Here is a 60,609-nt window from a genome sequence, read left to right as displayed (position 1 = left end):
ATATTTGTCTACACAGCCCAGAAGTAGTGACCTCAACAGCCATTCCCATATATGTGGTGCCATCCAACATGTCCAATAGTAAGCAACTTTACTTTAAATTGATCTAACTAAATATCTCGTTAGTTGTTGTTTTTTCAAAGCTATAATTGTCTTTGCACATTTAAAGTGTTTACATCTGTTGCAACTTACGCCCCCTGATTACGCTTAATTATAATCGGTCCAATGCGTTGTGTTTGGGGAATGGGGAAAGCAATTTTGTGTAGTTGTCCCGGCGTCGTTGTAATATAAATCTGTCTCCCATGGACTGTTTGATAGAGCTCCAAGGTTAAACGGTAGCGTTTTTTAAAAATTCAGTTTACATCATTTATATCAGTTGAAAATGGTATTGCTTAAAGGCCAATATTGGAATGTCATCTTTCCCTGGGTAAGATATGACACCAGGCCAGTCCATGGCCAGAGGGTAACATGAGTATGTTTGTTTCACCTTGAAGGCAAGGATAGTCTTGCAAATATGGGCCAACTTTCCCCTATCCCTAGGCCGTCTAATATGCCATGAATTAGTTGGACTACAACTGGTATCTACTGGTCAATTTATACTCCTATTTCCACATCTGTTATTTTTATGTGCTCCTTTAAAATAGAAACCGAAATGGTAACTTGAGTTTTATTCCTTATTTTAACCAACCCTGTTGCATCCCATGTAGTACCATTTTACACCTCTCACTGCAATATAATGCCTTGTATTTCATATATCCGGGATAAATATTTCTTTTGTTTACAATGCTAATGTTACAATTGTTTTAAAGAAGTAAATGTTATCCAAGCTGTTATTTCAAGCTATTTCAGAACATCACACAAAAGCTCCCATAATTATGGCCTTTAAATTTCAAAATTACAAAATAACTGCTCTGGTTAATGCTCCCATTAAAGTTACCATTATTTCCACCATTATTCTGTTACTTATCATGATTAACAATCGGAACAATAGACGTGAATCCCGGGGGATGGGGGTAAATCGCCCAATATTTTGATAGGGGGCAGGTCCATACAGTCACTCCCCCCCCCTTGACCCGTGTATGTGGGTTTCTGACAAAATTAACCTTATATTTGGCCCATTTTACTGCGCGAATTTGTTCCACTTTTGCATCATATTTCACCATTTAGCTTCAATATGGCAAACTTTTTCGCGCGCTCCAGAAACTAAATTATGTTGCCAAAAGGTTTTAGATTCACTTTAATTCAAGTAATTTTTTTCCAACTCTATTGAAAAAAAAAAAAAAAGAAATCTACGCCACAGTTGTTGCTAATTGACATTATTGACATTTCAGACGCTGCCGTTTCAAAATGCGTGGTAAAGGAGCTTCAAGCATGTGTTTTGGGAGCTACTGAAACCAGACCCGACGACAGTGTTGCCGGATTTTATTTCAAAGACATTTGGCATTCCCTTAGTTTGCCAAATAGAGAGTTCACACCACCAGGAATAACCAAATGTTTACAAAATCAAACCTCTATTTTCTAGGTGATTCAACTATTCGTCAATGGTATGAATATTTTGTTCGATTTATTTTAAAAGACACTATAGTTGAAAAACTGGCCGTAATGAGTGCTTTTGGACCGAACTTTGCTACAGATAAGACGCATGACATCCATCTTAAATATATATTCCATGGATATCCAATTCGAAAAAACACAGCTTTGGTGAAAGATATTAAATACATGCCAAATACAATTGACGATATTGTCCAAGAAAATAAGGTAGTAGTTATGATTACCATCTGGGCTCATTTGCAGGTACAAACCTCACTTACTACAGAAATCGTTTGTATAAAAATAAGAGATTCCATACAACGCTTAAAATCAAGAAATCCTAGCGCGCGTGTTCTCATCAAGTCTGCGAACACGAAAGGAAATGTAAGAAGTAGAAATGCGGCACCTTGGTATTTTTGGGTCTTGGATCAAGTAATGCGAGAAATCATGTCTGGTATAGAAAATGTGACAATTATTGACGTTTGGGACATGACGATAGGCCATCATAGTGGCTATAATATACATCCACAGATAGGTGTCATTGCGCAAGAAATAAATATGCTACTTTCTTTTTTGTGCTCTTAATCAATTTTCATAGGCAAAAAGGTGAAAGTTAAGTACATATAACTTATGTATCATTTTGACCTAAATTAAAACCTAACATCAAGGTATATCTGGTTAAAAAAAATCATATTACGAGTTAGACCATGTCATAGTCGACTTTTGATAAATAAAAATATATTATTAATATCATCAGGAGTATTTATGAATATTATCAATCATCCAGGTAGATCAAATAGTTGTACTAAATTATAATTCTATTCAACTGGACTTACTATTTATGATGGCTACCACGTCATATCCATGACGCATCATCAGGCCGGCTGATCTTGAATTGGCTCTGTATTCTTGACCTGTGACGTCACGATGGTAGCTGTGACGTCTCACGAGAGTCGGGGAGGGATTTTCCTGATGGTCGGTTCGTAACTCTTGGTGAAAGGAAGCTTTACACGCTGATAATACGCTAGGTCAACGAACTAACCTGAACGTGGACCAAATTTGTTCGCTTTTGGAATTGTGCCTCAATTCAACTTACTTCGTGTATGAAGGGAAATTTTACAAACAAAATCATGGATGTGCGATGGGGTCCCCCGTTTCCCCAATTGTCGCGAACCTTTACATGGAACGCTTTAAACAGACTGCGCTAGACTCTTACAGTGGTATTTCACCATCACATTGGTTCCGTTATGTCGACGACACTCTCGTTAAGATCAAAAAGACTCTGAACTAGACCTGTTTTTTGATCACATTAACTCTGTTGACAGTAACATTAAGTTCACCCAAAAAGGTGCGGACAATAATCAGTTACCCTTTTTGGATTGTTTGGTCAAAATTCAGGCAGACGGCACACTCTCAACATCAGTATACAGAAAAGCCACACATACGGACCAATACTTACTGTTTGATTCCCATCATCCACTTATCCACAAACTCGGTGTGATCAAAACGCTCTTTCCCGTGCAGAAACCATCCTGTCAACGGAAGAAGCCAAAGCTGGTGAACGTGAGCATCTGAAGTCGGCCTTAGGTACCTGTGGGTACAAGGACTGGACGTTCCAAAAGGCTTTGAAACCGCAAAAGGACCAAACATCGTCCAGACAATCTTCTACCACCTCTTCGAGCACCCGCAAGTTCGGTATTACCATCCCTTACGCTAAAGAGGATCTTCGGACAGCACCAGATCCCTGTCTCATTAAAACCCTGCAACACTCTGAGACAGAAGTTAGTCCATCCTAAGGACAAGATCCCTCAACGCAAACAAAGCAACATTGTTTATGCGATTAGTTGTCAAGATTCGGACTGTGAGGACTACTACATAGAAGAGACAAAATAACATCTACACAAGTGTATGTACCAACATCGTCGCCCCCAGTTCAACAGGGCTTAACGACTCCGCGGTATACACGCACCTCAAAGCGGCCAAACACAACTTTGAGGACAAGGACATTATTGTGCTTGATAAAGAACATAGGTGGTACGAAAGAGAGGTGAAAGAAGCTATATATGTTCGCAGGGAGGAGCCAACTTTGAATCGCGGAGGGGGACTACGCCACAACTTGTCCAAGAGTTACGAACCGACCATCAGGAAAATCCTCGACGACACTCGTGTGACGTCACATCTACCATCGTGACGTCACAGGTCAAGAATACAGAGCCAATTCAAGATCAGTCGGCCTGATGATGCGTCATGGATATGACGTGATACCGTAGCCATCATAAATAGTAAGTCCAGTTGATTAGAATTATAATATAGTACAACTAATCTCATCAGGACATTCCTCGTATTAGGAATGTAATTTTGATGTGTCTGATGTGCTCTCATATCCTACAAAAACACTGTGCAAACGTCGCTATCCGATTCCTTAAGGGTGGTCTTAACCCTGGAATTATGGAGACTTTCGGGCTTTCAAAATAATGTTGGTCTAAAATTTATATAAAAGTATACATATTCAGAATGGCAAAGACACTTGTTGAATTCATCTGTGAGGTCAAATTTGGGGAAAATGCTCATTTGTGGAGAAAATCCCAACATTTTTTGGACAACGTAACAAACAAATCTTTGGGTAAAAAAATGTTTTTATTAATTTTTAAAAAACTAGATAGAAATATCTAGGACCCGGTTTTAAAAAAGATTTTGACCAACTTCAACCAAAATCAAAATTCATAAAAATAAAAAACGGGTGCTAGATATTTTTATCTCGTTTTTAAAAATTAATAATTTTTTTTTACCCAAGAATTGTTTTCTTACGTTGTCCAAAATAAATTGTGCCAAAAAAACCCACCGCATTAAGCATTTTTTGCCCAAATTTGACCTCACAGATGAATTCATCAAGTCTTTGCCATTCTAAAAATATATGTATACATCTATATTCTAATAGACTAACAAATTAGCAGTTATGTGGCCCGAAAGTTTCCATAATTCCAGGGTTAAGACCACCCAGAGTATGCAAATTGTGCAAGTGGACTAACAATGGTTTAAAAATAAATCCTTCAGGATTGTAATGGGGGACCCCATTTTCAATTGATCATTATAGATTTGAATTTTTAATCTTAAGGGTGGTCTTAACCATGGAATTATGGAACCTTTTGGGCCTCATAACTGCTAAATTGTTGGTCTGAAGAATATAAAAGTATAGGCCTACATTTTGAGAATAGCAAAGACTTGATGAATTCATCTGCGAGGTCAAATTTGGGCCAAAATGCTCATTTTGGAGAAAATCCCCAAACACCTAGAGACCAGTGCACATCACGGATAGATTGACTGTACACGGATAGATTTACGTTGCAAAATTTGAGTTTGGAGTTGTGGAGTTGTGAATAGGAGTTTCGCTGGAATTAATTTGTTGTCCTTTGGAAGGTGTACGATAGACATAAGCCGGGTACTATCGTGAGTACTAATTTTGTTTTATTGACATAAACTTAATAACATGTCGCAAGAAGGACAATTTGTAATTGTTCGTCAGGAACCCGCTCCTAACCAGGTCGCTGCACAGATATTAGCTAATAATATTGGTGTCCCTCAAATCGGGGCACAGTCAGACGCAGTGAATCAAGCTCAAGCTCCTCAACATCAAGCTCAAGAGAATCTAGCGCAGCCACCTGCAGGCTCCTCCGGCGCAACCAGCGCCAGTGTCCGCCCAGGTGATTTCTCAGATAGTGAATCAGGCGATTTCGGGTGTGACTTCCTACATTGATAACGCCATTATTCCCTAAAATCAGCATCTAAAGAGGTTGAAGAATTAAAGCTACAATCCAAGCTAAATTTCAACCACAGAGGTAACAAAACTCAGTTCCAATTCAATCACGAGATTTTATCGAATGTTGAAGCCTCCATTTCCCGTATTGAAGAGGGCAACATCACCGAAGTTCTGCCCTTTTGAAAGAATCTGCAGAGAAACTTTCTAAGAGAAATAAACTGATAAGACTAGCTGATAAATCAGACGGGGGGTGGGCCGTCGTTGATGAATATCTGTCAGACGACCTAGCAGAAGATTCTGATGATGACCGCCGTATCAGATCAGCGCAGGCAAAGGCCAGTAGAAAGAAGAGAGCGCGAGCGGCGTCTCGTCAACAAAAGCCGTATCAGCGCAAAATGCAGTATGGTCAGGCGTATGGTAATCCTAGTGGCGCTAATTTTCGTCGCCAAAATTATGGATACGGTCAATATCAATTTGGGAATTCCCAGAAAGGAGGCGACAGATGTTTTGCCTGTGGTGAGAGGGGTCATTGGCGCAGACAGTGCACTGCCGCTTCCCAGTCTGCAACCAAAGGTTATGGGGCAGCATCTACCTCAAATATGCCCGAGGAGGGAGCCAGATGGTATTAACAATGAAGGTAATACAAATATAGATTTATTTATTTGCGAGTATGAGACAGGAAAAAGATATAGAAAATGTACGGTTAGAGAGCTAACAGATCGGGATTTCAACAAAGCTTTGATACTTGGTAAAAATATAATAATAGGCCCTACATGGGGTTATAGTTGAAGTTATAAAGTTGATCACAAGCCTATAAATATTTGGTAGGCGAGTATGAAATGTCATGATGAACGCACATACGTAGCTTCAAAAACTAATAGGAATTTTTTTGAAAAACGTTTCATAATTTTGCACAGATTATGGTTTACCGGGTACAAGTTCGACAGGAGTGGTCAAGGCCGTTAACACTCTACATTCTGGGTACGATGATATTGACTTCTATTTCAATAATTATTTTGAATACGAATTAGGACGCGAGGAGCCTTACGTTAAAGGTAGGCTTAAAGCATCATTGCCTTTTTGGCGGTTCATTGGAGCGGAACCTGACATTATTGACTTAATTTCTAACGGATACAAGATCCCGTTGCTATCTTCGCCTGGACCCGCCAAATTTAACAATAACAAATCTGCTATTAAACATCGAGAATTCGTATCACAGGCAATTCAAGAACTTTTAGACAAACAATTGGTAGTTGAATGTGATGAAATACCGAAGATAATTAATCCACTTTCAGTTTCTGAACAAAGTTCAGGGAAATTAAGATTAATTTTAGATCTCAGATATATTAATTATTTTGTTTGGGGAGAGAAGATCAAGTTCGAAGACTGGAAATGTGCCTTAGAATTTTTTAACAAAGACGATTTTATGTTCTCATTTGATCTCAAGTCGGGTTATCATCATTTGGAGATATTCCCAGATCACACCCAGTACCTGTGTTTCGCATGGGAGTTAAGTGGCACAATCAAATATTACTCATTTAAGGTCTTAGCTTTTGGCTTAAAATCGGCACCTTTCATCTTCACTAAAACTTTAAGACCTTTGGTAAGATATTGGAGAAGACAGGGGATCTTCATAGTGCTGTATTTAGATGATGGATGGGGACGAGCGGGGTCCTTTGACCAGTGTGAAGTGATTGCAAAACAAGTAAAAGCAGATTTGCTCTCAGCCGGTTTAGTGCCTAATGTAGACAAGTCAGTTTGGAATCCAACTAAACGGTTAGATTGGCTAGGGTTAACATGGGACTCAACAATAGGGGCGATTAGCGTTACAGAAAGAAGGGTTAACGATATCATTGCATTTTTTGAAAGAATTCAAAAGGATTTGCCATATGTTTCGGCTAGAAAGCTAGCCTCCTTTGCAGGCAAGGTTATGTCATTATACCCAGTAGTGGGATACATCGCTCAATTGAAGTCAAAGTATTTATACATGGAAGTAGAGAGGAGAGTTCACTGGGATAAAGTTTATAAGCTGTCCAGTGACAGTAGTGTGATAGAAGAACTATTTTTTTGGAGAGAACATGTAGTAGAGTTGAATAAGAGACTTCTCTTTGAATATTCTTGTCCAGTATGCTTAGTATATTCACAGAGGATGTTTAAAGACATTCCCACAACCCAATGGGGTTTATGACCTTGTATGTCTGGCTTTTGTACACATGTGGCACAGTTGATCATACCTTACATTGGGATTGTGTGCAAATATCTGGTGTTTTCATCCTATTATTTAACATTCAAAACATAGAGACTTAGGAATAAAATTAATGCAGTGGGACAATATGAATGTTTCCTGTAAGAAAATCAAATATCAGTCCTAAGTCTCAACTATTAACTCGTTGGCTGCAGTTTTAAAATTACCATTTTGTGTGTGTGGCAATGGGGACTTTGCCTTTAAAATTAGGTTATATTGATCAGATTTCCCAATCATAGTGCATTGTAGGAATGCCTTTAAGCCTCCTCTGCTCAGATAGTGAATCAGGCGATCTTTACACCCCAATTACAAGGAAAGAAGATATCATTGTCTACTGATAATCAAGGCGTGGTCTTGCGGGGCCTGGTCGGCAGAGTGTGGGGATTAAAGTTTTTCAGAATTGGAACATAATTGAAAGCAAAAAGAGTTCCACCTGGAGAGAACTTAAAGGTGTATTTTTAGCTTTGCAAGCCTTTACACCCCAATTACAAGGAAAGAAGATATCATTGTCTACTGATAATCAAGGCGTGGTCTCCATAGTCACTAAAGGTAGCATGAAGCCAGAATTACAGGAAATTTCTTTGAGCATTTACAATTTGTGTAAGAACAAAGGCATTGAAATAGAAATAAATTGGGTTCCCAGGTCTGAAAATTCTGAAGCTGATGAGCTGAGCAGGAGAATAGATTTTGACGATTGGGGTGTGAGTCCAGAATTTTTGACATGATTGATAAAATGTGGGACCACATTCTGTAGACCGGTTTGCTGATGAATTCAACACAAAACTGAGAACATTTAATTCAAAGTACTGGTCGCCCAAAACAGCTCACGTTGACGCCTTTACATGTGATTGGGCTGGAGCCCAGAATTGGTTGGTTCCACCAATAACTTTGGTGAGCAAGGCAGTTAAACACTTAGTGGCATGCAAGGCTTCTGCAACTTTAGTAGTACCTTGCTGGACTTCGGCTGCATTTTGGCCTATTCTCTTTTCAACACATAGCAAATACAAGAAAGCCATAGTGAATGAACTAAGGTTCAATGATCCGAAGCATATTTTCGTGCAAGGAAAGAATCCTAATTCTCTGTTCGGATCCCCAAAAATGACTAGCGCCGTGTTGTGTTTAAGGTTAAACGGAGCCTTGTGTTAATTACAACAAATTATATTATAAACATGATCCATATTCCCTTATAATGTAACGGCACCAAAACGGTGATGAATGTTTTGAAAGCGTCTACACTATGATTTTAAGGCGTGGAGAAAGATGTGTTTGCTCTGAATAGCAAACAAAGCCACTGGGCAAGAGATGTTTATTAATCTCCACTGGGAGATGCGGTGTTAATTGTATCACAGATTATAGAAGGAATGTGATTGTATATAAATACGGAAAGCCACTGGGCACACGTATACAATATAACGAGTTTGATCCACTGGGAGTCTTTTCTTACTGCCGAGTACAGAATAGTCAAGTCCAAGTTGAAGAGTTCAACAAAAGCGAACGTTCGCTGATAGACGTTTTTTAATTTGTTTCAGAGATGGGGTGAGTGGAGACTTGAATCTGGAAAAGGCGTTATTGGCTTCTAGAGCGCCAAACACGGTTGCCAAGTATAGCCGAGCATTCGAGAACTGGAAGGCATGGAGTCTGTCTCGAAATATTTCGTATCTTCCCGCGATTAAAGACGATATAGCGAGCTATTTGATTAAATTGTACAATGAAGAGGCCCTTTATTCAAGAATAGAAAGTGCGTTTTACGCGATTAAATGGTATCATGACTGTTCACTTTTAGTTAAAAATAACCCGTGTGAATATAAAATCTTGCATTTATTGTTAAACGGCTTAAAAAGGCTAAGTCAGAAACCAGTTCCCCGAAAAAAGGAACCCATAACTCCAGAAATGCTACATGCTATAGTAGGGAAGAATTGTTCGCCAGATAGTCTGGCGGGATGCAGGCTATGTGCCATGCTGCTAATATCTTACGCAGGTTTCCTTAGACACTCTGAGCTTGCAGAGTTGAGAGTTTGTGACATTCAGTATTTCGGTTCGTATATGAGGTTGTTTATAGTGAAAAGTAAAACTGATCAATTTAAGAATGGAGTGTGGCTTATAATAGCGGCTACAGGTAAAATAACGTGCCCGGTCAGTATGTTCTATAGGTACATCACATTAGCTGGTATTCAGCTAGATGGGTCTGATCAGTATCTCTTCAGACCTCTTGTGTTTATGAAATCATCTGGAAAGTATTTCCTGAGGGCAGGTAAAATATCATATTCTAGATGTAGAGATTTGCTTAAAGAAGCTCTGGTAGGTATTGGAGTAGACTCCAAAAGATTTGGACTACACAGTTTAAGAGCTGGAGGGCCACAGCAGCAGCCAATATAGGAATACCGGACCGTCTTTTTAAAAAGCATGGTAGGTGGCGGTCTGAGAGCGCTAAAGACGGTTACGTGACTGAATCATTACAGAACCAATTGGCAGTTTCAATGAGTTTAGGCATCTGAGTAAGTTATAGCAGTTATTGCCACTTGGACATGAAACTTGAAGTGAAAGAAATGCAGTTTTAGATATTAATTAGCAGTCAAGTGAGGACTTTCTAAAGTAGTCAGAATGAAGATTATTGCAATTGAGGTATATTTATAGAAAAGGTTGTTAATGTAGTAGTAATTTATAAGTAAGGTAATTGCCTAAATAATAACATACATGAGATTAAGCATAACCATTGCATTGCGATTATTCCTTGATCCAGCTTTTGCCTGCTCTTTATACCTTGAGATTATGGAACATGGAGATGTCCATTGTCTCCTGGAAGAACGGTGTTCCCCTATTCTTAATATTTTTTATGTTCCTTTTAGTTAAAAGGGAGGGCAAATACGGGGAGGGCGGTATAGAAAATATTTTATTTACGTTTGAGGGTACCGAATTAGTAAATAAATGAATTTTCTGTTATGAGCCAGGAACCCTATTTGCATAACATTGGTGAATGTTACGTAAGAGTTAGGCGGGTTATACGAAGGTAGGCGCTAGGGCGTTGGCCAGTCATTGACTGTTTTCCTAGAGACCAGTGCACATCACGGATAGATTTAATTTTTGTTAAAATTGTTAAAAGGTGGGTTTCAGCCCAAATTTAGCTTGTTGGAAGTCAATTGCAGATTCGGATTATTCTGGCTAGAAAGAAAAAAGTAACAGCAGGACTACGTAGCCATAATAAGTAAGTTGTGTTCGAGTTGTCGTGATTGGAGGTGATCTATTATAGTAAGTATGATATAGGCCTTGCCTGTCTAGTTGTGATACTAATCATGCTAATCGTGTCGTGTCGTGTCGGGTAGTATCGTGTTGGTGTGTTCAAAAGGTGTAGGTTACTTAACTTACTTAACACAAATTTTTCACGATAGGTTCTTGCACTGTCCATTGTCTCCTGGAAGAACGGTGTTCCCCTATTCTTAATATTTTTTATGTTCCTTTTAGTTAAAAGGGAGGGGCAAATACGGGGAGGGCGGTATAGAAAATATTTTATTTACGTTTGAGGGTACCGAATTAGTAAATAAAAAATGTTCATCATTCCGTGCACTCACTAAATTTAGAACTCTTAGAAATTTGGCAACTCCGTATCAATTAAGCAACCTATGATTGTAGCAAAATATATATTTTCCCGGTACATACTATTTATTGCACGTGTAATACTTTTTGACGTCACGAAAAGTATTGTACATACAATATTGTACGTACAATACGGAGTCTGAAGCGCGCTTTACTTGTGCTTAATCACTAAGATGTTCAGTTCATAAACATGGTGTTAAGGGACCGTTCACAAACACTTGTAAGGGGGGGCCTGATGCAAAAGGGGGCCCTGAATTTTTTGACCCTCCTAAGGGGGGGCCTGAAAAATGACCACAAATTTTCCTGGAAAAATTGAGTTTATATGCTTTTCTATGGGGTTGACCCATAATTTTAATATCAAAAAAAGGGGGCCCTTAAATGTTCGAGGTCTATAAAGGGGGCACACCGACACCGCCTGGCTAATAATTATTTGGTGCAGCAGAGACACTAAAATGAATACACGGGATCGATACACGTGAATTGCTATGCACGATTTTGATATCAGACGAAAATCTTCGGATACCGGGTTAGAAAATGATGAATATCTCCCGTAAATGAATTTTTCTCAAGAAACCAGATGTGGTCTCATACACTTGAAAATACGTGTTGAACAGATATGATGGTCGCTAGAATGCGCTTTGAAAATTGGCCGTGCGCTTTGAACTCAAAATCGGACCAAAACTCTAATTTTATATTGCGTTGGTCCTGTATGGACTACATCGTGTAGTACAGCTGCACTCACTACTAGGCAGTATAAAAGTCGATGACCATTGACCTCAATGGGGTATACAAGCTTATTCACGCACAACCAAGATCCATTATATACCCGGCTATTGTGAGTAGCCTTAGTCATGTCCCTCGACTAATTATTCGTCTCAAAGAGCTTCAAAGGTCTGAACCAAATGGCCAATCGTGGCTGTGGATTCAACCTACCATGGCGATTTCTGCCATGAAGATATAGGGTCGATAACACTGTGGGGGGGGCCGAAACATTTTCGCCATAAATTTTTTTTGCATCAGGCCCCCTACAAGTGCTTGTGAACGGTCCCTAAATTGTCTACAAGCAATACACATGAAGGTTGAATACCCAAATGATTTGATGTGTTTATCATTTAGTGTTCAGGAGCATCCACGGGAATGGGATATAAACTCAATAGAAATAGGTCATGTGGATTGGGGACTTAGCTTTAAAAATCGGCAGTAAACCTAAAACGTTTGTGAAGATTCCAAAACCATAAACTGTCTTCTTTACAATGTTGCAAAAATCATCAAAATCACCGATCTGCTCGTCCCTAGGCTTATCCTCACGAGTGACCAAAAAAATCATGGAGTAATCATGATTGGCGTCGCCAGAGGCGTTGTACGGCAATGATATTGCTTGAATTTTTCGCAAAATGAATGTTTAACTGATTACCACAAACTATACACATTTTGCATATGATTTTTCGACTTGATCAGTCGTACTTTGTAAATGAACTTCTTTTATATCCTGGTCATTTGTCGGGTTGTATATAAATATTTTAAGCACGGATTTTTAATTCTCATTGCACGGATTTTCATCCTCACTGCACGAACGTGCTAGGAGGCACGTTAAAATAGCCCATGAATATGAATGATATAAGTGCGAAACACTCTTGTAAAACCTAATATTATTGATTACTTTTGTATTCATTTTGTATCAAAATTTAACTATTTTCTCTATAATATAATAATAAGGTCGATTCCATTGCAATATATTTGCTGTATTTGTAATTCTATTATGTACCATGTACCATATGTCTTATTGGTTTTATTAAATTGATTGATGATTGATGAATAAAAATTGAATCGAATGGGATTGAATTGAACACCATTATAAATGTTTACCAAATGGTAAACATGTTAACAACACACCTGAAATTAAAATTAATAGTTCACAAATGATTAGCTGATTTCTGACGTATAGGCGATATCCAATTATTCTCCTGTGTCTGGCTGACTCACTTCAAATTTGACTGCAGTTTTGTTGTGTGACAAAACTGAACCATCAATTCGGCATCATACAATTTTATTTACCACAAATACTTCGCTTACAGTTCCTTCTCAAGCGGATCTATGGGCAATCTTTGAATCAATATGAAAACATGGAAAAGGGGTCATTTTAATGGCCAAATCGGTGGTCTTCAACTTGGTCATATGATTGGACTTATGATATTCGGTTTAGTCAGCTATTCAATGCTAATGCTAAGATATAAGGTAAGTTGATAAACTCACAATTAATCACATGACGATAATAACCATACAGTTTTGACCTCCGGAAATAGCTTTTTGCTGCAGAAGTGATAGATGAATACAATTTTTGAATAGATCGCCCTGCACTATACGCAGGTTGCACTCATCACTTGTGTATGTCTGCAATCATTGAATACAATACCGCTCTTTTCAAAGATACTAGTTGCTGTGCAATAATTATGAGCCCCGGCCGGGGGGGACAACATTTCCAAACGGCTCGCCAAAAATCGGTTGCCCCCCCCTCCTCCTCTTGGCCTGCCAAAAGCTTCCTCCCCCTTTCCGTACTGTTTTCCTAAGCCTTTTAGAGCGTTTTATTTAAAAGGCGCCCATGAATGTGTGCCAAAAATCGCTTACCCTAGACTCGCTCGCCAGTCCTACGATACATACCGTACCTAAGGACTGGCTCACGCCATTTTGTCTGTCTATGGAAAATACACACTTAACGGTTTGCGCAGGTCAGTTATTCGAAAATAATTTCATCAAAGGTATATAAAATTGGTACCCACCTTATTGTGCTTGCTAATTCAAGACTCGGTTGAAACAAAATTAAGGATCGAATGCATTTTAGTGTCCAAAAGGCAAAATTATCGTCAAAGTTCTGCTGAATTCTCCACCCTTGCGAAGGGTGCAGAATTGGTATCGGGAATAAAATATCCGATCTTTGCGATCAAAAACACAAAATTACAACTTTGGACGTACTATTGGCAAAAGACATTATTACCAAACAATATAGAATAGAACATTTTATGTCAACTTGTCAAAATATTGAAGAAATGTGCTCCCTAAACTTGTGGCGAGTAGGCAAAATAATTCCCATTCGAACGCATGGGAAACTGAAAGTGCATAACACAGACTAGCTTACCCTCCCACCAGGGTCCATAATTATTGCAGAGCCCCTAATCTTACAGGTGCGAGTGATTAGCATTTCTTTGACATCTATGGTTCAATGCATAGGTATCGCGTGAACGTTGTAGTGCAGGGCGATCTATTCAAAAATTGTATTCATCTATTGCTATGGTAGCCATGGTCGTCACTTGTACAGCGAATTAGTCGCATGAGGTGGGTCGCACATTTTCAAAATTAACAAAATAATAATTTAATTTGTTGATGTTATATAGGTATATATATAGGTATATGTGGCCGTACACCACGAATGAGCCGTAAAGTCGGCAAATTGTATTCTGAGTTTAAGGGATGTAGCTATAGGAACAAAGACCAAACAAACATATTCTTGTTTACGCCGTAATATTGTAGTATTTCAACCATTTTACAACTTCAGCTGTGTAACTTGCAAAAATTCCCGCTAAAAAGTGGTTCTTTGAATTTTTTAAAATACATTAAAAATCGCATTGAACTTTTCGTACTGATTATACTATAATGATTACCTGCCTATAATGTTCTGATCACACTATAGACTGGGATTATATGTGACCCCATTGCCAGGCAATTTGTTCCTATTGTTCCTTGTCTGGAAAAATTCAGGGACCGTGCTTTTAAATAACCCGCCAGAACATAATAAGGCCATTGACCTGTGTAGTGGTCATACGTTGTTCATTCGACCATAAAAGATTTCTAGTCCCTCAGTAACTCATTAAAAATGCGTTGCATCAGGTCAGGGATTCTATTATAATAATTCTAATCCTTTCTTTGAGGTGAATAGATAAAAGAGAGTTCTTGAAAAACAGGTGTGATGTTGTAGATAATATATTATCATCAAAGTTGCTGGCATATAGGACATTTCGTGGAAGTGGCGCTTATTATATATTTCTTGTAAACACAATCTAATGTGGTACTCGCTACATGGAGAAGGTCGGTCTGCAAATGTCCAGTGCATAGCGTCATGTTCAGTATAAATCAATTAAAATACTATAGCTGGATATCAAAAAATCGTGATGTATTCCTTCTTGTTATGGACGATATTAATTTTGATATTATTGTGACAAAATCCATTCCCTTCTCAATTGATTAGGCTCCAGTCTTAGGTTTTCTTTTCTAAAAATAAATCATAGGGCCTAAAGGCAATTAAATATGGGCTAAACCCATATTATTCGGTATGCGGAAAGTTTTCATAGTCATCTATTACCTATACCAGGGTTCCGCAAATAGCGTAAATAAATAAATTCCCATGTTCTCCGTGTAAAGACAGGCTAAAATAGTGCAAAATATTGCACCAAATGGCGTCATTGTAGACCTATTATACCCCGGGGTATATTACTCAACTTAAAAAAACAACAACGATAACTTCACAGGGGGGGGGCACCCCTCCGACTCCCCCGGCCGTGCTAAAGCACCGCGAAAGCTGCTTCGCAGCCATTGAGTGACGCTTTTCAGTCTTTTATTTCATGTGGTTTTCACCCCGATGTGGCATCTATGCGGCGTCTTTAAGCGCGTGCGAGTGTACACCAGCGCTTTGATCGAACGCTAGGGAGTGTAATGAAATTCATACAGTGCTGATGTCACTGCCATATCAGTAGCCTGAATCCTTCTGGCCTCTAATGACGGCGTCTTTTATTTACCCACAATCCGTCACGTTGCCTTATTCACCAACAGCACAACCCGATGACCGTGCGTAGTTGTTGAAAAACTGAAGGATCCAGTCTACCACATCAGGGTGAAAATGGTATAGCTTATCGCAAACCAGCCAAATTTGTATATGTTTGAATAGCTATAGAATACCCGTGAATATAGTGTCAGAAACTCTCACACATCTTGGGATAACCTTGTCATTAATGTGAGACCGAAAGCAACGCCATTTTGGGGATATATTTGAACATTGCGAGGGAAAACATTGCGGTAAAAGTAAGTTAATCATGAAAATCGTTTAATTCTAATAATATCAACCAGTAACGGACACTTAGCCAAGACTATGTGAGAAGTTTGGGGTATGTAAAGCATTTTCTTGTTATAAAAACAAGGAAAAAGCAGTCCAAAATTAAACAACTCGCTATTTAAAGCAAGTACATTTTGAGAAGGCCTACGCTGGTTCTTTTAATTCTAGTTCAAAATCTGTTCATCACCTGCAGTCCGATTTGGTATCTATGGTTTCATAAAAGTATTGGGAACTCTTTTTGATGGTATTTTGGTTTAAAAAAACGATACTGTTAAAAATATCGGTATTTATGCCAGCGACATTTCTATTATGTAAAATGCATTGAAAATTGTCGGCTAAAAAGTGCATAAATTAAAATCGCGAACAGTAATAGCAACAACAACTATCTACATTCCAAGCGGAAACGCTTTTCAAAAACATACCACCTTTTTCGGGCAATCGCTGAAACCGAAATATGAAATTCTAGGCCATCTGTAAAAAAGTGCGTGAGCAGAAATGACCATGAACTTGGGTCACCGAAATAAGTGTTTATATTGTAAAATAATTTTCTTTTGCACAAAACCAAAATATTTTACTCACTTGACGGTTTCGCCTATCATGGTCGATAGGCATCATCAGAATGATGTTGGATGATCCTTACTTCCGGTAGGACATTATCCCGACTGTGAGAGGTGTATTTACAGCCAGGAGAGGATCATACACGTGACTGAGGTAGTGGGCCCCCTCGTCTCTTTCTGGTGTTCATGACATTTCTGGGTCCTCGTCTCCTGAATATAAGAGACAGACATCTGGCATTTCAAAACAAATCACATTACACCTCCTTGAAAATTTTGGCATTGTCCCAATTGATGATATGATACAGACCACGCAGTGCAACAAAATCATATCACTCAATTGGGACAATGCCAAAATTTAGCAAGGAGGATTTGGTTGCAAATGTCCAGATATGTCAAAGAATCTATATGGATCAGGAGACGAGGACCCAATGTCATGAATAGAGACGAGGGGCCCACTATCTCAGTCACGTGTGATCCTCCTGGCTGTAAATACACCTCTACAGTCGGGATAGTCCTACCGGAAGTAAGGATCATTTGAACAATTGGTCACCCTCAGTCACAGTCGGGATAATATCTCCAAAGTGGTTTCTGATGATGCCTATCGACCATGATAGGCGAAACCGTCAAGTGAGTAAAATATTTTGGTTTTGTGCAAAAGAAAATTATTTTACTGTATATCTACAAACCTGATGAATCTATTTAGTGAAGTGTTTATATTGGTGTCAGGCCTTTCATAGTGATACAACAATTAGCCCCCAATAATGGCTTTCATTTGAACCGTTATTTGTTAAACTGCGATTTTTACTTTTTGAGAAATCAATGAATGTATCAAAAACTTTTCGAAAGTCGATTTAAAATGGCCTAACCCGTTAAAATGTACATAAAGGTCGTATTCATAGGTACCTAATTTTGGTGTGACATGTATCTCATTTTGATAGCGCCAGTCAAACACCTTTTAAACCAATCAATAATCATATTGCTGAAGAGGATAATAGCTTCTACCTATGTCTATAGAATTCTGTGTTTGCTTTGGATAAATCTTGTTCAAGTGGTGGGTTACAAAGCATTGTATTTTGTGTAAGTATGTATAACCAACAATTAACAATGAGAAGACATTCATGAAGCTCGTTGACTTGGGGATGATTTGAAATGACCACCAATTATGACTGTTTGATATTTATTACCAGCAATGTGGAAAAAGAGACACACGTAGAACCGAAAAAGGTACCATTTTGTTGAAGGAGCAGAGTTCAACAAACCATAACCCCGCTTCTGGATATCGTTTGAAGTCAAATGATATACCATTTTAAAGCTTATGATATTATTTTCTAAACACGAAATAAAACAAAATTGACCGGGCCGACTTTACGGCTCATTTGTTGTGTACGGTCACATAATACTCCCTCTAATAATGAACACCGTTTTATTAACTTGAAAACTTTGTTTCCTTTTGTGATCATGTTAAATTTTCTAATGCGTTTTCTCAAATTGGACATCTATTACATTATCGTAGCTTTTTTTGCATCGAATTTATCAAATTATTTTCAAATTAACTTTTGTGCACCCGGTATAATCAGATGTTTACTGATGTACAAATGAACATAAATGTATTGTCAGATATGTTTCCGATTATGCTATCTGGTAGGCTATTCTAAATGTGAACTGCAGTGTGGATGAAGGTCCTGCCAGTGGATATGGTTCTAGAAACTGGTGAGAGCGTGGCAAGGCAATGACAAGCTGGAGCGGGTAGCTCTTCTGACTACAAATGGCTTTGGTAGCAATATCTTCGGATATAGTGGGCACAAGCTGGTGTGCATTTTGTAGAGGACCGTTGTTGTAGCAACTTGACGTCTTTGATGGAGAGATGTGATGTTTAGCGTTGTGATTGCTTCTTCTTCACTGATCACGCCTTTGATTCGAAGGACCTTCCTCTGGGTAGAGTCTAGTAATCCTAGTGGTGCTGGTACTCATCCAAGACAGTGAGGCGTATTCCATTACACTGCGATCTTGAGCCTTGTAAACGGTTGCTCTGCCTTTGACATCAAGTGTATTTGCAACTCTCCTCAGAGCGCCCAGCTTCTGCCCTGCTCTGGATGAGACATTGGACATTTGCTTTGTCCAGATCAGCTTGATGGCTACATTTCGATGGCTCGAAGGTCACCATCCATCTGTCTGTCCAGATCCTCATTTTCTCCAGGTATCTGTTCAGGCCAGCAGTAACAGCTTCGGGGTTGTCGCTAGATGTAATTTCATAAAACAAGGTGGAATCATCTGCTTCGAGGTAGAGTTGGTTTTCACACTCATCACCCAGGTCATCACCCATGTCATCAATGAAGACAGAGAACAAAAGTGGGCCCAATATTGACCCCCGGGGATGTGATGCATTGATGGAGGAAGTACTTGATGACTGGCCAGATAGACAACTTTGATGGAACGATCTGTCAGGTAGCTTCTAATCCAGGTGAGCAGCTTGCCGGATACTCTTTTTGCCATGGCAAAGGCCATTATGCCAGACCGTGCGAAATGCTCCTCTGATGCCCAGTGTAATCACGCGCACTTCGTTGCCTCTGTCCAGGGTGTTGGACCCCTCTTTGTTCAGAATGGTGAGGATGACAGCTGTGCTGTGGCATGGCTTAAATCCAAACTGTCTTCTTGATATCATATAAAAACAGGGAAAATCTGTTCCAACTGACCAGCGGGGAACCAAAGGATGGATCCAAAAGGATACAGCAGTGTCACACTAGCAATGGATAAAATTAAAAACAGGGAAAATATGACACAACATCCAATGGGGGGAGGGAGCTGATTGAACAAAGAGCGAACAGGGGTAGGGTATCGAGAGACAAGGGGAGCCAACACAGGAGCCATGAAAACGGCTGCAGGGGAACAGAATAGAGGGAAAATCTGTTCCAACTGACCAGCGGGGAACCAAAGGATGGATCCAAAAGGATACAGCAGTGTCACACTAGCAATGGATAAAATTAAAAACAGGGAAAATATGACACAACATCCAATGGGGGAGTGAGTTGATTGAACAAAGAGCGAACAGGGGTAGGGTAACGAGAGACAAGGGGAGCCAGCACAGGAGCCATGAAAACGGCTGCAGGGGAACAGAATAGAGGGAAAATATGTTCCAACTGACCAGCGGGGAACCAAAGGATGGATCCAAAAGGATACAGCAGTGTCACACTAGCAATGGATAAAATTAAAAACAGGGAAAATATGACACAACATCCAATGGGGGAGTGAGCTGATTGAACAAAGAGCGAACAGGGGTAGGGTATCGAGAGACAAGGGGAGCCAACACAGGAGCCATGAAAACGGCTGCAGGGGAACAGAATAGAGGGAAAATCTGTTCCAACTGACCAGCGGGGAACCAAAGGATGGATCCAAAAGGATACAGCAGTGTCACACTAGCAATGGATAAAATTAAAAACAGGGAAAATATGACACAACATCCAATGGGGGAGTGAGTTGATTGAACCAAGAGCGAACAGGGGTAGGGTAACGAGAGACAAGGGGAGCCAGCACAGGAGCCATGAAAACGGCTGCAAGGGAACAGAATAGAGGGAAAATCTGTTCCAACTGACCAGCGGGGAACCAAAGGATGGATCCAAAAGGATACAGCAGTGTCACACTAGCAATGGATAAAATTAATAACAGGGAAAATATGACACAACATCCAATGGGGGAGTGAGTTGATTGAACCAAGAGCGAACAGGGGTAGGATAACGAGAGACAAGGGGAGCCAGATATCAGTTAGTTTCCAGCTTGATATCAGTTAGTTTCCAGCATTGAACAAGGGGGAAGAAGAGATCAAGATGTCTCACGGGGAAGCTCCTCCTGTTCCCTTTCTCATCCTTTTGGCTAAACCACCTCGTTGTCGTTGTAGATTTTCCATACCACTCAATGTTTTTATATTTTCTTTGTTTTCTGCAGGTGTTTAGCCATTTAGCAATAGCTACAAGCTTTCATAATCAATCTCATCACCGAGGATTTGTAGCTCCAGCAATTGCATATAGACATTATGGTGACGAATATAAAACCCCTAAACCACAGATTTTAACAAAATCACCCGACATCAGAAAAGTGGACATTTCACTTGATTTTCCTACCAGCCCCAAATTTACAAATTACTTTGTCAAATCTAACAAGCCTTACAATTTATGCGATACTCTTGAAGTGTCCATTGAAGCTAGAAACACCAAAAACGAAAGCAAATTGTATGGTGGTGATTTCTTCTACGTTTGGATTCATAGTGATGAATTACATGCGAGTGCTGCAGCTGATGAAATAATTGATCATTTCAATGGCACTTACACTGCAAAGTTCCGCCTTCACTGGACTGGACAGGTGAAGATCACTATCATGCTTATCCATTCCGCAGAGGCTATTGATGTCCTGAAACGTATACGGGAGCAGTTTCCCGCCAGAATTAGTTACCGAGGAGAATTTAAAACAGAAGGACAAACGCCATGGGTCAGTACACCCTGCCACATAACAACTGATTTCTATATTGACCCCAAAGATAAATATGAGAACATGACATTTTGTAATTTTACCGATGAAAAGACTGGTTTCCCTTGGTTTTGTGTCAAACCAAAATTGTTGTCGTGTGACAGATACGTTACACATACAAGCACTTGGGATGAGGAATATATAGGCGATTTGATATCGGATAAGGAAATACGGCTTTACACGAGGTTAGTGTGTTTTGGTTCCTTCCTACTTTATGAGAGTCGCAAGCAGACATGTACCCTCAGAATTTATTGCGGAGAGCTAAAAAGTGGACCTTTTTCCTTCACAAAACGGTGGCTTTTTACACCCCTGACTACCCTGGCTCTTCATGTGTCATAAGAGCTTTAATTTGTTTCAAAGGGACGAACCACAGATTACATCAGCTCAATATAATCCGTATGGCTAAAATACAGAAAATACGATAGGTTGAATTTAATCGCGTTGCAATAGCAAGTTTGCGCAATAGTTGGCGAAAAGTTACGATACTTATTAGACAAAAGGCCACTTTTCTAGGTATTGTTGACATGGTGCCTTTGGGAAAGAAAGGTACCAAGACCTAACTTTTGAGACGGTTTGTATAATTATTTGAAGGTCCAAAATTAACCATAAGGCATGCTATTTTGAATTCATTTGTCAAGACCAAAATAATGAAAAACATTTTTCACCTGACAGTTTCACCAGACTTCTGGCTTTCTCAAACATTGATGTTATTGATCCATCTGCTTGACCGGATTTTTTAAAATTTATTTTCTTAACGGATGTTTTGATTTTCCCGGAAGTGATATACTCCTGTCTCCAACGATGATCCCGTCGCGACACCGAACTTCTGCTTGTAAATGACTCTGAATTGAAAGAAAGTTGTTGTGAGGACGAAGCTCACAAAGTCCATGACGTCCTCGACTCGAGCAATGTTCTGTTTTTAAGATTTTGGTCGCGACAAAGATGATCATTTCAAGCATGTTGGTGACCGCACAGTGTCATCGCCCCGATATCTTCATGGCAGAGAGACGCAAAATGGGCCGAGGGACATCCGACTAAGGCTATATTGACAATAGCCTGGTGACTGACATCTGTAGTTGTCAGTGAGCATGGTATACGTTATGACGTCATCTGCTTTTAGACTGCCTCCACCAATGGCCTACGCCGCGCTATAGTAGCGTGTATCTTCCGTGACCCGAGTGTTTACGAATGAGGGCAGCTGTCATTTTTTTGTTCGACACATATAAAATCAGAATTTTTGTCAGTTTTTGAGTTTCTCAATACGCAAGCTAACGACTATCATATTCTTTCAATACATATATTCAAGTGCATGCCATGAAATTGGCTTCTTTAGAATAAAAAAATTACGGGAGATATTCATCATTTTCTACCCCGGTATCCAAAGATTTATCGTCTGAATATCAAATCGTGCATAGCACATACACGTGTATCGATCCCGGGTATTGCTTTTAGTTTTTCTGCTGTACAATGTAATTATTTACCAGGCGATATCGGTGTGGACCGGGGAGTTGGTGAACAAAGATAATATGTCTGACACAAAACTCCTAAATATAGAGCGAAATGTTGGGAATTGTAGATATGGTGGATGGAAGTGCCCACAATTGGGCCACAATTTCTGCCGGCAATACACGAGAGGTGTTGTAACCTATAGGACTGCTTGTATACTATAATCAACTGTTGACCTGAGGTGATTGTCTGGTTTGCGATTCTTAGAGATGGCATACAGATGGGGCCACATCTCCCGATGGTCTAAGCAGATCATTATTGACTTCATCACGTAACTTGCTTAGACAACACCATAAACAGAGACGTACGTGGGCACATTCTTTTTGAGTCACACATTATTTTGATCCTCAAGATAGACCAACGCTGGAGCAGGAGTATACCATTTCCGGAAAAATCCAAACATCCGGTCAAGGTTCCCGCTCCAAGCAAAAAAAAAAGGACTCAATATTAATATCATCAACACTTTGAGAGAATTCATAGGCAAAAGTTTCTGGCGAAACTATCAGCAGAAAAACGTAAGATTTTCACTTGGTATTGACAAATGAATTCAAAATAGATTACTGGTGAACCAATCACACAAGGCGCGCTGTTTGGACATCAGACGTAAACTGACTGCCCGGCCCCCAACTCTACACAAAAGTTGACAACCATGAGAGTTACCAAATCTTTCAAAGGCCTTCTTAGCAATGATTTTTCATCAAATTTACCCCCCTTTTTCATGCAAAATCGAGGACAAAATTTGGCCAAAAACAACCCTTTTTTTGTAGTTTTTAATGACCAGAATTTCACACACCCCTTTTCAATGATTAGAATTTCAAACAACCCTTATCAATGACACTAAATATTGACATAAAATTTTGTATTTTCTCAAGTACCCCTTTTATCCAAATTTCGCGGACAGTGCAAATTAATTACCCCTATGTTGCTGATTTCACTGTCAAATTTAACGGACAGTGCAAATTAAATACCCCTATTTTGCCAATTTCGCGGTCCTTGCTACTGGTAAAAAAATAACACCTTTTCTGCACAATTTGGTATGGTTGTCAACTTTTGTTGTCAACTGACTGTCATTCTATCCCGGGATTCTATCCCAGCAAACACAAAACGTTTTCGACATCATTCGCAAAAGGTTATAAAAGGTTGTCAGAAAACGTTTAAATGTCGGGTTATATAAAGGGTACATTAATGGTATAAAACGTTTTCATAACATTAAATAACATTTGCTGGTAATTTACTGCACAGCAAACACAAATGTTTTACAGAAAACATTTAAATGTCGGGTTATATAAAGGGTATAAAAACGTTTTAATAACATTCCAAAAACATTTTGGAAACTTGGTACAATTCATTCTAAACAGAATGTTGTTTTGGGGTTGAAAAAATATTTTGCAAAAAATGTTTGCCCAAAATATTTACAATAACGTTTTAAAAATATTTTCATGACCTTTATATAACCCGACATTTAAATGTTATTAAAACGTTTTGTAAAAAACATTTTAAGAACATTTCTGTGTTTTCTAGGTGCAAATATTTTAACATAATGTTATTTAAGTGTTGACAAAATATTTGGCCAAAATCGTTTGCAAAAATAGTTTACAATGACATTTCGAAAACATTTTAAAAATATTGTTGCAGTGGGTTTTCATACAAAACGTTTAAAACGATTTCATGACCTTTATATAACCCGGCATTTTACTGTTATTAAAACGTTTTTACCTAAACAAAAACCCAAAATATAACTTATTTAAAACGTTTTAAAAACGTTTTTGTGTTTGCTGGGATCTTTGATTTTAGTGACGCTGCAAAATCCTTGATCGAAAGTCAAATCTTAATCTTATTCGTCCTAATCAAGGTTTAGGCTTCTGATGAAGGTAACATCTTAACTAAACATTTTGTGTCGAAGTTAGAAATTGAAATGTTTTGGTACTATTGACTTGAAAAACAGTTGTCACATCTCATACATAATTATATTTGTCTACACAGCCCGGAAGTAGTGACCTCAACAGCCATTCCCATATATGTGGTGCCATCCAACATGTCCAATAGTAAGCAACTTTACTTTAAATTGATCTAACTAAATATCTCGTTAGTTGTTGTTTTTTCAAAGCTATTGTCTTTGCACATTTAAAGTGTTTACATCTGTTGCAACTTACGCCCCCTGATTACGCTTAATTATAATCGGTCCAATGCGTTGTGTTTGGGGAATGGGGAAAGCAATTTTGTGTAGTTGTCCCGGCGTCGTTGTAATATAAATCTGTCTCCCATGGACTGTTTGATAGAGCTCCAAGGTTAAACGGTAGCGTTTTTTAAAAATTCAGTTTACATCATTTATATCAGTTGAAAATGGTATTGCTTAAAGGCCAATATTGGAATGTCATCTTTCCCTGGGTAAGATATGACACCAGGCCAGCCCATGGCCAGAGGGTAACATGAGTATGTTTGTTTCACCTTGAAGGCAAGGATAGTCTTGCAAATATGGGCCAACTTTCCCCTATCCCTAGGCCGTCTAATATGCCATGAATTAGTTGGACTACAACTGGTATCTACTGGTCAATTTATACTCCTATTTCCACATCTGTTATTTTTATGTGCTCCTTTAAAAATAGAAACCGAAATGGTAACTTGAGTTTTATTCCTTATTTTAACCAACCCTGTTGCATCCCATGTAGTACCATTTTACACCTCTCCACTGCAATATAATGCCTTGTATTTCATATATCCGGGATAAATATTTCTTTGTTTACAATGCTAATGTTACAATTGTTTTAAAGAAGTAAATGTTATCCAAGCTGTTATTTCAAGCTATTTCAGAACATCACACAAAAGCTCCCATAATTATGGCCTTTAAATTTCAAAATTACAAAATAACTGCTCTGGTTAATGCTCCCATTAAAGTTACCATTATTTCCACCATTATTCTGTTACTTATCATGATGAACAATCGGAACAATAGACGTGAATCCCGGGGGATGGGGGTAAATCGCCCAATATTTTGATAGGGGGCAGGTCCATACAGTCACTCCCCCCTTGACCCGTGTATGTGGGTTTCTGACAAAATTAACCTTATATTTGGCCATTTTACCGCGCGAATTTGTTCCACTTTTGCATCATATTTCACCATTTTAGCTTCAATATGGCAAACTTTTTCGCGCGCTCCAGAAACTAAATTATGTTGCCAAAAGGTTTTAGATTCACTTTAATTCAAGTAATTTTTTTCCAACTCTATTGCCCAGTGTCAAAAAAGAAATCTACGCCACAGTTGTTGCTAATTATGTCAGGCGGATTTATCCGCCTGATATACTGTGAAGCTCCTAAATCTTCTTTCTTCTTTAGTAGAACCAAAAATTGCTACTAGTGCCAGACGCTTGGACCAATTTTGACCAAACTTGGCCACAAGAAGCACTGACCCAAGCTTAATATAACTTCTACACAGATAGGGGTCAAAGGTCATGTAAGGGTTATTAGGGGTCATTTTGTGAAAATCTTAAAAATGCTACTTCTCCTTTAAATGACATGCTATGACCACCAAACATGGTCAGCAAGAACCGCTGGCCCAAGCTTCAAATAAGTTGTACCACAGATTGGGGTCAAAGTTCATGTAAGGCTTAATAGGGTCATTTTGTGAAAATATTTGCATGAAATGTAATGAAGCAGCTATCATTAGAGGCAGAAATTTGGCAGATACCTTGTGCAGGGAAACAGCTATTTGATAACAAGAGATAAGCATATAGTTTCGTTGCATGCTTGGGCATGTCTACTGGTGTGGTTTGAAGTTTCCAGGAAAATTAACAGTAAATATTGTGCTGCTATTTTGATAATAAGAGATAAGAGTTGTTAGGTTTGGAAATTATGCTATCCCATGATGCATTTATGAAAATACACACTAAAGGTTTGGAAATGATGCTATCCCATGATGCATTTATGAAAATACACACTAAAGGTATGTGATAAATGCTATTTACATGTAGTTGCTTGTGCGGTGGGGATGGTGGTCAAATTATATTCCTTCCCATGATGCATTTATGAAAATCAATACATACACACTAAGGCTATATGGTAAATGCTATATAGCAATAATGGTGAATACCAGTACTCAGGTGGGTGGGTGGGTGGGTGGGGGGCAAATTTTGAAATATGTCCGATTGGGCTAAAACTTATATATAATAATCATAAGGGGATCATGAAACATCAGCTATGGTCATCCAAGGTCAAAAGTTACAGCTGCTCCGATGGGGCAGTAACTCTGGGAAAATGATCCCTGACACTTGGGGAGTATGAAACCGCAAAAGTCATGTGAGGTCAAAGGTCAGGTCAAATTTAAAGTTGCTCCGATAGTGCTGTAACTTCGGGAAAATGATCCCTGACAATTGGGGAGTATGAAACCACAAAGGTCATGTGAGGTCAAAGGTCAGGTCAAATTTAAAGTTGCTCCGATCGGGCTGTAACTTGGAAAAAATGATCCCTGACAATTGGGGAGTATGAAACCGCAAAGGTCATGTGAGGTCAAAGGTCAGGTCAAATTTAAAGTTTCTCCGATAGGGCTGTAACTTCTGGGAAATGATCCCTGACAATTGGGGAGTATGAAACCACAAAGGTCATGCGAGGTCAAAGGTCAGGTCAAATTTAAAGTTGCTTCGATTGGGCTGTAACTCTGGGTAAATGATCTCTGACACTTGAGGAGTATAATACCGCAAAGGTCAACTGAGATCAAAGGTCAGGTCAAATTTAAAGTTGCTCCGATTGGCCTGTAACTCAGGGAAACCAATCTCTGACACGTCATGAGTATAAAACTAAAAAGGTCATGCGAGGTCAAAGGTCAGGTCAAATTTAAAGTTGCTCCGATTGGGCTGTAACTTGGGGAAAATGATCCCGGACACTTGGGGAGTATGAAACCATAAAGGTCATCTGAGGTCAAAGGTCAGGTCAAATTAAATATTGCTCCGATCAGGCTTTAAAAACTTGCGGAAATGATCCCTGACACTTGGAGAGTATAAAACCATAAAGGTCATCCAAGGTTACAGGACAGGAAAGGTCAAATGAGGTCAAATGTTAAAATAGGCCCGATTGGGCTTAAATGTGATGCAAATTACCCTTTATTTGAGAAAGCATGAGTAGTCAACTCACGTTTACCCGAGGTCAAAGGTCAAATGAGGTCAATCAGAAGTCATCGCCTGACATTCGTGGCTCGTGAGCCACAGTAGCTCTAGTTGACATTATTGACATTTCAGACGCTGCCGTTTCAAAATGCGTGGTAAAGGAGCTTCAAGCATGTGTTTTGGGAGCTACTGAAACCAGACCTGACGACAGTGTTGCCGGATTTTATTTCAAAGACATGTGGCATTCCTTAGTTTGCCACAATAGAGACTTCACACTACCAGAAGTAACCAAATGTTTACAAAATCAAACCCTCTATTTTCTAGGTGATTCAACTATTCGTCAATGGTATGAATATTTTGTTCGATTTATTTTAAAAGACACTATAGTTGAAAAACTGGCCGCAATGCCTGGTTTTGGACCGAATTTTGCTACAGATGAGGCGCATGACATTCATCTTAAATATATATTCCATGGATATCCAATTCGAGAAAACAAAGCTGTGGTGAAAGATATTAAATACATGCCAAATACAATTGATGATATTGTCCAAGAAAATAAGGTAGTAGTTATGATTACCATCTGGGCTCATTTTGCAGGTACAAACCTCACTTACTACAGAAATCGTTTATATAAAATAAGAGATTCCATTCAACGCTTAAAATCAAGATATCCTAGCACGCGTGTTCTCATCAAGTCTGCGAACACGCAAGGAAATGTAAGAAGTAGAAATGCGGCACCTTGGTATTTTTGGGTCTTGGATCAAGTAATGCGAGAAATCATATCTGGTATAGAAAATGTGACAATTATTGACGTTTGGGACATGACGATAGGCCATCATAGTGGCTATAATATACATCCACAGATAGGTGTCATTGCGCAAGAAATAAATATGCTACTTTCTTTTTTGTGCTCTTAATCAATTTTCATAGGCAAAAAGGTGAAAGTTAAGTACATATAATTTATGTATCATTTTGACCTAAAATAAAACCTAACATCAAGGTATATCTGGTTTAAAAAAAATCATATTACGAGTTAGACCATGTCATAGTCGACTTTCGATAAATAAAAATATATTATTAATATCATCAGGAGTATTTATGAATATTATCAATCATCCAGGTAGATCAAATAGTTGTACTAAATTATAATTCTATTCAACTGGACTTACTATTTATGATGGCTACTACCACGTCATATCCATGACGCATCATCAGGCCGACTGATCTTGAATTGGCTCTGTATTCTTGACCTGTGACGTCACGATGGTAGATGTGACGTCACACGAGAGTCGTGGAGGGATTTTCCTGATGGTCGGTTCGTAACTCTTGGTGAAAGGAAGCTTTACACGCTGATAATACGCTAGGTCAACGAACTAACCTGAACGTGGACCAAATTTGTTCGCTTTTAGAATTGTGCCTCAATTCAACTTACTTCGTATATGAAGGGAAATTTTACAAACAAAATCATGGATGTGCGATGGGGTCCCCCGTTTCCCCAATTGTCGCGAACCTTTACATGGAACGCTTTAAACAGACTGCACTAGACTCTTACAGTGGTATTTCACCGTCACATTGGTTCCGTTATGTCGACGACACTCTCGTTAAGATCAAAAAGACTCTGAACTAGACCTGTTTTTTGATCACATTAACTCTGTTGACAGTAACATTAAAGGAGTATTTCGTGATCCTAGCATCCTCTATTTATGTCATTTTTCATTAGATATCCACGAAAAAACCTATTCCCAAAATTTCAGTTGATTCCGATTTTGCGTTCGCGAGTTATGCATGATTATGTGTATTACACTGCGCCATAGACAATGTGTTGTAATTTCGTTCTGGTGCACCAGAACGAAATTCAAATTTCACGATATCTTTGCTAAACGAATTAATCTGCAAGAAATATTTTGTACATAAACATTATGTAGCCAGAGGTTTCCAGTGATATAAAAATCTCAACTTTTTTGAGAAAAGTGGGGGATGAGGCTGTGGATCACGAAATGCCCTTTTAAGTTCACCCAAAAAGGTGCGGACAATAATCAGTTACCCTTTTTGGATTGATTGGCACACTCTCAACATCAGTATACAGAAAAGCCACACATACGGACCAATACTTACTGTTTGATTCCCATCATCCCCTTATCCACATTATTATGTTTCGATGGATCCAAGTTGTGATAATATTGGATCCAAAACATAATAATGATAAAATTGATGCTTTACGCCCAATATTTATTGGTCTCGCTATGAGTTGTAAATATTGACTCGACTACGTCTCGTCCAATATTTTAAAACTCATAGCTCGACCAATAAATATGGGCTCAACCGATCCAATTTTATATCAAACTCGGTGTGATCAAAACGCTCTTTCCCCGTGCAGAAACCATCCTGTCAACGGAAGAAGCCAAAGCTGGTGAACGCGTGCATCTGAAGTCGGCCTTAGGTACCTGTGGGTACAAGGACTGGACGTTCCAAAAGGCTTTGAAACCGCAAAAGGACCAAACATCGTCCAGACAATCTTCTACCACCTCTTCGAGCACCCGCAGGTTCGGAATTACCATCCCTTATGTCTCAGATGTTTCTGAGACGCTAAAGAGGATCTTCGGACAGCACCAGATCCCTGTCTCATTAAAACCCTACAACACTCTGAGACAGAAGTTAGTCCATCCCAAGGACAAGATCCCTCAACGCAAACAAAGCAACATTGTTTATGCGATTAGCTGCCAGGATTCGGACTGGGAGGACTACTACATAGGAGAGACAAAACAACCTCTCCACAAGCGTATGTACCAACATCGTCGCCCCAGTTCAACAGGGCTTAACGACTCTGCGGTATACACGCACCTCAAAGCGGCCAAACACAACTTTGAGGACAAGGACGTTATTGTGCTTGATAAAGAACATAGGTGGTACGAAAGAGAGGTGAAAGAAGCTATTATGTTCGCAGGGAGGAGCCAACTTTGAATCGCGGAAGGGGACTACGCCACAACTTGTCCAAGAGTTACGAACCGACCATCAGGAAAATCCCTCGACGACACTCGTGTGACGTCACATCTACCATCGTGACGTCACAGGTCAAGAATACAGAGCCAATTCAAGATCAGTCGGCCTGATGATGCGTCATGGATATGACGTGATACCGTAGCCATCATAAATAGTAAGTCCAGTTGATTAGAATTATAATTTAGTACAACTAATATCATCAGGACATTCCTCGTATTAGGAATGTAATTTGATGTGTCTGATGTGCTCTCATATCCTACAAAAACACTGTGCAAACGTCGCTATCCGATTCCTTAGTAAGGGTGGTCTTAACCCTGGAATTATGGAGACTTTCGGGCTTTCAAAATAATGTTGGTCTAAAATTTATATAAAAGTATACATATTCAGAATGGCAAAGACACTTGTTGAATTCATCTGTGAGGTCAAATTTGGGGGGAAAATGCTCATTTGTGGAGAAAATCCCAACATTTTTTGGACAACGTAACAAACAAATCTTTGGGTAAAAAAATGTTTTTATTAATTTTCAAAAACTAGATAGAAATATCTAGGACCCGGTTTTTAAAAAAAATTTTGACTAACTTCAACCAAAATCAAAATTCATTAAAATAAAAAACGGGTGCTAGATATTTTTATCTCGTTTTTAAAAATTAATCTTTTTTTTTTACCCAAGAATTGTTTTCTTACGTTGTCTAAAAAAAATTGGGCCAAAAAAACCCACCGCATTAAGCATTTTTTGCCCAAATTTGACCTCACAGATGAATTCATCAAGTCTTTGCCATTCTAAAAATATATGTATACATCTATATTCTAATAGACTAACAAATTAGCAGTTATGTGGCCCGAAAGTTTCCATAATTCCAGGGTTAAGACCACCCAGAGTATGCAAATTGTGCAAGTGGACTATAATAACAAGGGTTTAAAAATAAATCCTTCAGGATTGTAATGGGGGACCAATCAATTTCAAATGATCATATAGATTTGAATTTTTAATCTTAAGGGTGGTCTTAACCATGGAATTATGGAACCTTTTGGGCCTCATAACTGCTAAATTGTTGGTCTGAAGAATATAAAAGTATAGGCCTACATTTTGAGAATAGCAAAGACTTGATGAATTCATCTGTGAGGTCAAATTTGGGCCAAAATGCTCATTTTTGGAGAAAATCCCCAAACACCAGCGCGGTAGCACCACTGTTTCCAAATTATGTTCGTATAAAAGTCCCGGGATAAAAGTATGATATGTTAAGTGCGTTTCGAGTTCATTCTTTTTTGCATGGCTGTTTCTGTTATTAACAAAGCGCCTCTAGAATCAAACACATAAAAAACCCATTTAGTAACCTTAACCTTTAATGCCGAACACCACTATAAATGTGCTAAATTGTACATAGCATAACAAAGTTGTATACATGTTAAAGCCATATTATAACATTTGCTGAGGAGGACGCCCTCACTGAATTTGTCAAATTCTTATTTTTACACGATTAAATTATACTTTATTAAACCAATATACCCTGCAAAAATCAAGACTCTAGGTGCTGTAGTTTTGTCAAAATCTGAGATTTTGAATAAAACGACGGAACCGGCGCTTTATTATTACGATGGAATTATAAGTCGAATGCATACACGATGTTCATAACACACAGTACGTACACGGCGTGTGGGACGGTGATATACACAACAAAGGGTCGAACCATAACATGACCGAAGGAGTGGTACGTATTGGCGACATGTGCGCTGGTAGTAAATTCCAATTTTCTTTGCTTTGCCGTAGTTGCTCGGTTCAAAAATAAAAGGAGATATATCCGACAGTAAAAGCTAACATTTTATGGCATAGAAATGCTAATCTATTTTGTTTGAAAATGTTATAATATGGCTTTAACTGCGCCCTAAATTAATTTTAAATTAAAATATTTTTAAGATTTCTGACGTGGGCGATATTCAATTCTCTCTGTGTGTCTGGCGGACTCGCTTCAATTTTGACTGCAGTTTGGTTGGGTGACAAAACTGAACCATCCATTCGACATCATACAATTTACAATTCCTTCTCAAGCCGATCTACGGGCAATCTTTGAATCAATATGAAAACATGGAAAAGGGGTCATTTTAATGGCCAAATCGGTGGTCTTCAACTTGGTCATATGATTGGACTTATGATATTCGGTTTAGTCAGCTATTCAATGCTAATCCTAAGTTATAAGGTAAGTTGATAAAGTGACAAATAATCACATGACGATAATAACCATGTAGTTTTGACCTCTAGCTATTAGAATTAGTCGCATGTCATATGGCGGGCACATTTTCAAAATTAACAAAATAATTATTTTCTTTTTTTGATATATTTATATAGGTATATAAAAGGTTCGGTATTTCTAAGGTTCGATATCACTAATTTTAAATAAGGTTCGCTATCTCTAATTTTAAATAAGGTCCGCTATCACTAATTTATTGAAGGTTCGCTATCTCTAAGGTTCGCTATCACTAATTTAAAATAAGGTCCGCTATCTCTAATTTTAACAATCCCGGTATCCCTAAGGTTCGCTATATCTAATTTTAAATAAGGTCCGCTATCTCTAAGGTTCGCTATCTCTAAGGTTCGCTATCACTAATTTTAAATAAGGTACGTTATCTCTAATTTTAAATAAGGTTCGCTATCTCTAATTTCAAATGAGGTTCGCTATAGCGGTCCTTATTTAAAATTAGAGATAGCGGACCTTATTTGAAATTAGAGATAGCGGACCTTATTTAAAATTAGAGACAGTGGACCTTATCTAAGATTAGTGATAACGAACCTTAGGTATAGCGAACCTTAATCGAAATTAGTGATAGCGAACCTTAGAGATAGCGAACCTTGATTAATTAGGGATAGCGAACCTTAAACAAAATTAGTGATAGCGAACCTTAGGTATAGCGGACCTTTATTGCAATTAGTGATAGCGAACCTTAGAGATAGCGAACCTTCAATAAATTAGTGATAGCGGACCTTATTCAAAATTAGTGATAGCGAACCTTATTTAAAATTAGTGATAGCGAACCTTATTTAAAATTAGTGATATCGAACCTTAGAACTAGCGAACCTTATTCTAAATTAGTGATATCGAACCTTAGAAGTAGCGGACCTTTTTTTAGGTATAGCGAACCCTTTTCTCTATTAGAGATAGCGGGATTCTGATCTCCATAGACTTTACACGTTAGTGATAGCGAACCTTAGAGATAGCGAACCTTAGAGATAGCGGACCTTAGAGATAGCGGGATGTCACGTTAAGATCAGCGCTGGAACTACTTCTAGCTGTCAGTTGCCGATATAGCAGTCAGTACTCATCAACTAAAGTTGACAAAGGCCACAGTGGTTGCTGAAATGTACACAAGTAAGTGCAAATTCTGGATCAGATACCAAGGACTTTGTCTACAGAGTTTATTATACCGATCCTGATGAATCCGTTCAACCATTACCATGTTGGAAATTGTTTTTTTGTTCCCAAATTATACCCGGGTATAATATAGAAAATCATGACAGCCCAATGCCAAGCACATTTTTGTTATAAAATGCTAAAGTGAACAATAGCCCAAGAGAAGTGACACAGGTCAAGAACTTATATAGGCACCTAGCCCTAGGCACTATAAATGGCCAATCAGTGGTTCACAGCAGCTTAGGAACAACAAGAGTGAAGGGATCAGTAAAGCATCAGACACTAGTAATGAGATGCTTATGCACTCTGCTCTTGAAGGATGGTACACCGTTATCAGATGTCTCCGACTACTCCGTCTAGCAGGCTATTCCAAACGTTAAATGAAGTGTGGATGAAGGTCCTGCCAGTAGATATGGTTCTAGAAACTGGTACTATGAGAGCGTGGCAAGGCATGGACAAGCTGGAGCGGGTAGCTCTCCTGACTACAAATGGCTTTGATAGCAGTGCCTTCAGATCCGATGGGCACAAGCTGGTGTGCATTTTGTAGAGGACCGTTGCTGCAGCCACTGATGTGATGTTCAGCTCTGTGCTTGTTTCCTCGTCGCTCACGACTTTGATTCGAAGGGCCTTCCTCTGGATAGAATCTAGTAACCCTAAAGTGGTGGTGCTGGCACTCATCCAAAACAGTGAGACGTATTCCATTACACTGCAAACTTGGGCCTTGTAAACGGTTGCTCTGCCTTTGACATCAAGTTTATATGCGACTCTCCTCAGAGCGCCCAGCTTCTGCCCTGCTCTGGATGTGACATTAGAAATGTGCTTTGTCCAGGGCAGCATGCTGTCGACAGTAACTCCCATGATCTCACTCAAGCTCCTCCTTCACAGCCAGTTTGGCGGTACCTAACAGAAGATCTACATTGGTTAGATTCCTCTTTATTGATATTGTCATTGCCTTACATTTCGATGACTCGTAGGTCAACATCCATCTGTCTGCCCAGATCCTTATTTTCTCCAGGATTCTGTTCAGACTTGCAGTTGCAGCTTTGGGGTTGTCTCTATATACATGTAGAATGTAATCTCACAAAACAAGGTGGAATCATCAGCGAAAAGGTAGAGTTAATTTTCACACTCGAAAGTGGGCCCAATAATGACACCAAGGGAACTGGTGCATTGATGGATGAAGTGACTGGCCAGATAAGACAATTTTGATGGAACGATCTGTCAGGTAACTTCTAATCCAGGTGGGCAACTTGCCGGATACTCCTTTTGCCACGAGTTTCGAGCAAAGGCCATTTTGCCAGACCTTGTCAAATGCTCTTTTGATGTCCAGGGCAATCAGGCGCACTTCGTTGCCTCTGTCCAGGGAGTTGGTAAACTCTTGGGTCAGAATCGTGAGGATGTCAGCCGTGCCGTGGTATGGCTGTTCTGTACAACAGCCTCCATGACCTTGCTCATGACGTTAAGCAGAGAGATGAGACGGTAACTCTATCCCAACCCATAATCCTATTTTAGACCAAAACAATAAAACGTTATCGCGACATTATTTTGACCTCAATCGGGGAGAGGAGCAAGACAACTTTCAAGGGGAAAATGTTTTATAAATGCATTAAATAAATAAATTTTGGATTTATAAAGCGCCTTTCTCCAGATCTCCAGGACTCAAAGTGCTGTAATTTCGCTGCAATGGTGAATCATCACAATCAGATCGCATCAACTAGGTTGCTGCCGAACGGCGCACACCTATCCGCATTTAGATTGTAACATCCACCAATTATATGTGCAGCTCCCCAAATTCCATTGGGTGAAGGAAGTTTTTGATAACCAAACAACTAATCACCGATTTTTGCGATACAGGAGGAAACCGGAGATCCCGGAGAAAACCTGGGAGAGCGAGCATGGAATCGGGATAAACCAAGTGCACATGAGTCCTTGGGCCACGCCGGGGCTTGAACCCGGGACCTCAGTGGTGCAAAGCGAGGGAATTACCGCTGCGCTAACTCGCCCTCCCTCATTATCATGGAGGCCAGCATTGGACAAGGGGGAGAAGGGATCAAGATGCATCACGGTGGAAGCTCTTCCTCTTCCCTACCTCATCCCTTTGGCTAAACCACTCCGTTGTAGATTTTCCAGATCACTCAATGTTTTTATATTTTCTTTGTTTTCTGCAGGTGTTTAGCAATTTAGAAATAGATACAAGCTTTCATAATCAATCTCACCGAGGATTTGTAGCTCCAGCAATTGCATATAGACATCATGATGACGAATATAAAACCCCTAAACCACAGATTGTAACAAAATCACCAGACATCAGAAAAGTGAATATTTCACTGGATTTTCCTACCAGCCCCAACTTTACAAATTACTTTGTCAAATCTGCCAAGCCATACAATTTATGCGATACTCTTGTAGTATCCATTGAAGCTAGAAACACCAAAAACGAAAGCAAATTATATGGTGGTGATTTCTTCTACGCTTGGATTCATAGTGATGAATTACATGCGAGTGCTGCAGCTGATGAAATAATTGATCATTTCAATGGCACTTACACTGCAAAGTTCCGCCTTCACTGGACTGGACAAGTGAAGATCACTATCATGCTTATCCATTCCGCAGAAGCTATTGATGTCCTGAAACGTATACGGGAGCAGTTTCCCGCCAGAATTAGATACCGAGGAGAATTTAAAGCAGAAGGACAAACGCCATCGGTCAGTACACACTGCCACATAACAACTGACTTCTATATTGACCCCAAAGATAAATTTGAGAACATGACTTTTGCAATTTTACCGATGAAAAGACTGGTTTCCCGTGGTTTTGTGTCAAACCAAAATTGTTATCATGTGACACATACTTTAAACATACCAGCACTTGGGATGAGGAATATATAGGCGATTTGATATCGGAAAAGGAAATACGACTTTACACGAGGTTAGTATGTTTTGGTTCCTTCCTACTTTATGAGAATCAGGATTTATTGCGGAGAGCTAAGGGGACCGTTTGAAAAATTTTCCTTCAAGAAAGGGCTGATTTCAACATTGTTGTTTTCCTTCAAAAAACGAGTTTTCTTACAGAAAAAGTAGTCTTTTTTTACTGATTGGTATGGGGAGGGTACGTCGCACCCCGCACGACTCTGGCTCTTCATGTGCCATAAGGGCTTTATTTTTTTTGAGCGGGACGAACCACAGTTTACAAATCAGCTCAATATAACCCGTATGACTAAATTACGATTGGTTGAATCCGCGGGGCGTCACGTTCCAATCGCCAGGTTGGCGCAAAAGTTGGCGAAAAGTTACTTTTACAAGACAAAAGACCACTTTTCAAGGCATTGTTGACATGGTGCCTTCGGGAAAGAGAGGTACCAAGACCTAACTTTTGAGACGATTTGTATATTTAAAGGTAAAAAATTAACCATAAGGCGCGCTATTTTCTCAAACGTTGATGTTATTGATCCATCTGCATTACTCGTTGACTGCCGATAAAACGCCCAATAAAGACTTAGTCACCGGACCGCGCCGGCCAGTTAAAGTACATGCCCTATCACACCACTCCACACCATACATAAATTCTCCCAGTCACATTTCCCAAATATGAAATTAAAAAGTCAAATTTTAATTTACTTCTTTTAAAGTTTGGCAGAGGCGGGGTTCGAACTCACGGCGCAACGCTTAGTACTCTATGAGCCTAGCGCCTTAGACCACTCGGCCACTTGTCTTGTTATTCATTTGAAACTTATTTAAAAATATAATCGCTACCACGTGACAAGCAAAGACAGAAAACGTATTATATTTTGGAATTTTATCATTAATGTGTATTATAATAGAGCTACCATTATTTATATTGTTGAATTCTCAAGCGCATCATTTCGAATTGGGTTTTATTCCTAAAGCCCGATACTGACTCCACCTGTACATTTTAATTTCATCGCGGGATGCTGAGATGTTTGAAAAGCATCGCAGCATCGCATACCGCTGCGAAGTGGAGTCAGGATCGGGCTTAATTCGAACCACCAGCATCCATGGTTCGATATAGAGAGTCTTTCCTATTCAGAGGAAATATTGCAATTACACACCTTATTGCCTTTTAACAATAACCAATGACACTAGCACGTAATTCGAGTCAAGCACCAATCTTTAATCCTATTGTTGAAGAGGATAATAAGCTTATACATATGTATAGCATTCGTAAAAAAGCTTAAGTCTTTGTTTGCTTTGGTTAAGTCCTGTTCAAGTGGTGGATTAACCAACAATTAACAATGAGAGTACATTCCTGATCCTCGTTCAGTTGGCGATGATTTGAAGTGACCGCCAATTATGACCATTTGATATTTAATAGGGGCCTACCAGCAATGTGGAAAAAAGAAATAATGTAGTGCCAAAATAATGTACCCTTTTACGGAAGGAGCAAAGTTTAACAAGTTACAACTCCGCTTCTGCAGTACGAATGTCAGCGGCGAATGTCAGGTTATTATTTCCCAGTCTTGAAAAAAAATTGCAGGCAGAGGTGGGAATCGATCTCGGTACCTCCCGGTTAAAAAGCACTGTGCAAAACCACTAAGCCAACTAAATATCTGTCGTGAGATGCTTGACATTAATCTTTGATATTGCTGAATGGAACAAATCGCAGAATTAAATCAGTAATAAAAGAAGTAGATTCTTATTTAGCGGCCAAATTGGATAAAAGGGGAAATATTTGTCCCTGTTCTAAAGAAAATATAGGTTAGAAAATTATCAAATAAAATTAAATTAAAAATTGAGACTTTATATTTATTTATTTCACAAGGCGGCATTTTCACAGACAAACACTGTATACGCTAAAAACTCGACCCTCATTACTAGATGATGGCATAGCTCAGTGTTAGAGCATCAGACTGGTAATGTCAATATCGTTGGTTCGAATCCGCCTGCCAGCAATGGTTATTATGATTTTAATGCTACGCTACAATTTGTTCAATTTTTTTTTCATTTATTTATTTATTTATTCATTCATTCATTCATTCATTCATTCATTCATTCATTCATTCATTCATTCATTCATTCATTCATTCATTCATTCATTCATTCATTTATCTATTTATTTATTTATTTATTTGATATATTTGAAAGGGGTATTTGAGCAATTTGAAATTTTTACCCCCGTATAATCCTATGGGGTCATTTTGAACCCACTCCCTCCCAAATTGCCAAAACCTATGAGTTTTTAAACTATGATTATGTATGATTTAAAAATCATACATAATGATCAGTACGTCAATCATGAGTGAACACCGGTTGGTCACTGCATTTATTTGGGAATGGGTAGGCACTGCAGCTTGATTCACCATCCACAACATGATAATGTGTGCACATGCTACATTATATACACTTGTAGGCCTATGTTGTTGTTGGTGTATAAGTAATGGGCCTTGCAATTGAAATGCCTCAAGCTTTTAATCCGATATGCAGATTATCTATTTGTTTTCATGAATTGGAAGACATTCTTTGATGTATTACTGAGCTCAATGATCTGAAATTACTGGAGTGTGAGGTCAGCATAGTATTTTATTAACAGAAAGTATAGAGGCCCTGCATGAAATTATCGATTGACTCCAAACAAAGGATTTGAGCCGGTGTCCTTCACCGTAGTTATGGCGGAGTGCAGTCCATTCAATCAAATGTTGTCATCAACCTATTTGATTGCAATCATGCTTTTGTCGAATGCATTTGAGTAGTCCGCCATATTTACGGGATGATATGTCACATGCAAGGCCTCTATTCTCCAAATTCCTTTCCTAATGTATGTGAGAATGATACAATAATGACATGATGAACATAATCATTGATGCATCAGTTTTAAAATAGACTAGGCGGTTACCCATGATGCAGTCATGTCTACAGTAGAATTCATCTCGACCTTTGCAGGACTTAACCCCATTAAAAGCTATTAAACCAAGATAACACTCATTGAAACAGCTCAACTGATTAAATCGGATCTTCTCTGGTTGTGCACAAGTGACTGTTTTCATGTGCGATATCGCAATAAAGCTGGTATTCATAGCTTCAGTTGGGTAACCGATTATAAAGGAAACGAAAGGAAACAATGTTATGTGTGGCTTTGTTCACGAAATCAGACAATGGCGTGCTTTTTGTAAACCAACATTCTTGAAAATGAGCAACATAATGATTTTTGACTTAACACGGTTTGGAAATAATTTCTTCATATTTTTGGTGTTATCTGTCGTTTACATGTCCTTCCTAAAACACAAAAGTACGACCCTCTCCAAACAACTAAATTAGCTAAAAATTTAGGACATGTTACAAAACTATATTGTCTAGAATTTTAGAAGAGTACTTTTAATATTGGCCGGTTATTTTTTTCACACAGCGACGTTAACTAGGCAATGTACTATTACCTATAACATTAACTAAAACACCAAAGTACGAATATTTCCAAACATCTAAATTAGCTAAAAATTTAGGACATGTTAAAAACTATATTTTCTAGAACCTTAGAAGAGTACTTTTAATATTAGCCGGTTATTTTTCACACAGCGACGTTAACTAGTCATATCCCCATACTGTTAACGTAGGGCTATTTGTAAAGGTCACGCGTCAATGGGAAAGAGCACTGTGTATTGTGTATAGGAAAACGGACAGTAACTGCAGTATGCATATTTGGCGGTTCTCGGCTGGGCGCGATTACCAGGCTGATGGTGACATGTCCATATGACAGTTTTTACTAATTTGACCTCAGATGACCCCTGGCGACCCCAAAATGACCTTCTAAAAATTTGGCTCTAAATGTTGACTGTACCCACCAAGTTTCATGCCCATACGACAGTTTTTAGTAATTTGACCTCAGATGACCCCTGGGTGACCTTGGATGACCCCAAAATGATCTAAACTTATAACTCTAAATGTTGACTGTACCCACCAAGTTTCATGCCCATATATGAGTTTTTACTAATTTGACCTCAGATGACCCGTGGTGACCTTGGATGACCCCAAAATGACCTTCAAGTTTTAAATGTTGACTGTACCTACCAAGTTTCATGCCCATACGACACTTTTTAGTAATTTGACCTCAGATGACCCCTGGGAGCGGAACCCGGTGTCAGATGACTTTAAAACGAACATAAACATCTTCTTGACAGGACAGAACTACACCCACCCACCGAGTTTGAGCCCCGTACGACCTAGTTTCATGCCCATATGACAGTTTTTAGTCATTTTACCTCAAATGACCCCTGGGAGGGGGCCCTGGGTCGGATGACTTAACGAACATGAACATCTTCTTGCCAGGACAGAACTACACCCACCCACCCACCGAGTTTGAGTCCCGTAGGACCTAGTTTCATGCCCATATGGCAGTTTTTAGTCATTTGACCTCAAATGACCCCTTGGAGGGGGCCCCGGGGTCGGATGACTTAACGAACATAAACTTCTTCTTGCCAGGACAGAACTACACCCACCCACCGAGTTTGAGCCCCGTACGACCTACGACGGCCTCACATTAGCAGTCACAGACAAAACCTAAATCTACAGAATATATCCATTACTCGTCTCGAAAGAGCTCAAAATAAATAACTTAGAAAATTTTCTTGATGTCCTTTAACATGTTTCCATAGTTAACCATCGTTAGCCATGGATATCTATGCTGTAGAACTGACCGGTGACTAAGTCCGATTTATTGGGACGTTTATCGACCATCAACGAGTAATGGTTTGACCGGATGTTTTGCTTTTCCCAGTACGTGGTATTGCTGTCTCCAACCTTAATCCCATGACTCTGAATTGAAAGAAAGTTGTTGTGAGGACGAAGCTCACGAAGTCCATGACGTCCTCGACTTCAAGCAATGTTCTGTTTTTAAGATTTTGTTCACGAGAAATGTGATCATTTCAAGCGTTTTGGTGACCATGGAGTTCTGAGACCATGTATTATGGTCTCAGATGGAGTTGATGAACAAAGATACTAGGTCTATGACTCCCGTATAAATCACTTCACCTAAATCTTGTTGGGAATTGTTGACATGGTGGATGGAAGTGCCAACAATCGAGCCAAAATATCTGCAGGCAATGCATGAGAGGTGTTGTAACCTATACTACCAGTATAATCAACTGTTGACGTACCTGAGGAGATTGTCTGGTTCATAGGGTTGGCATACAGATGTGATCACTTCTCCCGATGGTCTTAGCAGATCATGGTTTTTACTTCATCACGTAACTTGTTCAGACAATACCATGAACAGGGACGTACGTGGGTACGTGAGTCACCCATTTGATCCTCAAGATCAACGCTGGAGCAGGAATATACCACTTCCAGCAAAGTCAAAACATCCGGTCAATGTTTCCGCTTCAAGCAGATTGACTCTTAATTAATAGGCAAATATTTTTGCCCGGGTGGGGGTGGGCACTCGACTTTGGAAGTGACGGGGATGTGCGGACAGCAGTTAAAAAGTAGGGTCTTTAGGTTAGAGTTTACACACCGAAAAATGGGCCTTTTGGTTAGAAGGCCCCTTTTCGTGAAACTGGGAAAAATTTGATAACAATTTTCAAAAAGTCATCAAAATTGGGATTTTTTGAAACATTTGAAGAAAAATGATGAAAAAACGGGGTCATTCAGTTCAGGTGAGAGGGAGTTGAAAAATGGGGGTCATTGTTGCCGCACATCCCCATCACCCATTTTTAGTGAGTGAGAGTTTCACTGATGAACCTGTGCAATCACACAAGGCGCGCTGTTTTGGACATCAGACGTAAACTGACTGTCATTACACAGCCGTGACGTTAGTCACGGCTGTGTCTTTTTTCTTACAGGATCTTCTTTCTTCTTCTTCTTCGGTCAACCTTTACATTTGCTCTAGCACTCACATGCTTACATCGATTTTGACCTAGCTTGGTCACAATGATCATTGACCGTGCCCCTACATGTCACATGAAACTCGTGGGGTCAAAGGTCACGCAGGGGTCATAGGGGTCAAAAACGTGATTTCAACTAAAATGCATCTTCACCCACAACTTACGTATGACAGCGACGCCACTTGCACACATGAATTGTTATTACCCAGTGTTTATGTGGTGTACACAGATTTGGGGTCAAAGGTCATTAAGGGGTTACTTCCGGTATAAAACGAAATACCTTCAAAAATTTGTATTAGCTAAATAAAACATAGGACAGTAACGGTATGTTCACACATGAATTGTTGTTACGCAGTGTATATGTGGTATTTTTTTAAATTTGGGTCAAGGGTCATTAAGGGGTCACTTCCGGTATAAAACGAAATACCTTTAAAATACATCTTCTCCCACAAATTATGTAGGACAGTGACGCCACTTGCACACATGAATTGTTATTACTAAGTGTTTATGTGGTGTACACAGATTTGGGGTTAAAGGTCATTAAGGGGTCACTTCCGGTATAAAACGAAATACCTTCAAAAATTTCTATTAGCTAAACAAAACAGGACAGTAACGGTATGTTCACACATGAATTGTGGTTACCCCAGTGTATATGTGGTATTTTTTTATTTTGGGTCAAAGGTCATTAAGGGGTAACTTCCGGTATAAAACGAAATACCTTTAAAATGCATCTTCTCCCACAAACTACGTAGGACAGAGACGTCACTTGCACACATGCATTGTCATTACCCAGTGTCTACGGGGTGTACACAGATTTGGGGTCAAAGGTCATTAAGGGGTCACTTCCGGCATAAAACGAAAACCTTCAAAAGTTTTTATTTGCCAAGAAAAACATAGGACAGTAACGGTATGTTCACACATGAATAGTGGTTACCCAATTCATATGTGGTATTTTTTTATTTGGGGTCACTTCCGGTCTGAGACGAAAAACCTTCAAAATGGACCTTCTGCCACAAGTAACATAGCAAAGTGGTGCCACGTGCACCCATGCATTGACATTAGCCAATGTCTATGGGCATTTTCATATATTTTGCGGTCAAAGGTCAATAGGGGTCACCACACGGCTGTGTTCGTGGTCTTAGACCACAGCTAAGTCTAGTTCTGTCTTTGATTTTAGTGACGCTACAAAATCCTTGATCGAAAGTCAAATCTTAATCTTAATCGTCCTAATCAAGGTTTAGGCTCCTGATGAAGGTTAATAATCGTGACATTTTTTGTTGAAGTCAGAAATGGAAATGTTTTGGTATTATTATTGACTTGAATAATAACAGTTATCGTGTCTTATTATACATAAACTGGCCTCAAAAAGAAACTTTTTCACAAGATCATACCTTAAGGGCGTACTACACCCATATATTGGTTTGATTGGTCTAAAAAAATATTTTATCATTTCAAGCTAGGCGATATATGCACTGATCATGTGAAATAAAAAAATATGAAAAACATCGTGAAAGTGTCCTTTTCACCTATTTGTCTTAAAGTTGACTGGTTGTTAAGGACGCTACCACGTAGTCTCCGTCACAACCGGTTTCTGCCGTTTCTAACATTCATCGATATTCACATACAGTATTAGACTTGCTACCAGTCCAAAATACGACCTGCCTATGTATGTTTAGGGCTGACACGTCAATTTGTATTACCAATAGGAAATACACAGGTCAGACATTTGAGAATAATAATTCTTTAAGATTTGGTAAAAAAATTGTAGCCGCCTCATTAATATGCTACCTAATCAAAAATTTTGTTGAAATAAAATTAAGGATCGAATGCGTTTTAGTGTCAAAAAAGGCAAAATTACCGTCAAACTTTCGCCGAATTCTGCACCCTTGCGAAGCCCTCCGGCGGGTGCACAGTTAAATCGGTAATAAAAATATCCGACCTTTGCGATCAAAAACAACAAATTACAACATTGGACCATGTTTGGACATACTATAGGCAAAAAAAACACTATTGCCAAATAATATAGAATAGAACATTTGACATCAACTTGACAAACTAATGAAGAAAATGTGCTCCATAAACATTAGGTAAGTGCGCAAAACAATTCCTATTCAAATGCGTGTATAAAACTGAACAGGGCCGGACGGCTACAAGACTACTGCATAAGTTCAAAGTTGCCAGATTCAAACATGAGCATGTATGCCTAGCACCTTCTCTTGGTAAAATCCTGATAAAATCAAGATTGTGACCGTCGTGTTATTAAAATTGAATTTTAAGCCTTGGAACTTAACACAAAAGACCATACGGGTATGCTCTCCCGGAAAGACCCCCCCTCCATTTTTTGGATTCCGCAGCTCCAAAAGACCCGTGACCAAAATAGAGCTATAGGCGCAGGCGCAGGCATACGTAAACACGGAAACTTGACAATTTCAGCTCTAAGACCTACATCGCTCGATCATTCTTCACATGTCTGGTTTTTTTCAGGCGTTATTCACCCAGAAAGCCAAGAAAGACCCAAGTTTGACTATTCGCAGCTCCAAAAGACCACCTTTTATATTTATTGTCAGCTCCAAAAATGATCCCTTTCCGGCATATAGGCCTACCCCGGTACGCCGTCAGCACCCCCGGGAGCTCAGTCCCCGGACCCTACTAAATTCTGGGGGAGCATACCCCAGGAGCATACCCACCAGAAATGTATGGTGTGCCCCCCCCCTCCCCGTGAAGTGGCGTCATGGGGGATCATGGGCGTAGCTAGGACTTTTTAAGGGGGGGGGGGGGCAAAGGAGTGAAAGGGGAAACCCTCATTCAAGGGGGAAATCTTTAACAAAACAAAATAGGCTCAAAAGTACAAAAAAGACCCCAGTAAAATTCTTCAGGGCGACCGCATCCAAAGGGGAGGGGCGGACTTTCCACAGGGGTTGGGGTAGCTTCCCCATTGCCCCCCTTATGTACGGCACTGAACGTATGAGAAATTTGCTCATTTCCGCAAATTAAGACATTTTAACAATTCCGCAATTTTAGACATTTTAAATGGTAGGCCCTAATAAAGTGAGTAGAAAAAGTGAATAATAAATAATAGTAGGCCTAGACCTATTACACCCCATAGATATTGGCCAATGTCAATGCACATGTGCACGTGGCATCACTCTGCTACCGGTATTTCTTTTGTGCCAGAAGAGGCATTTTAAAGGAGTATATTAATACTTGGCTTTTGCAATAATATAGGCCTACGTGCCAAAACTTGCTTGCCCCTTCTCGGCCTGCCTAAAAGTATACCGGTTGCCATGTAGGCCTAGGGGACAATGTTTTGGTAGGCCTATGTCGATAGAGGGGGTTGGCATGTCAAAGTGGGGAGGACAAAGATTTGTTGGCATGGGGAAAGAAATTCACCACCCCAGATGGCGAGTTGCGATAATATAAACTTAATCAGCGGTGAAAAGCACGAGTAGGCCTATAGGCCTACAATTCCGCAAAATAATAGGCGTAGGCCTACATTTTAAAGGTAACACGGAAAAATGAAAGTTAAAGGTTAGCCTATAGCCCGGGGCAGTCATATAGGCCGATTAAAATATTAGATGATGAAATAAGCATGATAAGGGGCTCACTGGGGGATTTCCAAATGGTGTAGGCCTACCAACTGAATTTCTTATAATCTTACCATTTCCCCGGCCTTCATAATCGCCTTTGTTGTCCCTGTTTGTTGTTATAGTAGGCCTATTAGTGGTTTAGCCAAACGCTGAGTATTAAAGACAAAATCTCATCCCGGGAAAAATCATCAGACATTTTACACGAATCTGATTACTAGCCGGGATAAGCCTATGATAGGCCACCTACATTTATATCGGGCTTCAACTTTGTCAATTGGCCTACTGCTGTTAGGATCCTATGCCAAATACATTTCAAAAATATTAAATGACAATTTAAATGACTTATCCTTCACTTTTAGACATTTATAAACAATTTTTCACACTTTGCTGGGATGATGGCAATGTCTAAATTCGAGCGTAGGGCCTACGTTATAGGCCTGAGCGTGCCGGATAACGTGCAGGAATTTTTTCATGATTTTGACTGCGTTTCTATTCTGTACAGGGGCGTAAATCCATTTATGAAAGTGGGGGGGACACAATGAAAATTATTAGTCATTGATACTTCGGCGTGACAGCGCCACACGTCGCGTGCCCGCGACTTAGGGGGGTGTCTGAGGGGGGATGTGCCCCCTCAGAAGTAAGAAACTTTTGCAAAATGAAGACCTAATTGAAGCCATTTGGTGGACCATTTTGGCACTATTATTGTGTAAAATTTTAGCTTGAAACAGCTGAAAAATTGTGAAATGACGGCCTAACTTGTGGACAAGTCTTCACTAAAATAGAAGCGAAAGCGACCACTTGTTTATGTATACTTGGGGGGTGTCTGAGGGGGGATGATCCGCCCTCAGACGTTGGAAAATTTTGCAAAATGAAGGTCCAATCGAAGTCATTTGGTGCATAATTTTTACACTGTTATCATAAAAAAAAGGGACCGAACTCAAGTTGCAAAATTTTACTTGACATTTGAAATTCGGAATTATTACTAAAGCATGCATGGATTGATGTTGAAGTCAGCATTGAGTCCGTCTTAAAACTGACTTTGGTGATAAAATGTGACGGGCCCTGCATATCGACGGGCCCGCAGTAGGCCTACAGGCTTTTGGGCCGAAGACCCGCCTTCAAGCAATGCCCAAAATAATCACAGGCCTATAATATATTTTACTTACGATCGACCCGGCTGTGCGGATTTTTAGGTATGGGTAGTGATGGGCCTACTCAATTACGTGCAAATTAACATTTTTTCTTCTCTCAAGTTTCCCTTTCTCTTGTCTTTTTCTCCTTTCTCTTCTCTTTTCTCCTTTTCTCTTCTTTCTTTCCCTTTTTTTTTTTTTTGGGTGGGGACCAAAATGTGGGGACATTTGATATTGTGTCCCCCCCACTTTGAAAAGTGAGGGGGACGTGTCCCCCTGTCCCCCACCCGATTTACGCCCTTGATTCTGTAGGCATACCCGTGACGTGATTCCAAAGCCTTGTGCGTGTTATTTAAAAATCAGTCGTGTCCCATTTAATGTGCGCCAAAAATTCCCCCCTTCGATCTGCCAAATTTTCCCAAATTCCTGTGCCCCCGGCCCGGCCCGTCTTGGCTTGTCTAAAATTTGTTTTTTCCTTCTCCATGGCTCCGTATTGGGATTGCCCCATACGCCGGAATCTTAAAAATACCTAAATATATACCAAAACTCGGCAACTCGTATAACGCAATGGATTGTGGGTGAACACTTGTCAAAATTGTCGTGTCAAAATTCGGCTACCGTATATCGTGCAGAACTCTATGGAAATATACACAATATTTGATTTTTTTGTTTTTGATAGCGACAATCATAGGTAAGTTACAAATGATATGACTCCGCTTAAAATATGCTATCACTGTATCAATTTTGGAGTTCCTAGTTGAAATGGGTTAGAAAACAAAAGGTAAAATAGTTACCAAAATCGCAAATATAAGCTTAACGCACTTACGAAATATGGTGGGTATAGGTGACGAGAAATGCAATTTTTTTCAACATTGCTGTAGTATGGTTGTGGTAACCTGTTACCTATGGCTTAATTAAGTTTCAGTGAAATAATGTCGCTAGTTAAAAATACAAAATATAGCTCAACATTGAAAATAGAAGCATTTTAACCAGTTCGTTTTTGATAGATGTGGAGCACTGAAAATCACCAAGTTCATGAAGCCATCAGGAACCACTTATTCCCATTTTACATATCAACATTATTTCTCTAATGCGTTAGCAACACATATCCAAAATTTTAACGAAATCCGTTGATAGCAAGCTTTCCAAAATGAAGTGAATTTAAAACATCAGTGATGTACCACCTTTTGGCTTCTACCTTCAAAAGCATGTAAGCTACATTGATACCGATGCCACCAATAGAACGAGAAGATTTGCCCCTTCATTTTGCATACCACTATGTCCAATTTTTTTTTCTCATTTCTTCACAAAATGCAAAAAACCCGTAAAAAAATGCGATGGGTGTAGTACCCCCTTAAATTCCTGTCCATAAAAATGAACAAAAATTGAACACAGGATTACTTCAATACTCTACTCTAAACACTGTTCAGTAACTAAACAGTTGTTCAACTGATACAACAGCAAAATGCACTGACATGGAACAGCTTCCGGGACCACATTCACAGCACAATAATTGGCACCCAACACAAGAAATCTGTGAGTAAATGAAATAGTGTGGAACAAGACCTGTTTCTTGAAGGAAGTGTTCGAAAAGCAGAAGCAGCCCCGTTCCACACTATTCCACTTGGAAATAAACGCATTCTCACATATTTCTTTTGCTGGGTTCCAATTATTTGCCTGTGAATGTGGGCCCGGAAGCGGCTCCTTGTCAGTGCATTTTACTGTTGTGTCAGTTGGACAACTGCTTGGTTACTGACATGTGTTTAGAGTAGAGTATTGAAGTAATGCTGTGTGTAATTTTTGTTCATTTTTATGTACAGGATTTTAAGATATGACCTTGTGAAAAATTAGAAGTTTCTTTTGAAGCCAGTTAATTATATTTGTCTACACAGCTCAGAAGTAGTGACCTCAACAGCCATGCCCATAGATGTGGTGCCATCCAACATGTCCAATAGTAAGCAAATTTACTACAAATTCATTTAAGGGATGGGGTATAAACGTTTGGACAGTATTTATTGTGGGACATTAGAGCACATCAGACATATCGAATTGCATTCTGAATACGAAGAATGTCCTCCTGATATCAAATAATTTAGATTTTTTGAAATTCGCAATGTAATACATATTTTATGGCAAATGATTAAAAATTGATATTTTTGATATTAAACAGTACTCGAAGTAAACTTTATAAATCAGATGATTTATACTTAAAGTGGGATGAAAAGCCGACGATCAATTGAAAATTTTGACCTTTCGTATTGAAGATATGGATTTTTTTCCAAAACACCAAACAAAAAATTAGGTCTTTTTTGGAAAAAAATCCATATCTTCAATATGAAAAGTCAAAATTTTCAATTGATCGTCGGCTTTTCCTCCCAGCTACATACACTTTAAGAATATATCATATCGAGGACTGTTCATATCAAAAATGTGAAAAATATCAAATTTTAATAATTCGTCATAAAATTTGTATTATATCGTGAATTTCAAAAAATGAAAATTATTTGATATCAGAAAGACATTCTTCGTATTCAGAATGCATTTCGATACATGGATGTGCTCTCATGTCCCACAAAAAATACTGTCGAAACGCTCATTCCAGATCCCTTGACTGAAGATCATCTCGTTATATATAAAACAATAGGGCTTGAGACTATTGACTGGTTATTAACGCCAGGTGAAAGATTAGATGACGAATAATTATAATTATATGACCTCTCATTATGTTTCATATCATTTTGTAAGCGCTCTTTAGCAAAGTCATAGTTTACAACCGTATGACAAAATAGGCGACGACAATTGAGCACAATAACCATTACGTCATTGCACTGGAGAATGTCGGCGCGGGAATTTTGAATATCGCGTGTTGAGAGCGGCTGTTTTTATTCGTTTTTATGTTCAATATGAGATTGATTTATATAAAACCATGTGATTAGTGCTTGATAATTATTTTTCTAACATAAATATCAAAATTACAAAATAACAAATAAGTCCCATTAAAGTTGCCACTATTTCAATCATTATTTACTATTATTAACAATAGGGTTGGGCGAATCTGACCTTTTTTTACAAAAGTGATTTAAAACGAGTTGTTTCTATGGCCAAATTTAGCGTAGAACACAAATCCGTCAAAATTTTTGATCTCCGATGACGTTTGACCCCCCTACTATTCAAAAATTCAAAATGGCTGCCAAAATAACATATTTTTGCTTGTTTCTGGCATATTTTAGTAGATACATAGCTTTAATGTGTCTTTTTATATGTTTTGGGGGTTGAGAAACACAAATGTGACCCTTCTGAGATGATTATCTGTATCCTGTACAAGTTTAGTCGCCAAAAATTCAAAATGGCTGCCAAAATGACGTCATATTGCTTGTAATAGCATATTTTAGTACATACATGACTTAAATAAGTCTTTTTTATTTGTTTCTGGATCTGGGAGCACACCTTTGACACTTATAAGAAGAATTGGAGTACCCTGTATGAGTTATCAGTTGCCAGAAATTCAAAATGGCCGCCAAAATGATGTCATTTAGCTTGCAATAGCACATATTGACAGATACATGGCTATAAATATATATATGTGTCTATGTTTTGATGTAGGGGTACACAAATTAGACACTTTTAACATAATTAGCAGTAACATACACGAATTATGAGTTGCCAGAATTGAAATATCATCCAATTTTGTTGAAGAAAACTGCTGAAATCTACTTCTCTAAGGAGTAGAAATATAAATAGGGTTAGTTCACATGTGCTTATATGGTATGTCATTGCATTTGTAATTTCTACTGTGACAACCTGCATTTTGTATTTTACACTAGGATATTTTTCAACAAAGTATCAATATTTGCTGACAAGTTTGGTTCTGGATACACATCATTTTCCACTTTCTACAATGCAAACATCAAATTAGCCATTCTGCTTCATATTCTAATTTAAACACTTTTGTCGACATAGGTATCTCTGTCATCTATTCCCAGGATATCCATCAATGGGAAAATAAAAGCACCAATCAGCTGAGAATAGTTTTTAATGCAGGAACCAATTTCTGTATGTACGTGGACACCGTCTGCCAAGTCTATGATGGACACTGCCGACGACACTAGAATTCCTTCGCATTCTCAGCAATCCTACCAAATCTATTTGATATCCTACCAAATCTAGATCTATTTGATATGAAACCTTTGAAGCTAGTACTGTCGATGCCTTGTGTCTCCATCCATGAAGTTTATTCATTGTAGAGGGATATGGAGTGAACTGCATGACTTGGAGATAGTAGCTTCGAAATCGCATAAGGGCCAACTAGATCCATGTGAGGTGAACACTTTCTCTACGACAGTTATGTTTAGCAGCTTCTGAACACCAATTTTCTGTTCAATGTTTCTGGGACTTTATCAGCTGCATGATCTGCGCATTGTGGTGGGTCCACGTCGATCAGTTCAAACCCGTCAGACATTCACACCACTTATTAGCAATGCTGATAAACGCCAAAAATGGAATGGGCAAGAAGAAGTTCTGACAGTGTTTCAGATGCAATTACCCGCAGACGGTTAAAATATCAAAGCGACTAACACTCGTGAAGAAAACAAAACTGAAAATAAGGAAACTTGCTAGAACCATGAAACTTCTAGATGCATGTACTGTGATACATGATTCTATCAATATCCTTGCACACTTAACTGAAAAACAACTACTTAGCAAAATCAGGGTTACAGTAGCCCAAGATATTCATCAAATGCGACCAATGAAAGTCGACAGTAGATTCAAATGGTGAAATTTTCGTGTGAAGAACTGAGACAATCCATTCCAAATGCAAAGAAACCCGAATCAAACTTGTCAGTAGATATTGATGCTTTAGGGAAAATATCCTAGTGTAATACAAAATGTAGGTTACTCTCAGTTACTAGAAATTACAAATGCAATGACATGTCATGTAAACACATGTAATATCCTGCTTATATTTCTACTCCTTAAGAAGTAGATTTCAGCAGTTCTCATCAACAAAATTGGATGATATTCAGTGCTGGCAACTTATTATTTGTTTATGTTACTGCTAATTACCTTAAAAGTGTCTAATTTGTGTTCCCCTACATCAAAACATAGATACAGACATATTTGTACCCATGTATCTGTCAATATATGCTATTACAAGCAAAATGATATCATTTTGGCGGCCATTTTGAATTTCTGACAACTGCTAACTCGTACAGGGTACTCCAAATCTTCTAATAAGTGTAAAGGTTGTGCTCCCAAATCCAAAAACATATAAAAAAAAGACTTATTTGAAGCCATGTATCTATTAAAATATGCTATTACAAGCAAAATTACGTCATTTTGGCGGCCATTTTGATTTTTTGGCGACTAAACTTGTACAGGATACAGATAATCATCTCAGAAGGGTCACATTTGTGTTTCTCAACCCCCAAAACATATAAAAAGACACATTAAAGCTATGTATCTACTAAAATATGCCACAAACAAGCAAAAATATGCTATTTTGGCAGCCATTTTGAATTTTTGAATAGTAGGGGGGTCAAACGTCATCGGAGGTCAAAAATTTTGGCGGATATGTGTTCTACGGCAAATTTGGCCATAGAAACAACTCGTTTCAAAAAAATTATGGTGATTCGCCCAACCCTATTAACAATCGAAACAATTTAATACAGGCACGATATTAAATCCCGGGGGATATTGGGGGGGTCCGTAAATCCTTCCAATATATTGATAGGGGTTGGTCCATACTGTCACCCCCTGTATTTTCACAGTTATTACCATTTGATTCAATCAACTTTGTGAAAGAGTAACAAATTTGAATATTTTGATAGGGGGTTGATCCATCAGTCACCTTGGTCTTTCAGTCACCCTGTTGACCCCTGTATGGACGGTGTGTTTTTGATCAATTAATCTCATATTTGACCATTTTAAAAGCGCGAATTTGTTCCACTTTTGCATCTTTCACCATTTTAGCTTCAATATGGCAAACTTTTTCGCGCGCTTAAGAAGCTAAATTGTGTTGCTAAAAGGTGTTGGATTCACTTTAATTCCAGAAAGTTTTTCCAACTCCATCCCCCAGTGTCAAAAAGAAATCTACGCCACTGTTGTTGCTAATTATTGCCATTTCAGACGCTGCAGTTTCAAAATGCGTGGCAAAGGAGCTTCAGGCATGTGTTTTGGGAGCTACTGAAACCAGACCTGACGACAGTGTTGCCGGATTTTATTTCAAAGACATTTGGCATTCCTTAGTTTGCCACAATAGAGAGTTCACACTACCAGAAATAACCAAATGTTTACAAAATCAAACCCTCTATTTTCTAGGTGATTCAACTATTCGTCAATGGTTTTATTATTTTGCTCGATTTATTTTAAAAGACACGATAGTTGAAAAACTGGCCGTAATGAGTGGTTTTGGACCGAACTTTGCTACAGATAAGACGCATGACATCCATCTTAAATATATATTTCATGGATATCCAATTCGAAAAAACACAGCTTTGGTGAAAGATATTAAATACATGCCAAATACAATTGACGATATTGTCCAAGAAAATAAGGTAGTAGTTATGATTACCATCTGGGCTCATTTTGCAGGTACAAACCTCACTTACTACAGAAACCGTTTGTTTAAAATAAGAGATTCCATACAACGCTTAAAATCAAGAAATCCTAGCGCGCGTGTTCTTATCAAGTCTGCGAACACACAAGCACATGCATTTAGAAATGCTGCATCTTGGTATTTTTGGGCCTTGGATCAAGTAATGCGTGAAGTCATGTCTGGTATAGAAAATGTGACAATTATTGACGTTTGGGACATGACGATAGGCCATCATAGTGGTTATCATGTACATCCAGAGATAGGTGTCATTGCGCAAGAAATAAATATGCTTCTTTCTTTTTTGTGCTCTTAATCATTTATTTTCATAGGCAAAAAGGTGAAAGTTAAGTACATATATTTATTTAGCATTTTGTCCTAAAATAAAAACCTAACATCAAGGTAGACCTATATCTATTTTTATCATATTACAAGTTAGAACATGTCATAGTCGATTTTTGATAAATAAAAATATGTTATTAATATCAGAAGGACAATCCTCGTATTTACAATGTAATTTGATGTGATGTGCTCTAATATCCCACGAAAATACAGTGCAAACGTCGCTATCCGATCCCTTAAGGGTGGTCTTAACCCTGGAACTACAAAATAATGTTGGTCTAAAATTTATATAAAAGTAGGCCCATTCCATGTCAACTCCAGGGATGTGCACCGCAGCACCTCTTCAATTTTTTTTCTTTTTCTGTGTGGTGGTATATATTAATGAGAAAGTAAAATCCTGAAAATTTGAGCTTCATACTCCATTTCGTTTTCCCGTGGCATCAATTTGAAATTTAGGGGGGGTCAGCGTAAAAAATGTGTCGCAACGCGAAAGACGATGTTTGGAGGTCCATAAATGTATAAAGGGAACCCTTTAAAACTTTGAAAAGTATGTATCCTGGGGTACTTTTTGGTGTAGAATTCAAATCCTTTTGTCAATGTCAGACAATTTGCTTCACCATCAACTTCAGGTATGTTGAAGATATGTTCTTGGACAACATTTCTGGGGTCTTGATGGCTTCAACACATTAGTTAGGTTTGCCTTCTCCATAGAGTTGTACATTAAATCATTATACATGCAAAATCAAAAATGTGTACAACTCTATGGAGTAGGCAAACCTAACTGATGTGTTGAAGCCATCAAGACCCCAAGCCAATATCTCTCAGAAATGTTGTCCAAGAACATATCTTCAACATACCTGAAGTTGATGGTGGGGCAAATTGTCTGACATTGGTTTTCAGGGGGTCAAAATGTAAAAAAAAGTGGTTTTCCATGGGTAATATCTCAGCTAAATGTATTCTAATATGCTCAATATTGGATAAGAGTAATGTCCTACCAAAGTGCGCTAAAAAAAAAAAAAAAATGGACAATAAAATTATTTTTACTTTTGGAGTTCTGACCCCCCAAAGTTGGTCCTGGTTGGACGAAGTTGCATTTTGAGGGCCCTATATCTTTTAAAGTAAAGGAGTTACAAGTTTTCTGATAGCAGATTTGAATTCTATACCAAAAAGTACCCCAGGATACATACTTTTCAAAGTTTTAAAGGGTTCCTTTATACATTTATGGACCTCCAAGCGTCGTCTTTAGCGTTGCGACACATTTTTACGCTGACCCCTAAATTTCAAATTGATGCCACGGAAAACGAAATTAAGTATGAAGCTCAAATTTTCAGGATTTTACTTTCTCATCAATATCTACCACCACACAGAAAAAGAAAAAAATTGAAGAGGTGCTGCGGTGCACATCCCTGGAGTTGACATGGAATGGGCCAGTATACATATTTAGAATGGCAAAGACTTGTTGAATTCATCTTTCGTCTAATTTGGGCAAAAAATGCTCATTTGTGGAGAGAATCACCCCAAACAGGTTTTTTTTTGGCCCAAACTTTGTTGGACAACGTAACAAAATAATTCTTGGGTAAAAAATTATTGATTTTTAAAAACGAGATAAAAATATCTAGGACCCGTTTTTTTACATTTTGTCCAACGTCACCAAAAATAATTGAAATTTGGGCGAAAATCAGGCTTTTTTATGATTTGGAAATTGGGCATTTTTTGTTACCATTTTTGGTGCAAATTTCTCAATTGTTCAAAATTAAAAAAAAATTACCAAATAATTTTTTTGTTACATTGTCCGAAAAAATTGGGCCAAAAAACCCCGTTTTGGGGGATTTTCTCCAAAAATAAGCACTTTTTTAAAACAAAATTTGACCTCACAGATGAATTCATCAAGTCTTTGCCATTCTAAAAAATTTATATTTATAGATTAACAACTTAGCAGTTTTGAGGCCCAAAAGTTTCCATAATTCCAGGGTTTAAGACCACCCAATAGCACTTAGCCTATGCATATTGGGCAAGTTGACTATAATTACAAGGATTAAAAATAAATCCTTAGGATTGTAATTAGGGACCAATCAATTTTAGATTTAAAATGAATCTTATACATTTGAATTTTTGATTTTAAATCTAATACATGATTGGTTTTGAGAGTCTTCATAAATCCCATTGACAATATGGACTGGCGCTGACTTCCTGATGACATAACCATGGTAACATGACATCTCTATTACGGCTTTGTCTTGATCAATTTGAGTAAAATAAAAAAAACCTTCAAAGGGTTAAGCAGCGTCAAAGGAAATCTTTGAAATGTTGGAAACATGATTTTTTTTGTGGGGGTGGGGGTGATGGATAGAGTTACTTAATGAGGTATACAAACCAAAGTAATAACGTGTTGACATGAATGTTAAGTTTGTTAGGATGGGTTTAATAATGTACACTGTAAGTCCAAGTGTTTAGGGTGTCTGTAACAATTTTGGCATTTACACAGTAAAGGTATGACACCTAAACACAAAAGTTAACACATAAATACAAAGAGTAAACACTTACGAGTATTTAGATGTTTTACTGTTTTATTTCATATTGTTTGGAAAGTAAATGCACATGTGTTTACTTTGTAAACATTTGGTGTGTTTACTTTTTAAACAATTTTGGAACTCAACATGTTGAATGTTTAGAATCTAAATACTGTCATATGTTTATTTTGTTTGTGTTAATGTGTTAACTTTGTGTTTGCTTTGGGTTTAGGTGTCCTATACACTTAGTGCGAAATGGATAAATAAACACCTTGCAGTGTTAAAAAGTGTGGTATACAAGTAAACCGATGGTAATGGTATACAAGTTCTATGTGCATGTATTTTTAGCCGCAAAACCCTAGTTTCTCTCCCCATTCCAGGGTTTAGCTATGGGAACCTTGAATCGCGATCGAGCTTGGAAACCCTGAATCGGGTCTGAAAACACTGAATAAGTTGTGATTCCGCAATTTGATACGGTATTCATATACATAAGTGTATCATTTTGAGCAAAACCCAAGAATCGGTCGCTATACCCGGGTTTCGCCAGCCCATTCTTAGGTTTTGCTCCCCAAACTAAAGTTTTGAAGCCCATTCCTAGGAATAGCCAGCAAAACCCAAGAATGGGCTGTTGAAACCCAGGTATAGCGACCAATTCTTTGGTTTTGAGCTAGAGGACGTTAATATATCGGCCAGAAAGGGCTTGACGCGATAGTATCATGACGTCTCGTAATATTCTACGTTGGGTTAAATGGGTTGAATAATCGACTTTGCACAGTGTATAACATGTCCTTATAAAATAAATGTAATTTTGTCTATTTATTGCGTGTAATCTTTGAAGTTTACGTGACTTTATAAGGCTTTTATAGCATCTATAAAGTGCATACCTGGACCTGGGGTGAACCCTAAAACGGCTTAACAGTACAACACCCCGACTGCGTGAGAGAATTCCTGTCATGATGCAGTCATGTCTACAGTAGAATTCACCACGACCTTTGCAGGACTTAAACCCCATTAAAAGCTATTAAACCAAGATAACACTCATTGAAAACAGCTCAACTGATTAAATCAGATCTTCTCTGGTTAAATCCACACTACACATGTTTCTGTTTTACCTGTGCAATGAGCAATGAGCTGGTATTATAGTTTCAGTTGGGTGAACGATTATAAAGCAAACGCAAGGTAACAATGGGCTTTTGTTTACAAAATGAGACAATAGTCTGCTTATTGTTAACCATCATTCTTGAAAATGAGAAGCATAATGATTGCAGACTTAACACGGTTTGGAAATAATTTTTCATATTTTTTGGTGTTATCTGTTGTTTACATATCCTTCCTAAAACACAAAAGTGCGAATATTTCCAAACACCTAAATTAGCTGAAAAAGGGTTTCAGGCGCTAGCGCCATAAAAGCAGCACATTTTGATGTATAGTACCATTTTTTCAAAACTTTTTATGCTTTATAAAATTTTTACGCCTTTTTATTTACTAATTCTTTTTGCCGCCTTCGCTTTTGCCGCCCTTCTTCTTCCGCCGCCTTCATTTTCGCCACTGCTTTTACCCGGGCTAAGGCGCTCAAAGCCCCCCAAATACGCATGCATGAAAACACCAAAGTGCAAATATTTCCAAACACCTAAATTAGCTAAAATTTAGGACATGTTACAAAACTATATTTTCTAGAATTTCAGAGAATACTTTACATATTGGCCGGTTATTTTTCTCACAGTGACGTTAACTAGGCAATTGCCTATACTTCTAACATACCGTACACTATTTGTAGAGGTCACGCGTCAATGGTGAGAGCACTGTGTATTGTGTATTGGAAAACAGACAGTAACTGCAGTATGTCAAATATTATTGAATTACTACAGATAGAACGGTCGCAAACACGGTCTATCTGCATTTTAATTAAGACAGGTTAATAATCGAGTATACCAATACAATCCACTATGTAAAGCAAGCCGTGAATGTCACAATGTTGAAATAAATAATTCACATAATTTCACGAGCACATGTTGATAATAGACGTTTATGGTAGGCCGCAACCGCTACAATGTGGAGCTGCTACGCGTAGCTTGCGCCAAATTGACCAATCATGTTAGAGTTTTGTGTTCATTACACGGAGGTAAAACTGACCAATCAAATACGACTTACTCATTACGTGAAGTGAATTTATTCATTTCTAGAATTTGCATGACAAGCTTCACGTAGTTGCAAGATATCCTCGGTCACAAAAGTTAATTCAAAAAGTAGTTAATGAAAAGTATGAACCGACTTATTATTAAGATGGACATGCACTCATAAGAAACTATACAGTATTGTACATAACTATAGGCCTAGCAGCATCAGAGTGGTGGTAAACCATGCACACAGTTCTGCCATCTGTTGTATCGCTGGGAGCTAATTTGTACAACTGGCGCGGCGTGGTCTGTGCTATAAACTGTCTATTATACATGTATGAAGCAAAAAGTAAGCTACACGTAGCAGCTCCACGTTGTGGCGGTTGAGGCCAGCTATATAATCAGTACATGTAGCTATCAGTGAAAACTACCCAGTACCAGTTCCAATAATTGGAACTCACAGCCAGCTCCGACCGTGAGTTCCAAGGAGCTATGTGTATGTGTCGCCGCAATTGGACAAAAGCTGATGCGTAGAATAAAGTTGATCACAGATGACATCAGTGACACAGGTTTCTAAAGTGAGTATTTTACTAGATATACTAATGCAAACTTGCCAAAATAAAACCCTGGAGGCACCCTACGCCTACGGGAGTACCTACAACTTGAGAACAAGTCCTCAAACGTTCGAAATTTGTAAAACTACTAACATTTTAAATCTTTACAATGCAATGCAAATCACACATTTTGATTTTGCTTTAAAATTAAACGCTCATTTATCTACATTTATACTGTGCATTGATGAAATTATATTAGTTCTGGTTCTGGTTCTGGTAAGCCGACGTTGTGCTAAAAGCATATATTAAAGTCAACTTGACCGATGAGCTCGCATGGAGATGTGCAGAAAAAATTAATGAATTGTATTAAGTTGAACATCACTGCAATGGTTGCGCAGTGATGACTTGAAGCTCTGCAAGGTTTTTGCTTCAACTACTTCGGCAGGCAGTTTATTCCACAGTTCAATTGATGCGGGGAAAAATGAATATTTGTATGCATCAATTCTGTAGGTAACCCAGGCAAACCTTAGTTAACACATTTGCTAGTCAGCCAAATTCGCCGACAATGTCAATGCATTTTTACATAGAAATTTAAAACAAGTGCCCAAGAAAGAAACCTACATAAATATGTTTTCTATACTTCAC

General features: G+C 38.7%; 3 protein-coding genes across 4 annotated transcripts; all 3 read left to right on the top strand.

Annotated features, from left to right (window-relative positions):
* Nucleotides 1-5,014: 5,014 nt before the first annotated feature.
* On the top strand, nt 5,015-10,220 carry LOC140150235 (integrase/recombinase xerD homolog). Its single transcript, XM_072172239.1, is given in 3 exon segments — nt 5,015-5,262; nt 9,038-9,882; nt 9,885-10,220. Coding segments are annotated over 3 exon segments (1,233 nt in total). The 3' UTR covers nt 10,025-10,220.
* A 2,859-nt stretch (nt 10,221-13,079) lies between these two features.
* On the top strand, nt 13,080-28,904 carry LOC140150994 (NXPE family member 3-like). Of its 2 annotated transcripts, none has more exons than XM_072173181.1 (4): nt 13,080-13,355; nt 20,718-21,257; nt 24,786-24,847; nt 28,031-28,904. In XM_072173181.1, coding segments are annotated over exons 1-4 (723 nt in total). In that variant the 5' UTR covers nt 13,080-13,235; the 3' UTR covers nt 28,032-28,904. The 2 variants fall into 2 exon arrangements, with proteins under 2 accessions (XP_072029282.1, XP_072029281.1); XM_072173180.1 differs by having other exon boundaries at nt 13,082-13,355; nt 20,718-21,481; nt 28,031-28,899.
* Nucleotides 28,905-32,933: 4,029 nt separating this feature from the next.
* On the top strand, nt 32,934-54,919 carry LOC140150993 (NXPE family member 3-like). The gene is given in 5 exon segments (XM_072173179.1): nt 32,934-33,093; nt 36,471-37,076; nt 37,079-37,230; nt 49,742-49,803; nt 53,976-54,919. Coding segments are annotated over 5 exon segments (1,722 nt in total). The 5' UTR covers nt 32,934-32,973; the 3' UTR covers nt 54,758-54,919.
* Nucleotides 54,920-60,609: the final 5,690 nt, after the last annotated feature.

Source organism: Amphiura filiformis, chromosome 4, assembly GCF_039555335.1.
Source record: "Amphiura filiformis chromosome 4, Afil_fr2py, whole genome shotgun sequence".
NCBI classification, from domain to species: domain Eukaryota; kingdom Metazoa; phylum Echinodermata; class Ophiuroidea; order Amphilepidida; family Amphiuridae; genus Amphiura; species Amphiura filiformis.
The sequence above is the reverse complement of the archived record's forward strand: the minus strand, read 5'-3'. Positions and strand labels throughout refer to the sequence as shown.

Bases quoted from the DNA above. Each gene is read 5' to 3' on its own strand.
- LOC140150994 (XM_072173180.1), top strand. From the start codon at position 13,236: ATGAAAACATGGAAAAGGGGTCATTTTAATGGCCAAATCGGTGGTCTT. The intron at 13,356-20,717 runs GTAAGTTGATAA...TGTTTTCTGCAG, and splicing joins TGCTAATGCTAAGATATAAG to GTGTTTAGCCATTTAGCAAT. The intron at 21,482-24,785 runs GTTAGTGTGTTT...TTGTCTACACAG, and splicing joins GAAATACGGCTTTACACGAG to CCCGGAAGTAGTGACCTCAA.